General features: G+C 42.9%; 1 protein-coding gene across 1 annotated transcript; it reads left to right on the plus strand.

Moving 5' to 3' along the window:
* The first annotated feature begins 10,564 nt into the window (after positions 1 to 10,564).
* On the plus strand, positions 10,565 to 26,297 carry si:dkey-185m8.2 (trichohyalin). The gene is made up of 6 exons (XM_029666622.2): positions 10,565 to 10,830; positions 11,046 to 11,580; positions 12,250 to 12,473; positions 19,199 to 19,410; positions 19,635 to 19,969; positions 20,092 to 26,297. Exons 1-6 carry the CDS (start codon positions 10,779 to 10,781, stop codon positions 25,712 to 25,714), a joined length of 6,981 nt encoding a protein of 2,326 aa, XP_029522482.2. The 5' UTR covers positions 10,565 to 10,778; the 3' UTR covers positions 25,715 to 26,297.
* The last annotated feature ends 27,739 nt before the right edge of the window (positions 26,298 to 54,036 follow it).

A 54,036-nucleotide genomic window follows, 5' to 3' on the forward strand; every position in this document is an offset into this window, starting at 1 on the left:
TTACTAAACATGTTATGCTTATTGTGTTGTGCAGTATGTGTGTTATAAACTAGCATGATGACATTGGTTTGTAAACATACAATACAATATAGGAGGCGTATATGTTATGTGTCAAATCTATGTATATTATTATTAATAAATAAATAAATAAATAGCTCTCCAAAACCAAAAACAACAGTCTGGTTGTCTTAGCCCCACTAGTGACGCCAGTGGCAAATATGAATCATAGCAGTGAGCTAAGCTAACGATGGTGTGCTGCTGTGCTGTCTGGAACTGAGCTAGGAGAACAAGCTGTACCCTATCGTGACAGCCAGGACCACAACAGAGCCAAGGTGCGAAGAAAAGTCTGTGAAACCCAATGTAAATGGTTATAGTGTGGACACTATACATAATTACTTTTGAATGTGTATGTATACTTACCTGCAGTATAGTAGTATCACTATTCATATATGCATTGCCGTTGTCATTGGCATTGACCGAGTTACCACAGACATGTTAGCTGCAACCTATGGAAGACAGGACCACAACTGAACAACTAAAAAAAAGAAGTCCGTGAAGCCCAACAGATGTGCGAGAAAGCAGACCAAGCAGTGGCATCATGCCTATTGGAACAGAGACATTTCAAAAGGCAGAGAATGGGGATCCTGCATGTGCATGCCCCTTCAATTTAATCAATATTTAAGAAAATTGTCTGTAAGATAGTTTCTCAATTTCAGTATTGCGCATCCACGTCAAGTTGATGATGTTGTCAAGAAAAAAACATGATGACAAAATCCATTTTATGCTTGTTTTAATAAAGTAATTTACATGACCATGAAAGTTTTATAAACTCTTGATAACAATAAATGAAGATATTGACAATTTACAAAGGCATTTTCCATAAAGAAGAATTTAAACATCAGATCACAATAGGTCTTATTTACAGAATGTTTTAGGTCGTCAGGATTATTACTTGTCCCCATAATTGACGGTAAACCATTTACAAACAGAGCAATAAAACAGTTGAAACAAGGACAATGACCCAAAACAAACCTCCAGGCTGTGTAAGGGCTATTTAACCAAGAAGGAGAATGATTGAGTGCTGCATCAGATGACCTAGTCTCTACAATCATCCGACCTCAACCCAATTGAGATGGTTTGGGATGAGTTGGACCGCAGAGTAAAGGAAAAGCAGCAAACAAGTGCTCAGCATATGTCGGAATTCTTTCAAGACTGTTGGAAAAGCATTCCAGGTGACTACCTCATGAAGCTGGTTGAGAGAATGCCAAGAATGTGCAAAGCTGTCATCAAGGCGAAGGTTGGCTACTTTGAAGAATCTCAAATATATAATATATTTTGATTTGTTTAACAGTTTTTTGATTACTACATGATTCCATATATGCTATTTCATAGTTTTGATGGCTTCCTTATTATTCTACAATGTGGAAAATAGTAAAAATAAAGAAAAACCCTGGAATGAGTAGGTGTGTCCATACTTTGACTGGTACTGTACATTTATAGATATACCAGTCCAATATATAAATGCCTTTGACTGCTTCACATACTATATACAGTGCCTTCAGAAAGTATTCATAGCCCTCGACTTTTTCCACATTTTGTTTTTGAATTTAAAATTACATTTAGATTTCGTGTCACTGATCTACGCACAATACCCCATAATGTCAAAGCAAAATGATGTTTTTAGATATTTTTACAAATGAATAAAAAATGAAAAGCTGAAATGTCTTGAGTAAATAACTTCAGGAGTATAAATATGCATACCAAGTCAGAGAATAAGTTGCACGGACTAACTATGTGTGCAAAATGGTGTTTAACATGGTTTTTGAATCACTACCCCATCTCTGTACCCCACACAAACAATTATCTGTAAGGTTCCTCAGTTGAGCAGTGAATTTCAAGCATATATTCAACCACAAAGACCAGGGAGGTTTTCCAATGCCTCGCAAAGAAGGGCACCCATTGGTAGATGGGTCAAATTGAAAAAAGCAGACATTGAATATCGCCTTGAGCATGGTGAAGTTATTACAGTTTTTCTCAGTCGCTTTGGTGCATTTCTTAGATCAAAAGTGCAATTCTTGATACTACTTGTACAAATTCCAAATCATCTAGTCACTTGTGCACATCATTAAAGCAATTTCTTATTCCTTTGAACAAATTGCAATTGATAATGTACAAGTGTCAGCTTTTTTCCACATTATCAATTGCTCATGTCATGTTGATCAAAATATAGTAGATGGTTCTCTGTTGAATAGTCTTACCCCTCAAAACATCTAGGCATTAGTTCCTTGCATAAGCCATTACATGCAAAACTGTTGAACTATTTGTCATAAACTGTCAAGCATAGTTTTACACATTTCTATTAGACCTTTTGTACAAAAACGTGAATTGATGAATCGTGCAGGTGAAATTGACCCTCACTCATGAAGGAATGTAAAGTGTTAGTTCAACCAACAATCAACCAGTTGTCTAAATTGCTCAAAGGTGCATCTCATGAAGAATCAATTGGCAAGCATATATAGACAGACCACAACACAGAGTTGCAATTTTCCAATAATGGATTGACCAGGAAACGAACAGGGTCAACAGCCAAGAGGAGGAAGAAGAGTAGCAAGGATGCGTGGTGGAAGGCAAAACAGAGGAAGAGGCAGAAGAGGACATAGGCGCATATCTGATGACATAAGGGCCACTATTGTAGACCATGTTGTCAATCATGGCCTTACAATGGCTGAGGCGGGTCGAAGGGTGCAGCCGAATATTGGGAGATCAACCGTGTCCTCAATAGTTCAAACCTTTCGAAGAGAGAACAGGTATGTCCACCAATGTACAGTGCACTGTTACTGTATATAAGCAGTATACTGTATACTTCCTACAATGCTTCATATTACAGTAGTCCACTTGTATTTCACAGCATACAGAAATATACTCTATACAGATACATACTGCACCTTACATGCACCCACCTGTATGTTTTACAGTCAAATGTGTGTTCGCATAGTTTTTGTCTATGTGAAAGTGTGCGATGCATCACTGCATTTTTCCCCACATAGGACTGCAAGATTACCTCAAACCGGTGGCAGAGGACGCCTTTTCACACCTCAACAGGAGGAGGCTATTTGCACCATGGTCCGAGCAAACAATGCCATGAGACTCAGGGAAATACAAAACACCATTATAGAAGACAATGATGTCTTTGAAAACATCCATACGGTTAGCATCTCAACCATCAACAGGGTGCTGCATAGAAACCAGATGAGTATGAAACAGCTGTACCGTGTACCATTCCAAAGGAATGAGGACAGAGTTAAGGAGCTACGGTACCAGTATGTACAGGTAAAACATATATCTATGTAACTACTTTACAGCAACATTTTATAGTGATACATAGTATAGTAAGCATAAACTGCACACATTTCCATTGCTGTGGAAGGAACATGCAATATATGTACATTTTATGTCACTCTTCCTTACCAAAACAAATTCAACTGTGTGTTCTGGAATATAGCGTATAATGGAGATGGAATCAAGTGAACCCTCTCACAACTTTGTATATTTGGATGAGGCTGGCTTCATCCTGACCAAATGCAGAAGGCGGGGTCGGAATATCATCGGTCACAGAGCTACTGTGGATTTGCCAGGCCAATGGGGAGGAAATATCACCATGTGTGCTGCTATTTCGGTGTCCTAACCCATATCCCCCTTATAGGGCCATACAACACCCAGCATCTACTCAACTTTTTAGAGACTCTCTACAGGGCTCTCATCCCTGATGATGAGAGGGGTCTGTTTAGAGAGGATTTGCCAAAGTATGTGGTCATTTGTGATAATGTGAGTTTCCATCGATCAAACATCATAAGGCAATGGTTTGTGACCCACCCGAGGATGCTCATAGAATTCCTCCAACCTTATTCACCATTCCTTAACCCAATTGAGGAGTTATTTTCAGCATGGAGGTGGAAGGTGTACGATCGTCAGCCACACACACAGATGACCCTGCTGGCTGCAATGGATGCAGCATGTGAGGACATCACAGTAGACGCCTGCAGAGGATGGATAAGGCATTCAAAAAGATTCTTTCCATGTTGCATTGGAAGGGAAAATATCCGGTGTGATGTGGATGAGAATATGTGGGCCGACAGACAGGAACGTCTGGATGTGTAGAGACAGCACAACAGTGTTGCGGGCAAAGTTGTGCCTTAGGGGTGGTTTCCTGTGTTTCTTTCTAATTTAGTTTTTTTTCCTTTGTGCCCCTTGGGTTGTCCAGTCTCTTTCAATCAATAACCCACATACAGTAATATGTAAATAGTACTGTTGAAATTGATATATGCCATAGAAGTGCAGCCTTGCGCGTTTTCAATACAGTAACTGTCATCCAGACTGTAGCCTAAGTTTACATCAGCTAATACTGTCAAAGTACACAGTTACATTGACAACATGCCTAAACATTTTGACGACCTTGTTCGTGAAAGATGACTCAATGACTTATCATTCTGATGACACTGACATGATCATTGGCATGAATATTTACTTTTGAGAGATGTACTAAGGATTTTTAGTGACTGACTAGCTTTAGAAACATATCTATTGTATATTGCAGTTTGTACAAATTGTTCTGAGAAATGCACTTATTATTTTGCACATGTTAGGGATGATGTGAAAAATGCACCAAAGCGACTGAGAAAAACTGTAATTACACTTTGGATGGTGTATCAATAATACACCCAGTCACTACAATGACGAGACAGCCTACAGGGAGGAGGGGAGGGCTCTGGGAGTGTGGTGCCTGGAAAACAACCTCTCACTCAACGTCAACAAAACAAAGGAGATGATCGTGGACTTCAGGAAACAGCAGAGGGTGCACCCCCCTATCTACATTGACGGGACCACAGTGGAGAAGGTGGAAAGCTTCAAGATCCTTGGCATACACATCACTGACAATCTGAAATGGACCACCCACACAGACTGTGTGGTGAAGAAGGCGCAACAGAGCCTCAGGAGGCTAAAGAAATCTGGCTTGTCACCTAAAACCCTCACAAACTTTTACAGATGCACAATTGAGAGCATCCTGTCGGGCTGTATCAACTGCATCGCCTGAAACCGTAGTGCTCTCCAGAGGGTGGTGCAGTCTGTCCAACGCATCACCAGGGGCACACTGCCTGCCCTCTAGGACACGTACAGCATCGGAAGTCTGATGGCCTTGAGATAGAAGTTGTTTTTCCCAGCTTTGATGCACCTGTACTGACCTTGACTTCTGAATGATAGCAGGGTAAACAGGCAGTGGCTCGGGTGGTTGATGTCCTTTATGATCTTTTTGGAGTTCCTGTGACATCGGGTGCTGTAGGTGTCCTGGAGGGCAGGCAGTGTGCCCCTGGTGATGCGTTGGGTAGACCGCACCACCATCTGGAGAGCACTACGGTTGCAGACGGTGAAGTTGCCGTACCAGGCGGTGATACAGCCTGACAGGATGCTCCCAATTGTGCATCTGTAAAAGTTTGTGAGGGTCTTAGGGCCAATTTCTTCAGCCTCCTGAGGTTGAAGAGGTGCTGTTGCACCTTCTTCACCACACTGTCTGTGTGGGTGGACCATTTCAGATTGTCAGTGATGTGTACGCCGATGAACTTGAAGCTTTCCTACTTCTCCACTGCGGTCCCGTCGATGTAGATAGAGGGGTGCACCCTCTGCTGTTTCCTGAAGTCCACGATCAGCTCCTTCGTTTTTGTTGAAGTTGAGGGAGAAGTTATTTTCCTGGCACCACTCCGCCAGGGCCCTCACCTACTCCCTGTTGGCTGTCTCGTCATTGTTGGTAATCAGGACTACTACTGTTGTGTCATCTGCAAACTTGACGATTGAGTTGAAGGGGTACTTGGCCAATCAGGCATTGGTGAACAGGGAGTACAGGAGGGGGCTGAGCATGTGGGGCCCCTGTGTTGAGGATCATCAGCGAAGTGGAGGTGTTGTTTCCTACCTTCACCATCTGGATGCGGCCCGTCAGGAAGTCCAGGACCCCGTTGCACAGGGCGGGGTTCAGACCCAGGGCCCCGAGCTTAATGATGAGCTTGGAGGGTACTATGGTGTTAAAGGCTGAGCTATAGTCAATGAACAGCATTCTTACGTAGGTATTCCTCATGTCCAGATGGGATAGGACAGTGTGCAGTGTGCAGTGCGCAGTATGATGGCAATTGTATCGTCTGTGGATCGATTTGGGCGCAAAGCAAATTGAAGTGGGTGTAGAGTGTCAGGTAAGTTAGAGGTGATATGATCCTTAACTATCCTCTCAAAACACTTCATGATGACAGAAGTGAGTGCTATGGGTCGGTGGTCATTTAGTTCAGTTACCTTTGCTTTCTTGGGTACAGGAACAATACTAGACATCTTGAAGCAAGTGGGAACAGAAAACTGTGATAGGGAGAGATTGAATATGTCTGTAAAACACTCCAGCCAACTGGTCTGTGCATGCTCTGAGGATGCGGCTAGGGATATTGTCTGGGCCGGCTGCCTTGCGACGGTTAAAACGCTTAAATGTCTTACTCACGTCGGCCACAGAGAACGAGAACCCACAGTTCATGGGAGCGGGCCGTGTCGGTGACACTGTGTTTACCTCAAAGCGGGCGAAGAAGGTGTTTAGCTTGTCCGGGAGCAAGACGTCAGTGTCCGCGACATGGCTGGTTTTCCCGTTGTAATGCATGATTGTTTGTCGACCCTGCCACATTGTTCATGCGTCTGAGCCGTTGAATTGCGTCTCCACTTTGTCTCTGTACTGAGGTTTGCCTGTTTGATTGCCTTATGGAGGAAATAACTACACTGTTTGTATTCAACCATATTCCCAGTCACCTTGCCATGGATAAATGCGATGGTTTGCGCTTTCAGTTTTGCGCGAATGCTGGCATCTATCCACAGTTTTTGGTTTGGGTAGGTTTTAATAGTCACAGTGGGAACAACATATCCTATACACTTCCTGATGAACTCAGTCACCGTGTTTGTGTATACGTAAATGTTATTCTCATAGGCTACCCGGAACATATTCCAGTTTGGGAGATCTAAACAACTTGAAGCATGGATTCCGATGGGTCAGACCAGCGTTGAATAGACCTTAGCACGGGTACTTCCTGTTTGAGTTTCTGTCTATAGGAAGGGAGGAGCAAAATGGAGTTGTGATCTGATTTGCAGAAGGGGGGGAGGGGGTCCTTGTAGGCATCTCGAAAGGGGGAGTAGCAGTGTTCCAGTGTTTTTCCAGAGTGAGTACTACAGTCAATGTGTTGATAGAACTTCGGTAGTGTTTTCCTCAAATTTGCTTTGTTAAAATCCCTAGCTACAATAAATATGACCTCAGGATATGTGGTTTCCAGTTTGCAAAAAGTCCAGTGTAGTTCCTACAAGATCCCAGAAATATTCCAGATGCACAAAAAGCTTATTTCTTTCTAATTTGGAGCACAAATGTGTTTATATCCCTGTTATTGAGCATTTCTCCTTTGTACATTTACATTTACATTTAAGTCATTTAGCAGACGCTCTTATCCAGAGCGACTTACAAATTGGTGCGTTCACCTTATGACATCCAGTGGAACAGCCACTTTACAATAGTGCATCTAAATCTTTTAAGGGGGGTGAGAAGGATTACTTTATCCTATCCTAGGTATTCCTTAAAGAGGTGGGGTTTCAGGTGTCTCCGGAAGGTGGTGATTGACTCCGCTGTCCTGGCGTCGTGAGGGAGTTTGTTCCACCATTGGGGGGCCAGAGCAGCGAACAGTTTTGACTGGGCTGAGCGGGAACTGTACTTCCTCAGTGGTAGGGAGGCGAGCAGGCCAGAGGTGGATGAACGCAGTGCCCTTTTTTGGGTGTAGGGCCTGATCAGAGCCTGGAGGTACTGAGGTGCCGTTCCCCTCACAGCTCCGTAGGCAAGCACCATGGTCTTGTAGCGGATGCGAGCTTCAACTGGAAGCCAGTGGAGGGAGCGGAGGAGCGGGGTGACGTGAGAGAACTTGGGAAGGTTGAACACCAGACGGGCTGCGGCGTTCTGGATGAGTTGTAGGGGTTTAATGGCGCAGGCAGGGGAGCCCAGCCAACAGCGAGTTGCAGTAATCCAGACGGGAGATGACAAGTGCCTGGATTAGGACCTGCGCCGCTTCCTGTGTGAGGCAGGGTCGTACTCTGCGGATGTTGTAGAGCATGAACCTACAGGAACAGGCCACCGCCTTGATGTTAGTTGAGAACGACAGGGTGTTGTCCAGGATCACGCCAAGGTTCTTAGCGCTCTGGGAGGAGGACACAATGGAGTTGTCAACCGTGATGGCGAGATCATGGAACGGGCAGTCCTTCCCCGGGAGGAAGAGCAGCTCCGTCTTGCCGAGGTTCAGCTTGAGGTGGTGATCCGTCATCCACACTGATATGTCTGCCAGACATGCAGAGATGCGATTCGCCACCTGGTCATCAGAAGGGGGAAAGGAGAAGATTAATTGTGTGTCGTCTGCATAGCAATGATAGGAGAGACCATGTGAGGTTATGACAGAGCCAAGTGACTTGGTGTATAGCGAGAATAGGAGAGGGCCTAGAACAGAGCCCTGGGGGACGCCAGTGGTGAGAGCGCGTGGTGAGGAGGCAGATTCTCGCCACGCCACCTGGTAGGAGCGACCTGTCAGGTAGGACGCAATCCAAGCGTGGGCCGCGACCGGAGATGCCCAACTCGGAGAGGGTGGAGAGGAGGATCTGATGGTTCACAGTATCGAAGGCAGCCGATAGGTCTAGAAGGATGAGAGCAGAGGAGAGAGAGTTAGCTTTAGCAGTGCGGAGCGCCTCCGTGATACAGAGAAGAGCAGTCTCAGTTGAATGACTAGTCTTGAAACCTGACTGATTTGGATCAAGAAGGTCATTCTGAGAGAGATAGCGGGAGAGCTGGCCAAGGACGGCACGTTCAAGAGTTTTGGAGAGAAAAGAAAGAAGGGATACTGGTCTGTAGTTGTTGACATCGGAGGGATCGAGTGTAGGTTTTTTCAGAAGGGGTGCAACTCTTTGTCAAGATAATCCATCCACCTAACAGGTGTGGCATATTAAGAAGCTGATTAAACAGCATGATCATTACACAGGCCACTCCAAAAAGTGCAGTTTTGTCACACAACATAATACAACCAATGTCTTAAGTTTTGAGGAGCGTGCAATTGGCATGCTGACTGCAGAAATGTCCACCAGAGCTCTTGCCAGAGAATTGAATGTTCATTTCTCTACCATAAGCCACCTCCAATGTCGTTTTAGAGAATTTGTCAGTACGTCCAACCGGCCTCACAACCGCAGACCACGTGTATGGGGTTGTGTGGTTGAGCGGTTTGCCCCATGATGGAGGTGGGGTTATGGTATGGGCAGGTATAAGCTACGGACAACAAAAACAATTGCATTTTATTGATGACAATTTGAATGCACAGAGATATTGTGACAAGATCCTGAGGCCCATTGTTGTGCCATTCATCCGCCGCCATCACTCCATGTTTCAGCATGATAATGCATAGCCCCATGTCGCAAGGATCTGTACACAATTCCAGGAAACTGAAATTGTCCCAGTTCTTCCATGGCCTGCATATTTACCAGACATGTCTCTCTTTGAGCATGTTTGGGATGCTCTGAATCAACGTGTACGACAACATGTTCCAGTTCCCGCCAATATCCAGCTACTTCGCACAGCCATTGAAGGAGTGGAACAACATTCCATAGGCCACAATCAACAGCCTAATTAATATGCAAAGGAGATGTGTTGTGCTGCATGAGGCAAATGATGGTCATGCCAGATACTGACCGATTTTCTGATCCACGCCTCTACTTTTTTTTCTACTTTTAAAGTCATATGAAATCCATAGATTAGGGCCTCATTAATTTATTTAAATTGGCAAATTTCCTTATATCATTTGTCGCAATAAAGAAAGTTTGACAAAATAAAATCCACCCCTGTCGAATGGATAAAAATGTTGTTGATCTTTAAAAATAAAACTCCTATATCTGCCGTTTGCATTACACATGTCACAATCACATTTTTTGTTGACATTACTTTTGTTGAATACAACTGGGTCAATGGAAACCTGCCTACTGTCTGTGTTCTTAGGGCACATGGGGTGTATTCATTCTGCCGATTCTGTTGCAAAACGTTTCTTAAATGGAAACAAACGGAATGAACTGGAGATGGACTTACCCAAATTTGTCTAATAGAAACTCTTGTTTTAGTTGCAAAACGAAACTGTTTGGACTAATGATTACACCCCAGTTAACAGAATTCTCTCCATACAGTCCTTGTTCATTCAAGTACAAATAATTATACAGTGATGTCAAAAGGAATGTAGTTTTGAAACCCCGTAGAGGGTACAATTAAACCAAAATGCTAATACAGGGCAGTGTGAGCTACAGAGGAGCATAGCATCACTTACCACAAAGCACTGTTTCTCTATCTCGCCACCCAGCTCTAAATGTGGTCGGACTTCACAAGAAGGCAAACATCCCCTGCTCTCTACTTCCTGTGTTGTAGATTGAGCGTGCTTCAAAAAAACCACAGGTGGGTCATGTGACTTGAAAGTTCCACATTCTGTGTTCCGCTATGTTCTGTGTTTTGTACATTGTCATTCAACCGGCTCTGTGTGATGCCTTTAGAAAATGATTATGACTCTGCATTGTTGTTCGAGACTGAAGGAGTAGCTCTTTACTCATGAATAAAGCCTTCCTATAAAAGAGAGGCTGCAACCAAAGAAAAGAGCAAGAGGAAAGAGAGAAAGAAGAGAGAGAGAGAAAGAAAGAAAGAAAGAAAAGAGATGGAGTCACAGGGCGAAGGGTACCCTCCCTTTTCGGTCTCAACTGGTGGTGGTAAGTTCTTTATGAAACTACTGTAGATGGTACATGATTACTTTGACTAGAGCTTGAATCTGTTTGATTTAGGTGCTAAAAAAACATAAATATTTGAAAAGTCATCAGTAAACGTCTAAATAACTGATGTCACAGCAGGCACAGTTCTGCATTCTGTCACTCAATTTATGGTCACACTGTGGAAGTACAATACAATTCTCTCTCTTTCTTTACAGATGAGAGTATGCAAGGTGTTATGCAGAGAGAGGTGAACCCCTCAACTAGTGCTCCCCCTCTTCCAGAACTTAGGCTAGTCCTGCTGGGAAGGAAAGGAACAGGGAAGAGCTCTGCAGCCAATACCATCCTGGGAGGAATAGGGGGGTTTGAGAGCGGCAGACCAACCGAGGAGTGCTCGAAAAAGCGAGCCGATCTAACCAGGAGACGAGTCACCGTGGTAGACACCCCTGGCTGGGAATGGTACTACCCGCTCAACAGCACCCCCGACTGGGTCCGGAGAGAGACGTTGCGTAGCATGTCCCTGTGCTCCCCCGGACCTCACGTTATCCTGCTAGTGATACGTTCCTGCGCCTCGGTAACCGAGTCCTACAGGAAGCAAATAGAGGAGCACCTGGAGTCTCTGGGGGAAGGGGTGTTGGACCATACCATGTTGCTGTTCACCAGGGGGGACGAGCTGGGTGTGGTGCCCATGGAGCAGAGGATCCTGACGGGTGGGGCTGCCTTCCAGCAGCTGCTACGGAGGTGTGGGAACAGGTATGAAATTAAAATATTGGCATTTTTTGCTTGATATTGTCATCTTGGAGGAGTGTACATTCACTTTTTATTACCACATTTAATTTGCAACGGACTTTAACATTCAAGTAATTTAGTTTAGCAGACGCACTTATCAACTATGAAAAGCCAAATGCCATTTATTCCTGAGGTGCTGACATTTTGCACCCTCTATAACCACTGTGATTATTATTTGACCCTGCTGGTCATCTATGAACGTTTGAACAGCTTGAAGAACGATCTGGCCTTAATGGCCATGTACTCTTATAATCTCCACCCGGCACAGCCAGAAGATGACTGGCCAACCCTCAGACCCTGGTTCCTCTCTAGGTTTCTTCCTAGGTTCCTACCTTTCTAGGGAGTTTTTCTTAGCCACCGTGCTTCTACATCTGCATTGCTTCCTCTCTGGGGTTTTAGGCTCGGTTTCTGTATAAGCACTTTGTCACAAGTGCTGATGCAAAAAGGGCTTTATCAATATATTTGATTGATTGATTGATCATCAGTGCATTAAGCTAAGGAAGGTACTGTAGGCAAAACATCCACATATCACAACATATATCCCAAGTAAAATTGACTACGTAAAAAAAAAGCTGAGTGCAAGACAGGCAAGAACAAGAACAAGGTTTGTATTTCTGTTTTGTTGTCTTCCAGGTACCATGTCCTGGACAATAGGAGCCGGGGAGATGGAACTCAGGTAAGGGAGCTACTGAGGAAGATGGTGGAGATGGTGGAGAACAAGGGAGGACATTTTGGGGCAGATCCTGCCCTCCTGAGGTTGGAGGCAGACGGGAGGAGGAGAGCGAGGGAAAGGAGGAAGAGGCAGAGACAGATGGAGGCCCAGACTCAGAGGGGTACCATCCGAGCTGTGCTTATGAGTGAGTTCCTTAAAAGTGTCTATGTAAACTCAGTAAAGAAAGAAACGTCGTTTCACTGTCAACTGCGTTTATTTTCAGCAAACTTGACGTGTAAATATTTGTATGAACATAACAAGATTCAACAACTGAGACATAAACTGAACAGGTTCCACAGACATGTGACAAACAGACATGGAATAATGTGTCCCTGAACAAAAAGTAACAGTCAGTATCTGGTGTGGCCACCAGCTACATTAAGAACTGCAGTGCATCTCCTCCTCATGGACTGCACCAGATTTGCCAGTTCTTGCTGTGAGATGTTACCCTACTCTTCCACCAAGGCACCTTCAAGTTCCCAGACATTTCTGGGGGGCATGGCCCTAGTGCTCACCCTCCGATCCAACAGGTCCCAGACGTGCTCAATGGGATTGAGATCCGGGCTCTTCGCTGGCCATGGCGGAACACTGACATTCCTGTCTTGCAGGAAATCACGCACAGAACGAGCAGTATGGCTGGTGGCATTGTCATGCTGGAGGGTCATGTCAGGATGAGCCTGCAGGAAGGGTACCACATGGGGAAGGAGGATGTCTTCCCTGTAACGCACAGCGTTGAGATTGCCTGTAATGACCACAAGCTCAGTCCAATGATGCTGTGACACACCGCCCCAGACCATGACGGATGCTCCACCTCCAAATCGATTCCGCTCCAGAGTACAGGCCTCGGTGTAACGCTCATTCCTTCGACAACAATAAACGCGAATCCAACCATCACCCCTGGTGAGACAAAACCGCGACTCGTCAGTGAAGAGCACCTTTTGTCAGTCTTGTCTGGTCCAGCAACAGTGGGTTTGTGCCTATAGGCAACGTTCTTGCCGGTGATGTCTGGTAAGGACCTGCCTTACAACAGGCCCACAAGCCCTCAGTCCAGCCTCTCTCAGCATATTGCGGACAGTCTGAGCACTGATGGAGGGATTGTGCGTTCCTGGTGTAACTCGGACAGTTGTTGTTGCCATCCTGTACCTGTCCTGCAGGTGTGATGTCCGATCCTGTGCAGGTGTTGTTACGTGTGGTCTGCCACTGCGAGGATGATCAGTTGTCCGTCCTGTCTCCCTGTAGCGCTGTCTGAGGTGTCTCACATTACGGACATTGCAATTTATTGCCCTGGCCACATTTTTAAAAATATATTTTCACCTTTATTTAACCAGGTAAGCTAGTTGGGAGCAAGTTCTCATTTACAACTGGGACCTGGCCAAGATAAAGCAAAGCAGTGCGACACAAACAACAGCACAAAGTTACACATGGAATAAACAAGTGTACAGTCAATAACACAATAGAAAAAAAGAAAGTCTATATACAGTGTGTGCAAATGGCGTGAGGAGGTAAGGCAATAAATAGGCCATAGTAGCGAAGTAATTACAATTTAGCAAATTAACACTGGAGTGATAGATGAGCAGATGGTGATGTGCAAGAAGAAATACTGGTGTGTAAAAGAGCAGAAAAGTAAATAAAAACAATATAGGGATGAGGTAGGTAGATTGGGTGGGCTATTTACAGATAGGCTATGTACAACTGCAGCAATCGGTTAGCTGCTCAGATAGCTGATGTTTAAAGTTAGTGAGGGATTATATGTCTCCAGCTTCTGCAATTTTTGCAATTCATTCCAGTCATTGGCAGCAGAGAATTGGAAGGAAAGGCAGCCAAAGGAGGTGTTGGCTTTGGGGATGACCAGTGAGATATACCTGCTGGAGCGCGTGCTATGGGTGGGGATTGTTATCGTGACCAGTGAGCTGAGATAAGGCAGAGCTTTACCTTGCATAGACTTATAGATGACCAGGAGCCAGTGGGTCTGGCGATGAATATGTAGCAAGGGCCAGCCGACTAAAGCATACAGGTCGCAGTGTTGGGTGGTATAAGGGGCTTTGGTGACAAAACGGATGGCACTGTGATAAACTGCATTCAGTTTGCTGAGTAGAGTATTGGAAGCTATTTTGTAAGTGACATCGCCGAGGATCAGTAGGATAGTCAGTTTTACGAGGGTATGTTTGGCAGCATGAGTGAAGGAGGCTTTGTTGCAAAATAGGAAGCAGATTCTAGATTTAATTTTGGATTGGAGATGTTGGAGGAGAGTTTGCAGTCTAGCCAGACACCTAGGTATTTGTAGCTGTCCATATATTCTAAGTCAGAACCGTCCAGAGTAGTGATGCTAGTCAGGTGGGCGGGTGCGGGCAGCAAACGGTTGAAAAGCATGCATTTTGTTTTACTAGCATTCAAGAGCAGTTGGAGGCCACGGAAGGAGTGTTGTATGGAACTGAAGCTTGTTTGGAGGTTAGTTAACACAGTGTACAAAGAAGGGGCAGATGTTTACAGAATAGTGTCATCTGGGTAGAGGTGGATCAGGGAATCACCTTCATCAAGAGCGACATCGTTGATATTTTCAGAGAAAAGAGTCGGCCCAAGAATTGAACCGTGTAGTACCCCATAGAGACTGCCAGAGGTCCGGACAACAGGCACTCCAATTTGACACACTGAACTCTGTCTGAGAAGTAGTTGGTGAACCTGGCAAGGCAAGTCATTTGAGAAACCAAGGCTGTTGAGTCTGTCGATAAGAATATGGTGATTGACAGAGTCGAACGCCTTGGCCAGGTTGATGAAGACAGCTGCACAGTACTGTCTTTTATCGATGGCGGTTATGATATCGATTAGTACCTTGAGCGTGGCTGAGGTGCACCAGTGACCAACTCGAAAACCACATTGCACAGCGGAGAAGGTACAGTGGGATTCGAAATGGTCAGTGATCTGTTTATTAACTTAGCTTTCGAAGACTTTAGAAAGGCAGGGCAGAATAGATATATATCTATAACAGTTTGGGTCTAGAGTGTCACCCCCTTTGAAGAATGGGATGACCACGGCAGATTTCCGATCTTTATGGATCTCGGACAATACAAAAGAGAGGTTGAACAGACTGGTAATAGGGGTTGCAACAATGCCGGTGGATAATTTTCGAAAGAGAGGGTCCAGATTGTCTAGCCCAGCTGATTTGTACGAGTCCAGGTTTTGCAGCTCTTTCAGAACATCTGCTATCTGGATTTGGGTGAAGGAGAAGATGGAGAGGCTTGGGCAAGTAGCCTCGGGGGGTGCGGAGCTGTTGGCCGGGGTTGGGGTAGCCAGGAGGAAAGCATGGCCAGCCGTAGAGAAATGCTTATTGAAATTCTCAATTATCGTGGATTTATCGGTGGCGACAGTGTTACCTAGCGTCAGGGCAGTGGGTAGCTGGGAGGAGGTGCTCTTATTCTCCATGGACTTTACAGTGTCCCAAAACCTTTTGGAGTTAGAGCTACAGGATGCAGATTTCTGTTTTAAAAAGCTAGCATTTGCTTTCCTGACAGACTGAGTGTATTAGTTCTTGACTTCCCTGTAAAGTTGCATATCGCGGGGACTATTCGATGCTAGTCAAATCAAATTAAATCAAATCTAATTTTATTTGTCGGGGCGGCAGGGTAGCCTAGTAGTTAGAGCGTTGGACTAGTAACCGGAAGGTTGCAAGTTCAAACCCCCGAGCTGACAAGGTACAAATCTGTCGTTCTGCCCCTGAACAGGCAGTTAACCCACTGTTCCTAGGCCGTCATTGAAAATAAGAATTTGTTCTTAACTGACTTGCCTGGTTAAATAAAGGTAAAATAAATTTAAAAAACATACACATGGTTAGCAGATGTTAATGTGAGTGTAGCGAAATGCTTGTGCTTCTAGTTCCAACAATGCAGTAATATCCAACGAGTAATCTAACCTAACAATTTCACAACAACTACCTTATACACACAAGTGTAAAGGAATTAATAAGAATATGTACATAAAAAATATATGAATGAGTGATGGTATAGAACGGCATAGGCAAGATGGTATAGAGTACAGTATATACATATGAGATGAGTACTGTAGGGTATGTAGACATTATATAAAGTGGCATTGTTTAAAGTGGCTAGTGATACATTACATCAAGATGGCAAGATGCAGCAGATGGTATAGAGTACAGTATATACATATGAGATGAGTACTGTAGGGTATGTAGACATAAAATAAAGTGGCATTGTTTAAAGTGGCTAGTGATACATTTATTACATAAATTTTTCCATTATTAAAGTGGCTGGAGTTGAGTCAGTATGTTGGCAGCAGCCACTCAATATTAGTGATGTCTGTTTAACAGTCTGATGGCCATGAGATAGAAGCTGTTTTTCAGTCTCTCGGTCCCTGCTTTGATGCACTTGTACTGACTTCGACTTCTGGATGATAGCGGATGATAGGGGTTCCTTGATAATTTGTGTGAGTTTGAGGGCATCTAACTTAGATTGTAGGACTGCCGGGGTGTTAAGCATATCCCAGTTTAGGTCACCTAACCGAACAAACTCTGAAAATAGATGGGGGGAAATCAATTCACATATGGTGTCCAGGGCACAGCTGGGAGCTGAGGGGGGTTTATAACAGGTGGCAACAGTGAGAGACATATTTCTGGAGAGATTCCTTTTTTTAATTAGAAGCTCAAACTGTTTGGTCATAGACCTGGAAAGTATGACAGATCTCTGGAGTAGATTGCAACTCCTCTCCTTTGGCAGTTCTATCTTGATGGAAAATGTTGTAGTTGGGTATGGAAATCTCAGAATTCTTGGTGGCCTTCCTAAACCAGGATTCAGACATGGCAAGGACATCAGTGTTGGCGGAGTGTGCTAAAGCAGTGAGTAAAACAAACTTAGGGAGGAGGCTTCTGATGTTAACATGCTTGAAGCCAAGGCTTTTACGGTTACAGAAGTCAACAAATGAGAGTGCCTGGGGACACGCAGGGCCTGGGTTAACATCCACATCACCCGAGGAACAGGGGAGTAGGATGAGAGTATGGCTAAAGGCTATCAAAATTGGTTGCCTAGTGAGTTGGGGACAGAGAATAAAAGGAGCAGATTTCTGGGCGTGGTAGAATAGATTCAGGGCATAATGTACAGACAGGGGTATGGTGGGGTGCGGGTACAGTGGAGGAAAAACCCAGGCACCGAGTGATGATAAGAGAGGTTGCATCTCTGGACTGGCTAGTTATACTGGGTGAGGTCACCACATGTGTGGGAGGTGGGACGAAGGAGGTATCTGAGGCATGTTGAGTGGGACTAGGGGCTCTGCAGTAAACTAAAACAATGATAACTATCCTGAACAACAGTGTACAAAGCATATTGACATTTGAGAGAGACATAAAGCGAGGCATAAAGCAATCACAGGTGTTGATTGGGAGAGCTAGCTAAGACAACAATGGGTAAGACAACAACAGCTAATCAGCTAAGACAACAACAACAGGTAAAATGGTGATGAATGGGCAGAAAGGGTCGGTTAACTACACACAGGGACTGAGTTCTAGGCTGGGGCTGACAGATAAACAAAAAATAAACAAAATGGAGTACCGTGATTAATGAACAGTCCATCAGGCATCAGCTATGGCTCGCGGCTAACTGGTGCTAGCTTCGGGGCAGGGACGTTAGCCACTATAGCCACTCAGTAGCAGCTAGCTAACAGCGATGATCCGATGCAAAGGTCCAGAGCTTACGGCAAGGATCCGGTGGAGTAGTGGATTCTAGCCATGTTGGGGTAGAGTCCGGGAGGCATCGGCTGAGTAACCGAGTGATCACAGAGTAGGCCGGGAGGTGGGCCTGGCTCGGGGCTAGCTTCAGGGCTGGGTCACTCGGTGGCAGCTAGCTAGCTGTGATGATCAGGAGTAATGGTCCAGGGTTTACGGCAGGAATCCGGCGTTGTAGTGGAGAAAACAGTCCGATACTGGCTGGTGTCTGTGCAGAAGGTAAAGAAGGAAAACGTCTGGTGTCTGTGCAGAAGGTAAAGGCCGCTAGCAGTGGCTAACAATGACTAAATGCTAGTAGCTAATTAGCTGGTTAGCTCCTGGCAAGCTTCTGATGGAGGTTCTGGTCTAAACAATAGCGGATCCATGTCACATTGGGTGAGGTCGGTTACCAGAAGTTATATTTCATTTAAAAATGGAAAAGAGATTGAAAATAAATTGAAATATTTACAAAAAGATGAAAAATACAAAAAGTAAACGAGAGGACGACAAACCACGCCTGCTGTCCTCATGCCTCCTTGCAGCATGCCTAAGGCAATTCATGTAGATCAGCAGGGACCCTGGGCATCTTTCTTTTGGTGTTTTTCAGAGTCAGTAGAAAGGCCTTTTTAGTGTCCTAAGTTTTCATAAGTGACCTTAATTGCCTACCGTCTGTAAGCTGTTAGTGTCTTACCAACCGTTCCACAGGTGCATGTTCATTAATTGTTTATGGTTCATTGAACAAACATGGGAAACAGTGTTTAAACCCTTTACAATGAAGATCTGTGAAGTTATTTGGATTTTTACGAATTATCTTTGAAAGACAGGGCCCTGAAAAAGGGACTTTTCTATTTTTGCTGTGTTTAGTATGACCCATTTGATTATCTTCTCTGAGTTCGAATATTTCCTCACCAGCGTAACACTGTATCAAAAAACATAAAGCGAAAATGATGTGTGGTAAATACGTTGTTGTCTTAAATTCAAAACCTTTTTGAAAAACCTTTTTCAATCTATGTCATGTTACTATCCTTATGGAAAATGGGACCTAGGGAGATACATAAGCTTAAACGAATAGGAGTACCTAAACAGATGTGACATACAGTACACTCTGATAACCACTAAATATTCCAACCCTGAAATCTTGTGCCCCCTCTCCCTGACAGCTGACGCTGGATCCCAGGGCTCTGATTGGGATGGGAAACAACCATTCTCCAAGGGTACTCGTCGTCTCCCAGAGCTGAGACTGGTCCTCCTGGGAGAGAGAGAGACGGGGAAGAGCTCGGCTGGGAACACCATACTGGGTGGAGGTGGAGAAGGAGCAGGGTTCTTCCAGACAGGGAGAGTGACGGAGGAGTGCGCCCGGTGCCAGGCAGAGGTTGTTTTTACATTTACATGGTAGTCATTATTAAACGCTATGTTCAGAGTGACTAACAGTCAGTGTATTCAACTATTGCATGGGTAAAAACAACCACATATCATACAGTTATCTTCAGAAATCCACTATCAGCATAATCAGTCCTCGTAATAAAATACAAAAGCGAGTCAGTGTGTTGTGAGACAAGTGCAACAGTAATGTATATTTTATTTTGCCATTTTTAGGTAGCCATGAGGCTGGTCACCGTAGTGGACACCCCCGGTTGGGAAGGTGGAGTAGCAGGCCCCACCCCAGAGAGGGTAAAGCGGGAGATGGTGTGGGGTAGCGTGTCCCTGTGTCCCCCGGGACCCCACGCTGTGCTCCTCACCCTGAGAGTGGACACCCTGGTCAGTTCCACACCTGTAAGAGAACACCTGGAGCTCCTGGGGGAAGAGGTCTGGAGGCATGCTGTCCTCCTGTTCACCCATGGGGACCAGCTGAGGGAGGGGGTGGGCATTGAGCAACACATCCAAAGTGGAGGGAGGGACCTTAAGTGGCTGGTGGAGAAGTGTGGGAGCAGGTATGTCTGCTGTCCTTATCTCTCTGTTTTGGTTGTTGTTGTTTCTTGTTCCTATGTTTAATTCGTAATCTTCCTCTGTAAGGCGTGTTGAGACATTGTGATAATGCAACTTGACTTGACAGGTACCACGTCATCAGTAATGTGAATGGGCGTGGGGACGCCGCTCAGGTGTCTGGCCTGCTGGAGAAGGTAGAGAAGATGGTGGCCGGGAACAGGTGCGAGGCCTTCTCGTCGCTAGTGCAGGAGGTCAGCGACCTCACCAGACAGAGGAACGAGAAATTCAACCAGCGTCTCAAAGAGGTTGGTGACAAGATGCAGCGTCAGGAGATGGAGCTCAAGAGGATGAGGGAGAGGGAGGTCAAAAGCATCCGCTGGTTTTTCGATCGGAAGAAGAAAGTTAAATCTCCGGGGAAGTCAGGCGTGGAGAAAGAGGAGGATGGAGGGGAGGAGGAGGAGGAGAAAAGGAGTGATGGGAGGAAGAACGAAATGGGCGAACTAGAGGAGAGGATTCGGTGGCTGACGGAGGATAAGGAGAGAGAGATTCAGGATCTGGGCGCCGAAAACTACAGATTCATCGCTGCGCTCAATCAGAGAAGCAGGGAGCGAGAGGAGATAGTCATCAAGCTAGAGGAGAGAGAGAGAGAGATTGACGAGCTGAAAGAGCGAGTTGACGAGCAGCAAGTGAAACTGCTCGACCTTGAGCGTGTCATCGGGGAGAAAGAACGAGATAAAAAAGAGAGGGAGGAAGAGTTTAGAGGGAAGCATCAGGAATGGAGGAGGGAAGCAGAGGATTTGAAAGACAGGATAGCCCTGGAAGAAAAAGAAAAAGAGGAATGGATAGGAAGAGGAAAAACGTCACAGAACGAGATGTATGAGTCAAAACAGTTGTATGAGGAGAGGCTTTTACAGTATGAGGAAGAGATGCAGAGAAAACTGCATGAAAAAGAGGAAGAGATGGAGAGAAAACTGCATGAAAAAGAGGAAGAGATGGAGAGAAAACTGAATGAAAAAGCGGAAGAGATGGAAGGAGAGAGACTGCTATCTGAGACAAGGGAAACAGAAAGGAGGGATGAGCAAAGAAAGATAGATGAAAGGGAAAAGAAAGAGATTAGCAAGCTGAAAGAAATCATTGAAAAGAAAAATAAAGAAATAACTGATGCACAGCAATTGGTTACAGAGAAAGAAAAAGAGATTGTGGAAGTGAGGGCGAGATCCGTTGACAACGTAAAAGAAATTGAGCGGCTGAAAGAAAACAATGAACAGAAGGAGTCTGAGGTGGTGGCAATGCAACGGCAACACACAGAGGACAAAAGTAGGAGAGATGCCGAGGCAATGGACAAGTTACGAGGGAAAGAAGTGGAGCTCAACAACTTAATACAAAAGGACGGGGAAAATAAGAGAGAACTCGTCCGTTTAAGGCAAACCATTAAACAAACAAAAACAGAACTGGAAAACTTAACTGCCGCGATTGAGAAGGAAAGGATGAACATGATACAGGAATATGAAAAGGAAATCAAGACGAAGGAAGAGGAGATGAGGTTGATGTTAGAAGACCACGAAAGTGCTGTCAGCCAACTGCAGAAAAAGGAGGCAGAAAGTAGAAGGAACATTTCAGGCGTGACAGAATGCTTAAGGGACAGCCAGGGGAAGGTTGAGGTACTGCAGGAGCTGAACGTGAAATTGAGGAAAGAGATGGACAACCTCAGGAAGAAGTGTCAGGAGTATGAGGAGGACCAGGGGGTTCAGAGGACCGAGAGGGAGAGCAGGGAGGCTGACATCAGAGAGCTGCTCTGTGGATATGAAGAGCAGTTAAAACACAAAGACGGGGAAATCCACCATGTTATGGAAGAGCGGAACCTGGAGGTTGCTGCGTTGAAACAGACAAACGATCAGAGACAGAAGGAGCTGGAGAATATGAAAGAAGGGGAGGAGGTGAGAGAGAAACAGGTGGAGGAGATAAGAGGGTGCTATGAGAAGAATCTGAGAGAAAGGCAGAATGAGCTGAAACAGATGGCTGAGGAAAAGGAGCAAGAGCTTGAGAAAAGGGGGAGAGTGTATGATGAGAAGGAGCGAGAACAAGCGAGAAGTAAAGACGTGCTGGATAACAGAGGACGTGAACTTGAGACAAAAGATGCAGAGCTAGTGAAAAGAGAAGAAGTGCTAGTGAAAGGAGAGGAAGGGCTAGTGAAAAGAGGGAAAGAGCTAGTGAAAGGAAAGGAAGAGCTAGTAAAAGGAGAAGAAGCACTAGTGAAAGGAGAGGAAAAGCTAGTGAAAGGAGAGGAAGAGCTAGTGAAAAGAGAGGAAGTGCTAGTGAAAAGAGAGGAAGTGCTAGTGAAAAGAGAGGAAGTGTTAATGAAAAGAGAGGAAGTGCTAGTAAAAGGAGAGGGAGAGCTAGTGAAAAGAGAGGAAGTGCTACTGAAAAGAGAGGAAGTGCTAGTAAAAGGAGAAGAAGGGCTAGTGAAAAGAGAGGAAGTGCAAGTGAAAAGAGAGGAAGTGCTAGTGAAAAGAGAGGAAGTGTTAATGAAAAGAGAGGAAGTGCTAGTAAAAGGAGAGGAAGAGCTAGTGAAAAGAGAGGAAGTGTTAATGAAAAGAGAGGAAGTGCTAGTAAAAGGAGAGGAAGAGCTAGTGAAAAGAGAGGAAGTGCTACTGAAAAGAGAGGAAGTGCTAGTTAAAAGAGAGGAAGTGCTAGTGAAAAGAGAGGAAGTGCTAGTGAAAGGAGAGGAAAATCTAGCACAAGGAGAGGAAGAGCTATTCAAAAGAGAAGAAGAATTAGTGAAAGGAGAGGAAGAGCTAATGAAAGGAGAGGAAGAGCTACTGAAAAGACAGGAAGGGCTAGTGAAAGGAGAGGAAGAACGAGTGAAAAGAGAGGAAGAGCTAGTCAAACGAGAGGAAGTGCTAGTAAAAGGAGAGGAAAAGCTAGTGAAGAGAGAGGAAAATCTAGCGAAAGGAGAGGAAGAGCTCTTCAAAAGAGAAGAAGAATTAGTGAAAGGTGAGGAAGAGCTAATGAAAAGAGAGGAAGTGCTAGTGAAAGGAAAGGATGAGCTATTCGAAAGAGAAGAATTAGTGAAAGGAGAGGAAGAGCTAGTGAAAAGAGAGGAAGAACTATTCAAAAGAGAAGAAGAATTAGTGAAAGGAGAGGAAGAGCTAGTGAAAAGACAGGAAGATCTAGTGAAAAGAGAGGAAAATCTAGTGAAAGGAGAAGAAGAGCTATTGAAAAGAGAGGAAGAGCTATTCAAAAGAGAAGAAGAATTAGTGAAAGGAGAGGAAAAGCTAGTGAAAAGAAAGGAAGAGCTAGTGAAAGGAAAGGAAGAGCTAGAAAAAGGAGAAGAAGGGCTAGTGAAAAGACAGGAAGAGCAAGTGAAAGGAGAGGAAAAGCTTGTGAAAAGAGAGGAAGAGCTATTCAAAAGAGAGGAAGTGCAAGTTAAAGAAGAGGAAAAGCTAGTGAAAAGACAAGAACAGCTAGTGAAAGGAGAGGAAAATCTAGTGAATAGAGAGAAAATGCTAGTGAAAGGAGAAGAAGAACTTGAGAAAAGAGAGGGAGAGCTAGTGAAAGGAGAGGAAGAGCTAGTGAAAAAAGAGGAAGAACTTGAGAAAAGAGAGGGAGAGCTAGTGAAAGGAGAGGAAGAGCTAGTGAAAAAAGAGGAAGAACTTGAGAAAAGAGAGGGAGAGCTAGTGAAAAGAGAGGAAGAGCTTGTGAAAGGAGAGGAAGAGCTTGTGAAAAGAAAGGAAGAGCTAGTGAAAAGAGACGAAGAGTTGGAAGGTAGAAGACGAGAAGTAAAGAACTGGGAGGAAGATCTTGAAACAAGACAGAAAGGACAAGAAAAACAGAAACAGGAGTTGTGGAGCCGAGAAAAATGCTTGAAAAGAAAGGAAGAAGAGTCTGAAAGTCAAGAACAAAACATCTGCAGCAAGGAGCAAGACGTGGAGAAAATAGAAAAAGAGCTGCAAAACAGAAAGAACCAACTTGATAGTAGGGAATATGATTTAAAGACTTCGGAAGAAAATATTAAGAAAATAGAGCTGGATCTAGAAAACCTGCAGCGACAACAGGACAACCGTCAACTAGAGCTGGATGAAAGGGAAAATGAACAAGGGAGTGGGAAGATAGAACATCAGAACCAGAGAGAGGATCTGGAAAAAAGAGAGAGAGAACTGAGGGCCAGAGAACATGATTTGAGATGTGGAGAACAAGGGTTGGAAAACCAGGAAGAGGATATGAACAACCGACAGCACGACATGGACAAAAGACAAGAAGAATTGGAAAATATACAACAAGACCTTGAGAAAAGGGAGCTTCACCTGAAGAATAGAGAGGAAGAAACAAAGAAGCACAGACAAGCTCTGGAAAAAAGAGAGAAAGAGATCAAAGACAGCAAACAAGGACTTGAAAACAGAGAACACCATTTGAAGAATGGAGAGCAAGAGTTACTGAACTGGAGAACAGAGTTAGAAATTCAAGGGAAACATATGAGCAACAGGAGCCAAGACATGGAAAAGCTGGAGGGGGAGGTGGAAAACCATCAACAAGAGCTAAGGAACAGAGAGGAAGGTTTTGAAGACAAAATGCAAGAGTTGAGGAATTGGGAGCAGCGTCTAGAAAGACTTGAAACAGAACTAGAGAGGAGAGAGCATGAACAGAGGAATACGAATAATGGATCCAAGGAAAAGGAGCAAGAAGTGAACCATTTTGAAAAAGATCCGGATGGCAGAGATTATGACGTGGAGATCAGAGAGCCCAACGGATTGATACCAAGCCATGATGCACATGGAGGAGATGTCTGTGACATGACAACAAGATGTGATAATGTGACACTAGAGGGTATAGAGGATTCCCATATGATGTACCAGGAAGTAGGAGTGGTGGAGAAAGAAGGACGGGAACTGCAGGGAAAAGAACCAGAGAGGAGTGAAAGCATCACAGACCGGGAAGATCAGACGATGATGGAATGTGCCTCGTCTACAATCTTAAACAATAACAGTCAGTTTGAAAGAATGGCAGCGCCGGAAGAGAAAGAGGGGGCGGAAGAATGTACAAAGAGGGGGAGAATGGGTGAAGAGGAGGATGAGGAGGATAATTATAAGGAAATTGAAGATGTAAACGTTATCTCAGACTTAAAGTTAACTCCAAGTCCAGGCCCCAGTGTAGAAAACACTAAACACATCCAAAGGTCTGAGCTGAGGCTGGTACTGTTAGGGGAGACTTGGTCCTCCCGTCACCCAGCAGGGTACACAATCCTGGGCAGAGAGGCCTCACACCCAGGTGAGTCCATCTCGATGCCATGGCGGGGACAAATCGCTGGAAGACAGGTCAGTGTGGTAGAACCACTTGGGCTAAAGTGGCGTAACGGACCAGACGGCAACACCTCCGTCACCACAGACCCAACACAGCTCAGGAACATCTTCCATAGTGTTTCCCTGTCCCACCCAGGTCCCCACGCGATCCTCCTGGTCCTACCAGCCTACCTGTCATTCACACAGAAGTATCGGAGAGCGGTGGAACACCATATGAGTGTGCTCGGGGAAGATATTTGGCGTCGCACTATGGTGCTGTTCACGTGGGGGGAAGCTTTAGGGGAGAGTGCGGAGCAGCACATATTGAGGAATGGGGACCTCCAGTGGCTGGTGGGACAATGTGGCGGTAGATACCATATTCTGGCCAGCAGGAAGAACAACTCTCAAACAGCAGAGCTAATGGAGAAGATAGAGGAGATGGTGGCAGGAAACTATCAATGTAATGGAGACTGATCTTCAGTTGGGATGAGTAGAGATGAATGGAGAGACAAAGGATGGACTGGGATGATATGAGAGGGAAATTATCAGTTGTTTGAAATCTTTGCAAATAGGCCAATGGCGGGATGTTTAATTTCATGTGTATTTTTGAAATATTTTTTTATATAAAATATCATTCATTAATGAGGAGATATGTTACAGTTACCAAATACAGAGTCAAACTACAGAAGCAAAATAAATCACAGATGAGTCGTTCACAAATGTCACACATATTTCAACTTCAATGAATTATTCCTTGACAATCCTTTTACATACAAATGTCAAACATTTACCGAACATGCTTTGCTCCAAAGGGACTTTTTCATGTATTACATTTCAGAAAGATCCAAAATGTTGTGGTCTTTTTTGTTCCAGTTTCGCACGGAATGACCCATAAGACTGCTTATAGGTTAAAAAGTTGGATTTACAATATGTGAGTTCATAGTTTCTCCACAAGATAGAGATCTTGCATCACTTTCTGTGGACGGCAGATGGAGTGTTTCAAGATGCTGATGTTCAACATGTTGATAATAAATTGTATTAAATGAGTTCAAATGTGTCCGAGCACCAGTATGTTTAATTGAGACATCATAAGTGAAATATGAAGTGGGCTAATGTATACAGGGTCATAGTGGGCCAGGGCCCGTATCCACAGGGTTGATCTAGGATTAGGTCCCACCTTGTCCATGCAATCTTATTCATTGAGATTTAAAAGATAAAACTGATCCTAGATCAACACTCCTACACTGAGATGCTTTGTGAAAACAGGCACATTGATAAAAATAGAAGAAAGACTTGGAAAACTAATCCCATTACAGTTTTTCTCAGTCGCTTTGGTGCATTTCTTAGATCAAAAGTGCAATTCTTGATCCTACTTGTACAAATTCAAAATCATCTAGTCACTTGTGCACATCATTAAAGCAATTTCTTATTCCTTTGAACAAATTGCAATTGATAATGTACTATAACTATACTACTGTACTATAATCAGCTTTTTTCCACATTATCAATTGCTCATGTCATGTTGATCAAAATATAGTAGATGGTTCTCTGTTGAATAGTCTTACCCCTCAAAACATCTAGGCATTAGTTCCTTGCATAAGCCTTTACATGCAAAATTGTTGAACTATTTGTCATAAACTGTCAAGCATAGTTTTTACACATTTCTATTAGACATTTTGTACAAAAACGTGAATTGATGAATCGTGCAGGTGAAATTGACCCTCACTCATGAAGGAATGTAAAGTGTTAGTTCAACCAACAATCAACCAGTTGTCTAAATTTCTCAAAGGTGCATCTCATGAAGAATCAATTGGCAAGCATATATCGACAGACCACAACCTAGAGTTGCAATTTTCCAATAATGGATGGACCAGGAAACGAACAGGGTCAACAGACAAGAGGAGGAGGAAGAAGAGGAGCAGGAAGAAGAGGAGCAGGAAGAAGAGGAGAAAGAATGTGTGGTGGAAGGCAAAACAGAGGAAGAGGCAGAAGAGGACATAGGCGCATATCTGATGACATAAGGGCCACTATTGTAGACCATGTTGTCAATCATAGCCTTACAATGGCTGAGGCGGGTCGAAGGGTGCAGCTGAATATTGGGAGATCAACCGTGTCCTCAATAGTTCAAACATTTCGGAGAGAGAACAGGTATGTCCACCAATGTACAGTGCACTGTTACTGTATATAAGCAGTATACTGTATACTTCCTACAATGCTTCATATTACAGTAGTCCACTTGTATTTCACAGCATACAGAAATATACTCTATACAGATACATACTGCACCTTACATGCACCCACCTGTATGTTTTACAGTAAAATGTGTGTTCGCATAGTTTTTGTCTATGTGAAAGCGTGCGATGCATCACTGCATTTTTCCCCACATAGGACTGCAAGATTACCTCAAACCGGTGGCAGAGGACGCCTTTTCACACCTCAACAGGAGGAGGCTATTTGCACCATGTATGTACCAGTATGTACAGGTAAAACATATATCTATGTAACTACTTTACAGCAACATTTTATAGTGATACATAGTACAGTAAGCATAAACTGCACACATTTCCATTGCTGTGGAAGGAACATGCAATATATGTACATTTTATGTCACATTTCCTTACCAAAACAAATTCAACTGTGTTCTGGGATATAGTGTATAATGGAGTTGGAATCAAGTGAACCCTCTCACAACTTTGTATATGTGGATGAGGCTGGCTTCAACCTGACCAAATGCAGAAGGCGGGGTCGGAATATCATCGGTCAGAGAGCTACTGTGGATTTGCCAGGCCAACGGGGAGGAAATATCACCATGTGTGCTGCTATTTCGGAGCATGGTGTCCTAACCCATATCCCTCTTATAGGGCCATACAACACCCAGCATCTACTCAACTTTTTAGAGACTCTCTTCAGGGCTCTCATCCCTGATGATGAGAGGGGTCTGTTTAGAGAGGATTTGCCAAAGTATGTGGTCATTTGTGATAATGTGGGTTTCCATCGATCAAACATCATAAGGCAATGGTTTGTGAGCCACCCGAGGATGCTCATAGAATTCCTCCCACCTTATTCACCATTCTTTAACCCAATTGAGGAGTTATTTTCAGCATGGAGGTGGAAGGTGTACGATTGTCAGCCACACACACAGATGACCCTGCTGGCTGCAATGGATGCAGCATGTGAGGACATCACAGTAGACGCCTGCAGAGGATGGATAAGGCATTCCAAAAGATTCTTTCCACGTTGCATTGGAAGGGAAAATATCCGGTGTGATGTGGATGAGAATATGTGGGCCTACAGACAGGAACGTCTGGATGTGTAGAGACAGCACAACAGTGCTGGGGGCAAAGTTGTGCCTTAGGGGTGGTTTCCTGTGTTTCTTTCTAATTTCATTTTTTTTTTCCTTGGTGCCCCTTGGGTTGTCCAGTCTCTTTCAATCAATAACCCACATACAGTAATATGTAAATAGTACTGTTGAAATTGATATATGCCATAGAAGTGCAGGCTTGTGCATTTTCAATACAGTAACTGTCATCCAAACTGTAGCCTCAGTTTACATCAGCTAATACTGTCAAAGTACACAGTTACATTGACAACATGCCTAAACATTTTGACGACCTTGTTCGTGAACAATGACTCAATGACTTATCATTCTGATGACACTGACATGATCATTGGCATGAATATTTACTTTTGAGAGATGTACTAAGGATTTTTAGTGACTGACTAGCTTCAGAAACATATCTATTGTATATTGCAGTTTGTACAAATTGTTCTGAGAAATGCACTTGTTATTTTGCACATGTTAGGGATGATGTGAAAAATGCACCAAAGCGACTGAGAAACTGTTTTGGAAAATGTGAATTATTAAATATTACTGAATTGTTGCAATTCATCTTTTGAGATTTTATTCAACTGTGCTTCTTTGTTTTGAAGCGAACAAGGAACTGTAGCAATATTTACCGACACGTATAATAGACCTAAAACTTGTGAGCTACATTCATCTTCATTAGATAGGCCAACCACACATTTGGCCATGCGTTTTCACAGAAATAAAAGTAGATTTTTGTGGGTGGGCATTAGCCAGCCTTTCATCAAATCTAAATGTGTCTTTATGAAGATTGTTGACCTATATTTCGTTGCTAGGAGAGCAGGGGAGCTAAGTATTGCCGTAGGGAATTTCACCAGAGACAGCTCTGCGGTTGACAGGTAAAATATGATTCTAGATGAGTGGGTTATAGTATATATGGCTTTAAAAGCGTCAAGCTTTTATACCAAGGGCGAAATTAAGGTGTAAATATTGGGAGGGACGAATGGTAGAGGGTCCATGGGGTCCCCCCCAGATATGTTTTTCTTTACATTTAAAAATGCATTTCCTGCAATTCTACATAGTTTGACATGACTTATTATTCCTCTCTTGGGGGGTATTTGAGGGGTATATGGAGGGGTATTTTGACAACACAATAAGTGGAATGATAACAGGAAGGCCCCTCAATAACAAGAAATTGGGGGGTAAAAACAGTTAAATTCCTGCATTTCAACACATTTTGCCATGAGTCTGAGGAACATTTTTGCAGTTGAAAAGTAACTATCCAATGAAAATATCACTTTTAAAAGTTCATATTCTGTTAACTCATGCCCCCTATAATGTCGTTGACTCATCCTATACTCATATTTGTGCCCAAAGCATAAATAAATACAAATAATACATTAAACACCTCAAACTTGTATCTCAAACAGACCGTTTAAAAAAAGGCTTGCTATTATCTCATGGAGGATGATGTTATTCTTCTGAGGAGGATGAGCTGGCCAATCAGCAATCTTTATGCTGTGATAGAAAAATGACGTATTCACTTGATTTATTTGATATTAATGGGTAATTAATATTTAACTAATAGTAAGAGATTTCTGTCTTACTAGTGTCCGTGTTTTTCCGTGTTTTTCAAATCAAATCAAATTGTATTTGTCACATGTGCCTTAATACAACAGGTAATACAACAACCTTACAGTGAAATGCTTACCTACAAGCCCTTAACCAACGATGCAGTTTTAAGAAAATACCTAAAACAAAATACCACTCTATTTCCCTGCAGCTAATCTGGGCGTATGGTCACTAGAGATGGCTTTAGCTGACAAATGAGTTAAAGACTGCATTACATATACAAGAATGTGTTTTACAAGGGATTGTTCTTGGAGTAGAACAATCCCTCATGGTCTCAAAATCATTCTTGCAACTGGGAAACTAAGCCAGGGTGGGGTTAAGACAACAACCCTGTGCAGATAACGACTGGATGAACCCAGAGTGGCTTATGATGCTCCTTGGTCTGCATGGGAGGGGTGGAACCAACCATGACGAGGCATTTTTAGTGTCAGCTATATATAGTACTCTGTATTTGTGTAAAGGTTAGGTTACTCGGTCCAACACTCAAGGGTGTGGGGTCGATCAGCCTCACTATTGCAATAATTAATCGATATTAAATAAAGATGATTGTTTGAAGAAATAACAACATCTCTCTCAGTATGAATTTCCAACAGACAACGCCCACACCCTTCTGTTTTTTCGGTACAACAACACCATTCCAAGGAAAACTATTTAACTCATATTGTAATTAATTATAGGCCATATTTCTTATTTCAAAGCTGGAAACATTGGACAGCTATGTTAAAGATCATCTTTGGGCAAAATTTTTAAAAAGAAAATAAGGTCTTTAAATGGTATAACTGATCAATGCACCTATCATACAAGGTAATTTAATGCTTAAAAAATATATAATGCAGGAATAAGATATTTGGCTAGAGGAGTGCCATTTCTTACCGATCTCTACCGCTTCTGTCCAAAAACAAATCCTGTGCAATGACATCAACACATACTAGGGGAGTTACTGGCTAGCTACAAGTGGCTAGCTTAGTTAACGAGCTATCTATGTCGGTCGCGGCGCACATGACCAGAATTACACATACAGCAGATGAACCAGGAAAGGCACACCGCATTTCAGTTGGAAAATTGAGAAAGAGGAGTTGACCGTCGACCGGTAAAGCTCATTTCCAGCAATTCTTCACATTTTGCCATTGCTTATGTGTTCATATGCTACAATATTTATTTTAGATTTGAAAGAAATGACTGGAGGGGACGAATCGACCTGTTCTGAATTTTTGGAGGGGAAATGTCCCCCCATACCTCATGGCAATGTTTTATATCAACATAAAAGACATGGGGATCCGTTGGTAAAGCCTGGTGCTTGCAACGCCTGGGTTGTGGGTTTGATTCCCACGGGGGACCAGTTTGTGGAAATAAATACAAAAATGTATCCACTCACTGCTGTGAGTTGCTCTGGATAAGTGCCTCTGATAAATGACTCAAATGTAGTACAAACATATGAAAGCAAAACAGCTTTTCTAGCTCACAGACCTCTAGGAGAGTCAAAACACTCAATGGTAATTGTGGAATGATTGACTTGTCGTTGCTGCAAATGTTGCCATTTCTGTAACCAATCATCATACAATGCCATCGGTCTGTCATTGAGCGAGGACTGGATGTGTGAAATGCTCTCTCAAAGAAGTCCATTTTGACAGTGTATTTGTACATCGCTGCAGGGGGCAACTATCTTTCAAAGTGTTTTTTTTTTTAAATCAAGCACTTATTTACGATTAAAAAAAAGAGATATGGTTTGTCCTCATCTCCCCACTCCTCTTTCAATGTCCAATTGCAATGGATGTATCTAATGGCCTGTAGGCCGCCTACTGTAATTGCTCACTAAACTTGCAAATGTGAAATGTGCGGTGAAAACGATGCTTTGTGTCTTTCCAAATGTCCACTTTGTGTCATTTAAAGTCCACTCGCCGCCAAACGTGGGATAGCAGAGTCACGCGTTGGTAGTTCATGGCCTTGGTCAGAAAAAAAGAATGTCTGATGCTACAGTAGCTTAGCATAGCAGGACCCGCTGTCACTCAAATTTCCAGATTGAATTAGAATTATATTTGGAATAAATGATGATTGGGCAACTCAATATTAGGAAGGTGTTCCTAATGTTTGGTATACTCAATATACTGTAGGTGTTCTCCTGATTGGAAACCGACTGGAAAAAGCTGACAATCATGTTTAATCTTGTTAAAACACTTATTAGCAAATCTAAGTTTTAAACGCTGACATGTAGGTTTTAAATGTGTCACATGTTTAATGGTTTTACAATGTAAGAAAAGCATCAGACATACATTAAACATTTGTTATTCCAAAACCATGGCTACACTGCCATGGAACTTTATGCCACAAATTTGCTTTGATTGCATTTGAGAGCCATCAGAACCATAGTCTAATAGTACTATCGTTTTGTACCAACATTCTTTTTATTTTATTTTTTTACATCATAATAATAGTGAATCATGTTATGTGATAAAACCCCATTGCACTGTATCAAATCATATCGCTTTCCCACTGCCCTCTCTCCATTCAGGGTGACTCTCATGGGCTTTATTCCAAATGGCACCCTACTCCCTTTACAGTACAATACTTTTAACCAGGGCCCTATGGGAAGAAGTGCACTATATAGGGAACAGGGTGCCATTTTGGACACAGGCATGATGTTAATGTAGTGGGACCAAGGTCCCATTCACATTCCACAGGTCATCCTGTGTATCCATCGACTCACATCAGTGTACACACACCTGATAGGGGTCTGGTCAAAAGTAATGCACTATGTAGGGAATAGGGTGCCATTTGGGACGACTGCTATGGCTTTGTTAAAACAGGAGTTAATGGCTTGGTTGATTTCTATTCATGAAAATGCACACAAACAGCCCACGAGTTTGAATAATGGAAGAAGTAGCTGACTGTACATGACAGACAGATAGTAAAGCCTACACATGTTTATTGGATGCTCAATGATAAAGAGCAGATGGCAGATTTTGATAAGCCTTTACAGGATGGCAGATTAAAAATAAACGTTTTCAGCAATTGATTAGATGCCTGGTTTTGAAAGCCTTTTGGATTGTGGAGGCAGTAGCAAGCTAACATTCTGCTACAAGGGAAGATGGGAGATTTGTAGCGGGCAGTAAAGCAGGACAAGGTAGTGGCAAGCTAGCATTCTTTTAACATTCTCTCTCGCTCCATTTTTGGGGTAATTGATTATATCTTGTTTTGAAAGCATTGGAAGAAGCGATAGAGGTTAGTATAGTGGAAGGAAAGATGAGAGATTGGGCATTGTAGGTAAAGAGGTAGAGAGACATGTATAGTGGAAGGGGATGAGAGACTGGTCAGACCAAACCAGTCTCTCATGGGGGTACGAGAGCTGATAGACCATGAGGAGGGGGGCCTATCTCCTGCCTCTCTCCCCCGTCTCCCCCTCCCCTCTACCACCCCCAAAGGGCATCTCGGAATACGGGAGCTTGCTTGGCTTGGACTACAGGCAGCTTTCTGCATGACTATTTAAACCCACCCACCCAGCCCTCTCTTATCATCTCTCTTCTCTCCTTTCCTTTCTCTCTTCTCTTCTCTCCTCCCCTACCAGGTCTTAGGTTTGGTCCTGTCTCATAGCTCAGAACAGAGCATCCACAATATCCCTTTAACATATGGATCCAAACCCAAAACAAGCAATACTGGTGTATCACAGTAATATCCTTAGCACAGCAGCAAATTGGACAGAAGAGGAGACAGGAGACAGAGGAGGAGAGAGAGAAAGGGTCCTTAGGAGAGAGACAGAGAGATAGAAAGGGTCATTGGGAGAGAGAGAGAGAGAGAGAGAGAGAGAGAGAGAGAGAGAGAGAGAGAGAGAGAGAGATGGACTGTAATATTCAGGTATGACTAAACAGACCTTTCTTCTCTTCTCTTCCCCCTCCTCTCCTCTCCAACAGGAGAGGAAGCAGATGATGTCGGCCCCTCTGGACCGCATCTCTTCCAACTGAGCGCATGCAGTGGGCCAGATCCAGGTCCTGGAATCTAGCTAATGAGACACACCCCAGAGGGTCTGCCTAGCTCCCATTGGCTAAAAGGCCCGAGAGGGGGCGGAGGGGGTGGGTTGGGGAGACCGGGTGTGGGCAAGCATCTGTCAGAATAGGTTCCAAATCAAATACCATAGTGTACATTCATATCCAATACAGCAATGCATCTAAATCAGAGGGAAATTATACTCTAGTCATCTAAAAATATAGCAGGCATTTTACTATGAAAAGCTACATTTGTCTGGATTTGTCTTTGTGGATATACTGGTTGGAGTGAGTGTTCAAATCCTGCTGTGCTATTGTTTGTGAGCCTCATTCATGTCCAATTGTAACTATTGGATAGGTTTGAGCTGATTGCAAAGCTCCATTTGTTTTTAGTCAACATATGAGTAGGGCATTTTGGAACAGATATATGAAAGGGATTGGAGGAGATGTTTCTGTTGGGCTTTGCGCTCTGAAATGCAGTGACCGCTGTTGTCCAAAAGATGGTGTCATAGTGAAGTGAAATCTCCACCGCCTCTCACTTAGCTCTTGAAAATATTTTTTCTGCTTGTTCTTGAATCGAAAATACATCTATTCTGCTCTAGGGTTTGCTCATTATGTCCTGTGGTCTTGACTCTCAGAGTTGCAGGATCGTGATGAAAAGTCTGTATTTTGGCTTGATAGCTAGCTAGCTGGCTGTTTGGATTCAAATAATATGTTTGGACGTATTAAACCAAGGACTGCATGCTGTGTCCAGAGGTAACCAAGGAAGTGCAGACACTGTTCAGAGAATGCTTCTAACCACTGCCAAGATGTGGTGGCTTTTCGTGCGCTTTTCAGCAGCCACGGCATCACCCAGGTGGGTGTTACATTCCTGGCAATGGAGGATCAGTGCCAGAGAAGGAGCTCCAATGGAGTGAAGCAGGTGTGCTGTTAATTAAAAGACAAAACATTCGGGACAAAACATTTTCAGACTGTGTTTGTTTCTCCTTGGCTATTCCATCGAATGCCCCCTCCACTGAACCTCCACTGCGTTTCCAGCCCAAACAGCCTCCATTTCCTCCTAAACTGACCCGAGACATTTCATCTCCGCCATTATAATGTTGTGTTTGTGATTTCACTTTTTACGTGCTTTGAGATTCTTTGAAAAGCACTACACAATTTTCAAAAATATATATATTTTTGTATTGAGATTACGTAGAAGTTTCCATAAAAAAATATATATATGTACACCTAACAAAAATATAAACGCAACATGCAACAATTTCAAAGATTTTACTGAGTTACAGTTCATATAAGGAAATCAGTTCATTTAAATAAAATCATTAGGCCCTAATCTATGGATTTCACATGACTGGGAATACAGATATGTTGGTCACAGATACCTTTTTTTTTAAAGTAGGGGAGTGGAACAGAAAACCAGTCAGTACCTGGTGTGACCACCATTTGCCTCATGCAGCGTGACACATCTCCTTCACATAGAGTTGATCAGGCTGTTGATTGTGGACTGTTGAATGTTGTCCAACTCCTCTTCAATGGCTGTGCAAAGTTGCCGAATATTGGCTGGAACTGGAACACGCTGTCGTACACGTCAATCCAGAGCATCCCAAACATGCTCAATGGGTGACTTGTCTGGTGAGTAAGCAGGCCATGGAAGAACTGGGACATTTTCAGTTTCCAGGAATTGTGTACAGATCCTTGCAACATGAGGCAATGCATTATCATGCTGAAACATGAAGTTATGGCGGCGGATGAAAGGAATGGCACGACAATGGGCCTCAGGATCTTGTCACGGTATTTCTGTGGCATTCAAATTGCCATCAATAAAATGGTGTTCGTTGTCTGTAGCTTATGCCTGCCCATAACCCAGAAATTCTTTGGATGTGCAAACCCACAGTTTCATCAGCTGTCCTGGTGGCTGGTCTCAGATGATCCCGCAGGTGAAGAAGCAGGATGTAGAGGTCCTGGACTGGCGTGGTTACACGTAGTCTGCGGTTGTGAGGCCGGTTGGACGTATTGCCAAATTCTCTAAAATGACGTTGGAAGCAGTTTATGGTAGAGAAATGAACATTCAATTCTCTAGCAACACATTTTAGAGTGGATTTTATTGTCCCCAGCACAAGGTGCACCTGTGTAATGATCATGTTTTTTTTAAAAATCAGCTTCTTGATATGCCACACCTGTCAGGTGGATGGATTATCTTGGCAAAAGGGAAATTCTCACTGACAGGGATATAAACAAATGTGTGCACAAAACAAGCTTTTTGTGCGTATTGACACATTTCTGCTATCTTTTATTTCAGCTCATGAAACATGGGACCAACACATTACATGTTGCGTTGATATTTTTGTTCTGTATATTTTGGGACATGAAGTACACTGTCCTATACAGTGCCACTATAGGCTATGACCATGCATATTTCCCTGTTTGTCAACACAAATCCCTATACACTACGAAAGTTGCATCCTCAGCCATCTGCCTGCTTAGATTTATGATATAGATTTGAGAAGAAGAAGAAGACAGGGGTGAGGCGCTGTTGCTCTTCTCTCTTCTTTGCCTCCTGATCGGGATGGTTTAGCGTCACCCCCGGCGGCGATGCAACGGTTCACGAATAGGTCAGGTGGCGAGGGCGGGAGGGAGTTTACGCAACGTGACGAGCGTGACCCGCCGGGGTGGTTGCTGAGTTCAAGGTGCTTTCCTCGAATGAACGAAAGAATGAAAAACGTCATCGCTGTAGACCACTGTGGAGCCTTGACAGGGAGCTCTGGGGCAGAGGAAGGAAGGGCGGAAGGAAAGTAGGAAGAACGGTAGGAATGGGTTCTTCTATCGTGTTCTTCTTTTTTCTTATTTTAATATGTTTTTTATATGTGTTTTTGTTCTACCTTGTTATTTTTAGTATTTCATCGTTCTTGATTACTGCATTGTTTGGGTTAGATCTTTCAAGAAAGGCATTTCACTGTACTTGTGCATGTGACATTAAACATTGAAACAAGGGGGGATAAGGGACAGGCGGATAGATAGAGAGGTCAACAAAACTCACATGTCCTTCTACGTAAACGCCTGGGGTGCCAAGACCCTACCCCTGTGGGGAAAGAGATAGAGACAGGGGAAATGGGGAGGGAAGAATGCATGAGACCTCCCTGGGTTTAAATCGTCATTATTTTCTTTCAAATTACTTTTGTGAGTGTTTAATTGAGCTTGTTCTGGAGTGTCAGATAGACAGGATTGATTTGCACTTTAAGGGGACTAATCGATTGGTTACGTTATGCCAGGCAAGCTCAATCAAGAGCCGCTAAAGTATTTGAAGGTGTTTCATATACTGTTTGTACTGTACACAGGTCAAAGCCAGGCAGGCAAGCATTGCGATTCACAGTTCAGATCATTGCTTCTGTCAATGTCAGGCTGGATCAACAAACAAACACATTGGCATCTACAGTGGGAAGAACAAGTATTTGATACACTGCCGATTTTGAAGGTTGTCCTACTTACAAAGCATGTAGAGGTCTGTCATTTTTATCATAGGTACACTTCAACTGTGAGAGACGGAATCTAAAACAAAAATCCAGAAAATCACATTGTATGATTTTTAAGTAATTAATTTGCATTTTATTGCATGACATAATTATTTGATCACCTACCAACCAGTAAGAATTCCGGCTCTCACAGACCTTCTTAGTTTTTCTTTAAGAATCCCTCCTGTTCTCCACTCATTACCTGTATTAACTGCACCTGTTTGAACTCGTTACCTGTATAAAAGACACCTGTCCACACTCAATCAAACAGACTCCAACCTCTCCACAATGGCCAAGACCAGAGAGTTGTGTAAGGACATCAGGGATAAAACTGTAGACCTGCACAAGGCTGGGATGGGCTACAGGACAATAGGCAAGCAGCTTGGTGAGAAGGCAACAACTGTTGTCGCAATTATTAGAAAATGGAAGAAGTTCAAGATGACGGTCAAACACCCTCGGTTTGTGGCTCCATGCAAAATCTCACCTCGTGGGGCATCAATGATCATGAGGAAGGTGAGGGATCAGCCCAGAACTACACGGCAGGACCTGGTCAATGACCTGAAGAGAGCTGGAACCACAGTCTCAAAGAAAACCATTAGTAACACACCACGCCGTCATGGATTAAAATCCTGCAGCGCACGCAAGGTCCCCCTGCTCAAGCCAGCGCATGTCCAGGCCCATCTGAAGTTTGCCAATGACCATATGGATGATCCAGAGGAGGAATGGGAGAAGGTCATGTTGTCTGATGAGACAAAAATATAGCTTTTTGGTCTAAACTCCACTCACAGTGTTTGGAGGAAGAAGAAGGATGAGTACAACCCCAAGAACACCATCCCAACCGTAAAGCATGGAGGTGGAAACATCATTCTTTGGGGATGCTTTTCTGCAAAGGGGACAGGACGACTGCACCGTATTGAGGGGAGGATGGATGGGGCGATGTATCGCGAGATCTTGGCCAACAATCTCCTTCCCTCAGTAAGAGCATCGAAGATGGGTTGTGGCTGGGTCTTCCAGCATGACAACGACCCGAGAAACACACAGCCAGGGCAACTAAGGAGTGGCTCCGAAAGAAGTGGCCTAGCCAGTCTCCAGACCTGAACCCAATAGAAAATCTTTGGAGGGAGCTAAAAGTCCGTATTGTCCAGCGACAGCCCCGAAACCTGAAGGATCTGGAGAAGGTCTGTATGGAGGAGTGGGCCAAAATTCCTGCTGCAGTGTGTGCAAACCTGGTCAAGAACTACAGGAAACGTATGATCTCTGTAATTGCAAACAAAGGTTTCTGTACCAAATATTAGGTTCTGCTTTTCTGATGTATCAAATACTTATGTCATGCAATATAATGCAAATGAAATACTTAATCATACAATGTGATTTTCTGGATTTTTGTTTTAGATTCCGTCTCTCACAGTTGAAGTGTACCTATGATAAAAATTACAGACCTCTACATGCTTTGTAAGTAGGAAAACCTGCAAAATCGGCAGTGTATCAAATACTTGTTCTCCCCACTGTATAACCGTTCTCATTCCAGATGTCTGTATACATCTCTCTCTCTCATCTCTCTCTATCTCATGCCCTCTATTTCTATTTCTCTCTTCACGTTTTTAAATGATTTGTGCATAATTTATTTCCCCATTAATGTTTGTCCCTTTTAGCTGTGCATGGCTGAATGCATTGGCACATCTTTGGTTTTAGAAGTGGGGGGGGACATAACCTGGGCATAACCTGGCATAACCTGGCATAACCTGGCATAACCTGGGCATAACCTGGCATAACCTGGCATAACCTGGCATAACCTGACATAACCTGGGCATAACCTGGCATAACCTGGCATAACCTGGCATAACCTGGGCATAACCTGGCATAACCTGGCATAACCTGGCATAACCTGGGCATCTTAAGCTGATTTCCTGCATTTTTACCAAATCCAATATGCTGTATATATTTAGAACAAAAAGTAAGCAAACATGTCCACAGTCATCAAGCTAGGTAAGAGATTATTATTACATATGTTTAAGTAATTAATAACACTGAACTAGATCAAATGTAATTCAAAAATTAATATTGTGTTGCACCTTTAAACCAATAGCTTAACAAATGTACAAGTCTTGAAAGAATATAAAGACTTTCGATTGTCTTTATTCTCTATATCAAATTTCAGCCAGACCGACCAGCCAGCCCGAACCGCCTGCACGCCATACCCCTACCAGCCTAGTCAATAACAAAACTATCTCCCAACACAAGTTCTTTCCCAGTTCCCACCTTTATTTTTTTTTTACTTCCCAAGTGAAAGGTTTAAAAACAAAAAAAACACAACAACAAAAAACCCACACAGAAACAGCAAATCCTCCATATAATTAATCTCATAGGTCTAATAGTACTAGAGAAGCACTTTTTACTTGCACACAATATAGCTGGGTCGCCCCGACCTGTCCCTAGGGGTCCACCACCCTGCAGCGCCCGAACCCATCACACCCCACTCAGCTTTAGGATCTTAGTAAAACATTCATTATTGGTTTTGGGTGTGTTAGGCCAGTAACAACTCACAGGATGGTAAACCCCCAAGGCCAGGACTGAGCAGGCCAGCAGCTAGGGATGGCCTAAATCTCCCCTGACGTGGGCATGTTTTCAATAGACTCCTTTAGTCATACTGTATTCCATTTAAGACAGACCATTTCCATTTAAGACAGACCATTTAAGACAGACCTCCAGACCTTATGAAAGTTGCCCAGTATACCCTTAATCTGGTAATGAATCAAAGCTAGTGATACATAACTTGACATTGTGGGAGGATAACCCAACCTTCCAATTCATGGCAATGCATTTCTTAGTCACTATAAATGCTTGGCCACACGGTGTCTTCAGACAACAGTCTCCAGTATTAACATTTCCAAGCAAACAAAAACAGGGAGAAGGGAGAATCTGTAGACATGCTGAGATAAAAGAACATACTCGTTGACAGATTTCAGCCAGCCTTCACAAGACCATAACATATTCAAATATGTCCCCTTTTGTGTTTTACACCTCCAGCAGAGGAATGACATTTCTGAGTGCATGAAGTTCAGTTTCACTGGCATATAGTAGGTTCTATTGATGGCCTTAAACTGTAGTAATTTATGTCTGAGATGATATGAACCTGACTGGGCATTCAAACACATCCGTATCCATTCATCATCATCAATAGCTTCTAGCTGGTCTTCCTCACACTTTTGTTTTACATGTTATGTGTCATCGGGAAAAGCCTCTTTCAACCTTTGATACAGTTTGGAAATCAACTTTGGAGGTTTGTCAGACTGGCTTAAAATAGCATCTGGCTTGTCCAGTGTTTGCTGCGCAGAGAGAATAAGGTGTTGTATCTGCAAAAATTCACCTCAGCTCCATCACAGGCCGGTCTTCTCTGGCTGCCTCACCCTGTTGAGACCCTTGTCACCATCTGATCCTTCTAAGGTGAGGCATGACAAAGAATTACCTTGTTGTACATTTATACATTATTGCCAGATCCCAGACTGTAGCTTTAAGCTTAAGCTGCTGTCGTGTAGCTACTGTAGGTCAAGCCATCAATTCAAGATGCAACTTTATATAATTCAATTATATTGTTAATGTACTGCAAAATTCCCCTCAGCTCCGTAGACTGGTCTTCCCTGGCTGTCTGACCCTGCTGGGACCCATGTCACAATCTGATCCTTCTAAGACATGATGAGCATAGTGTTGGGTACTGATTGTGCACTAGAGGGCTGCATTCCCACGGGATTCCTGTGGGACCTGAAGGTTCCGACAGAGATCATTGCAGAGATCATTGCAGCAGGTTCTGCAGCCGGGAGGCAGACCGACGACTTTGGGATGAAAAGATTGTATTTTTGTTGTCCCACAGATGATTTGGAAACGGTCCTCTTTCTGCTTTGTATGCGTTAGCCTACCTACTGTATTAAAAGCACATCTTTTTTTCGCATTATTCACACACTCAGAATTCACTGCTTCAACTTCAGTAGCCTACCTCTCCTAGTTGGACGTGAGAGTTCAAGTGTTAACTTAAATATGATTGCACTATTGTTTACTAGTGTCTGTAAATAAATACATAGATTAGTCTACTATGGTGAGCGAGCGTTGCACCTTTTCATTTTCAATAAGTATTGATTACCCATATTTTTTTCTCGGCCTGCAAATTGCCCTCCTAAAAGGTAGACTGTATCCTATTGGCCAATGCAAAATTTAGCAAGAGTCGCTGTCATCATTCTTGCTGCTTCAAGTTCAGTAGCCATACCTGCGCGATCAGGTGCACGTGTGGTCTCAATTAAATAGAGTAGGCTATAGCATGGGGCCGTTATCTTTCCAAGGGAATGTACTTCCTAAATAGGCCTATGATTTAGGCTATAGTTTACTACATTGTCTAGAAAGGCCTAAATATTGATCTCCCATATTTATCCGGTAGGCTATAAAAATAGCTCAAGAGAAAGTGTAGGTCTCTCCAACTCTGCTCTCTTCAAACTACATCTAGCATATTGGCTAATTCAGCCCAGTAGTACAGATAGCTTAATGTAAGGCCATGTGAGAATCTTTGGCAATTTAACATATTTCTTAAGTGATTTTTGCTCATTTGATATTGCCTATGGGGCGCAAAATTGCTGGGACCATGGCTGGCAAGTGAGCTGTGTCACATACGCCTAAAATAACATTGCGGGACTGTGCTTGTGTTTGGGACCAGTTCTTGCAGTACCGGGTGGGAGTCGGACAGAAAGCCAGTGGATGGTGGCATGAAAAGCTGTGGGTGCAGGCAGGAGCAGGATGAAGAAATCCGACACAGACCTCTACTGTGCACCATGACAGTGAAGCCTGTAACTTTCGAACTGCTTATTCCTTTGTCAGTGTGAAAAGTAGAGAATTAATTTGGGAAACTGACAGATCAATAACGTCACATAGCCATACTGACTAATAAAAACTCACATTGCACTGAATTTTTTTTCACAATATCAATCTTCAATCATTTGGCCGATGGCTTCATCGTTTGATTCACGTCTAGTGTGATTGAGGTTTAAAAAAAAGTATAGCTAACATTTGCCAACTTTTGGCCAGCTCTCTGTTGAAACTGGACCAAACAAAGGCTACAAAACATGTACATACAAACAACAGCTGTTAGATAGTAATAATAGCCACCTCATATCGCTATCTGACAGGTAGCTAGAGGCTAGAGCTGACCTGGCTGTGGTAGCTACTAGCTAGCATAGCTAATTCATTCATCTCAGTTGAGAGGGGATGAAACATTACACGTCAGTTACAATACTAGCTCAGCACTGCGCATAAATACTTGTTTCGTTTTTTATGTTAAGTTAAACGGCAGTTACCTTGTCAGCTACATCAGTCAACTAAAGAGTAGACAGTTTCTGCTCTGCTTGCTTTCTTTTACAACTCGGTGAAAAAGCGCAACACATACACACTGAACTATGCTCAACTCTCCCGTGCTGGTCCAGCCAGCCTCCCAGAAGCTTTGCCTTCACACAGCCTATCAGCCCGCTCAGTGGTGTCCGCACTGTCCTAAATCCAGCCTCCTGAACACTCCAAACAGTCTACGCTCGGAGGCGTCTACATGGTCCACAAGCATACCGTTGCCTTTTTCTGTATCACATTGTACTGATAAAACCCCCTTCCCCAATGAAAGTTGCGCCCCTGGCTGAATGCATCCCAATTTGATATAGTCAGTGTTGGTGTGTGCGATTGCATTTGCCTATAAAAGGCTTAGCTGACAGATGTCACCCGAGGCCCTAACGCTGGGGTCAAAGGTTCACCACGGTCCGGGGCCCTCTGCTGGACACATCTAAAAACAGCCTCCAACGCAACTGGATAATCTATCCGCACAGACACACACTCAGACGTGTGTATAGGTAGATAGAAAGTAAACACATGCACGCATGCAGACACAACACATTGCTGCCTTGGGCACAATTTCTATTGGTGTATTTGTCTCAATCTCCTCAACTTTTCTCTCGTTCTTTCTCGCCCTCTCTTACACACACACACACACACAAACAAGTCCAAACACTGGGCTGATCCCATCCTCATCTGGCCCTCTCACCCCATCTGAGACCTCCTTACATAAAGAGTTATGCAGCTTTGCATTATTTGCAAAGCAAATCCCGATGACGGACCGACAGAGAATTAGATAGATAGACACACACACATGCATGGAGGCACACACACACACTCACACACACGCATGGACGCACACGCACACACACGTATGGACGCACAAGTACACACACACACAGAACACACACATACTCATAGAGAGACCACACAGTTTTACCTCAAAGCTATAAAAGATTTACTTTGCATGTAATTCTACATGTAACTGTAAAAGGGTTCTTCCAAACATTAACAAAATATGTATTGAAAATGTTACTTTTATCTGCAGGTAATGTAGGATATAGATGTAGGATATAGGATGTTGATTGAGGAGAATCCAAGTCAGAATCTTAGAGCTTTCGAATATTCTAGAAGGGTGACAAGAGTCTATTGCCGTAGTGTATTGCAGAGTGCTGCTTATGAATGTGTTATGTATGGGTTATGAATGTGTTATGTATGGGTTATGAATGGGTTATGTATGGGTTATGAATATGTTATGTAGGTACTCTTCAAATATCACCAGGTGTTACCGGAAAAAAAATCCTAATTCTGATAGAGCCATCTGGCATTGTCTGATACCATATGAATGTTTTCTCTCTTTTTTTGCAGGTTATGGAAGAGAAAGTTATTCAATTTGGTTTTATCTCGATTACCGGGATGAAAATATCATGGTTGTGCAGAGAGTGCGAAGAGCAATGCCAGTTTCAGGAGAGGAGATTAAACATTGATTATGTATGCATAATGAAGTCACTCTTGTCTGGCCTGGCCTGGCCTGGCCTGGGCTGGAACAACTGTTTTCCTTTACTTAGGTACTGAGTAGAGTAGATTGGGTGTATATAAGTGGTAGAGAAATAGATGGAGAGAGGGGATGCAGTGAGAGGGAGAGAGAGAGAGGGATGGAGGGAGCAGAGAGAGAGAAGATAGGGAAGATAGAGAGGGAGACAGAGAGAGAGGAGGGAGACAGAGAGCACAGAGAGAGATAAGAGCAGAGAGAGAGAGAGAGAGAGAGGAGAGAGAGAGAAAACACAGGGAGCGAGCAGAGATTAGTTAAAAGGACCAGAGGCAAATACAAGAGGCTTAGCGGAGAGGGAGGGAGAGGAATCTCATTGGCTCGGTGGCTAGGCCGTGACGGGCGGATTAGAGTGTGTCTGCTCTGGTTGTGTTTGTTTGATGTATCGGTGGCAGCAGGCCTGAGTTTGTAGCCTACTGCCTAGCCTATAGACTGGTGCAGAGTAAGACTGGGCAGAAATGGCTTTTGGCAGTGAGTGCCCCCTTAGCTCAATCCTCCACAACAGTGGATTTTCATGAGTGATTTCACAACACATGGTCCCAGTGAAAATAGACTAATTAGGCCCTATATACACAGTGTGCCGAACAGGAATGTAATGCAGAGAAGAGCAGAGCTATAGCCTAGTCAAGTCCATTAGAGAGTCTACCGGGAGCTTGCTGACACAATGGTCTTTAGGTTATTTTCTCTGTAGCTTAAACACATAGGCCTATTCTATAGTTGTAGTAGTAGTAGTATTGCTATTATCCCACCATGCTTGGAAAGAGATCTCGTGGAAAATGTACACAGTGACATGGTGTGCTGGGAGAATAATATAGTCCATATCCTGCTCATAACACCATATCCATTACTGGGGATTTTTAACAGCGAGGTCAAGAGTTCACACGGCATCAAACAGCAAGAGAGTGAGAGAGCCCTAGAAATATGCTGCCGATGCCATGGCAACTGCCGCCCGTGGTCTGGTCTTGAGTTTATCTGAAACTGAAACTGAATCTGAGAGAGAGAACGCCGGCAACCACGGCTACATGAGGCTTTATATATCAAGCTGGTGCAGATGATGCGCTCTGACGGAAAACATGCATGGGCACGCACTGACGCTGCCCCGGTGCCTGTTCACTCGCTCTCCCTGCGCACCGCTCTTAGCGCAATCCTCTTGCGCACATGGTCTGTTACTGTTGTTTTCACAACATTTCGAAATAGGTTTTATTCATACGTCTGCTGGCGAAATGGGAGAGGGTGAATGTATTTCCGGTGTGCATGCTCAATAGTCTGTGCTGTTGTTGAGTTAATTATCCCTTCCCTTTTGGAATTAAATGATAAGGATGAATTCCAGTAGAAGTGGAAGGCAAAACGCCTTTGTCTGCATTATTTGATAAAAGGCAAAAATCATTTTTTTGTCATATTATAAGTAAGAACATTTAATTGAGGATCTTTCTTGTGATTAAAAACATGTGGAGGGTAGCAACCCTTTTGACCGAGTGTGTGTGTGCTGTACAATGTGGCCTTGTGTGCTGTTGCCCTCGTTATTCCATCACATAAGACCGAGGTCTGATAAAAATAGGAAATACTGACGCACGCATAGTGACTACGCCTGTCGCCATGAATGTTAATTTAGTGAACCTAACATCAAAATGTGTTTTCATCTCACCGATGTGCAAACTCACCCTCCCCTGGCCTAAATGTTTTAGAAATGTAGGCTATAAAAAAGCACTTATGAAATGTATCATTCTCCATGAACTTAGTATGACCTAATTGTGCCGTGGTGTAACAACACGTGCTAGCCTCTGTTTAACCTTTTTAGGTCAACTGCCATCGGCTGTTTAAAGGGGAAACGTGCCATGGAATTTTAGTGGCAAACATCATATATGTCTCTTGCATTCTGTCTCTCGTCTCTGTCCTCGACGCATGCCATTCTCCTCGCGTGAACCGCATGTCCAGTAGGCCTATAATATAATGGTCTGGTGTACTTGCGCGAGGAAGCTCTGTAAAGAAAAATGTCGTTATAGACTATACCATCATTAAAATACATTAAATATGCCCACATTAGCTCCAGATCTCAATTGGAAAATATCTCCATATTTAATCTCAATCAGAAAAAGCTGGTAAAAACTGGTTAAAACAAATATTATGTGTTGCTTCAAATTTTGGGATTGCATTGTGCTTTTGCAATTATAAAAAATATCACCCTACTAAATAAACTGTTTTGTTTTCCTGTAACAGAGTAAATTGATCTAAGATGTATGCCTGTAAATATAATGTATACCAGGTGATTAATATATATTTCATTATAATAGTTTAATATATATTTCATTATAATAGTCTAAATAATAGTACAACGCTTGAACAACAATATATTTCTGAAAATGTTTGAGCAAATCCATGGTGGAAAGAGATAACCCATAGGTTACCTACAGATATTATCCCTATACACAATTTGAAATAGGTAGGCCTAATATTAAAACTGTAATATAATTGTATAATTAATTTAGCTATTGTAATACTGTACAATTCAATTTCATGTGCAATTAAATTCCGTTTTCATAGCCTATGAAATTAACGCAATACATATTTATTTACCAGGTAGGCCTATTTTGCATGCTCCCTTGAAGTGAATAAAAATTCCATTATTTTTGTCATTTGAACACAGGGTTACATTTTAATAATTCATGACAACAGAGTAAAATAGGAGAATGAAATTATCAGAACTGCGCACTCCTCAATGGTTTGCCACGAGACTAGCCGAAATTCTTCCTAGAATGCGCACAACCGCACGCGAGCAGGCAGGCACACTACATGCTGACCAAACTTGTTGACGGCCCATCGGACACAACTGCAGAAAAACAGGTAACTTAAATAGTAATAACAATAGAACATTATTCATTGTTATTATGTTTTTAAATTGAAAAATGTATAGGCTTTTGAAATGTCAAAAAATTAGTTTAGACTTTAATAAAAGGGATTTTAGAGTGTGCTGAGATTAATTGCCATTTCGTCTTGTTGCATGCACGCGGATTTGTGTAGGATATGCTATGCTTTGTGACAATATATTTTAATAAACATATAATCTCACTTTAGTTGCACTTTGACTAAACATTATGTTAATATTAATAAAACAAAACATAATTAAATTGTATTTGGGTTATGATTATTTTCATATTTCTATTTAATCTGGTAACTAACTAAGTAATTATTTTTTTTACATGAAACCCTACAGTTTTATAACAAGAAGGGAAAACGTTTCTAAATAGAACATGCAATCACTTGAAATCGACGGAGCCAAGGACCCAGCGTGCAAAGCAAAGCAAAGCAGGCACCTCTGCGCAACTCATGTCCCTGCGCACGGTGCATTCACAGTTCACGGGCTCCTCGACCTAAATGCGATGTGACGGGAGAACCTTTACTGAAACAAACGGGAAAATAGTATCAGGGAAGGCTGACCGAACTGTGAACCGAGGTCCTAACACGGATCAAATTAACAACAACGAAAATAGCACTGCGTTTTCAGATCGCTTATGCGCGAAGCAGCAAATGCAGCCAGCTGTGTCAGGTCTTCTTAGCGCTCGGATGCATAGTAAATGTAGCCTACGCTTCAAGCTCCAGGACGCAGGCGGGCACCCTCGGCGTGCGTCCCGGGGCCGTGGTTTCCGAACCTCAGACACCGAGATGTAACTAAAAGAAGTAGTTCAGGAAATAATACTTTCTCAGTCTGCGTCCCTTTGGCAAACAGGGAGCAGGCTACGATAATAGTCTACTACATTATCTCTCTTTCATCATGGTATCGGCTGAACTAAGTAGCCTAGACGATGATGGCAATTATCAGTGTCTGTCCTTGCCATCTTTGGCATATAGCTTTTCATTCAAAAAAGGCTGCCCACTTACATAGGACAACTGAGGGGGAAAAATACATTATATATATGTATACACACTACCTGTCAAAAGTTTTAGAACACCTACTCATTCAAGGGTTGTTCTTAGTTTAGACTATTTTCTACATTGTAGGATAATAGTGAAGACATCAAAACTATGAAATAACACATATGGAATCATGTAGTAACCAAAAAAAGTGTTAAACAAATCTAAATATATTTTATATTAGAGATTCTTCAAATAGCCACCCTTTGCCTTGATGACAGCTTTGCACACTTTTGGCATTCTCTCAACTAGCTTCATGAGGAAGTCACCTGGAATTAATTTCAATTAACAAGTGTGCCTTCTTAAATGTTAATTTGTGGAATTTCTTTCCTTCTCAATGTGTTTGAGCCAATCAGTTGTGTTTTGACAAGGGGGTATACATAAGATAGCCTTATATGGTAAAAGATCAACAGATCAAATAAGCAAAGAGAAATGACAGTCCATCATTACTTTAAGTCATGAAGGTCAGTCAATAAGGAACATTTCAAAAACTTTGAAAGTTTCTTCAAGTGCAGTCGCAAAAACCATCAAGAGCTATGATGAAACTGGCTTTCAGGAATGCCACAGGAATGGAAGATCCAGAGTTACCTCTGCTGCAGAGGATACATTCATTAGAGTTACCAGCCTCAGAAATTGCAGCCCAAATCAATTTTTCACAGAGTTCAAGTAACAGACACATCTCAACATAAACTGTTCAGAGGAGACTGTGAATCAGGGCTTCATGGTTGAACTGCTGCAAAGAAACCACTACTAAAGGACACCAATAAAAATAAGAGACTTGCTTGGGCCGAGAAACATGAGCAATGGACATTAGACCGGTTGCAATTTGTCCTTTGGTCTAGAGTCCAAATTGGAGATTTTTGGTTCCATCCGGCATGTCTTTGTGAGACATGGTGTGGGTGAACGGATGATCTCCGCATGTGTATTTCCCACCGTAAAGCATGGAGGAGTTGTTATGGTGTGGGGTGCTTTGCTGGTGACACTGTCTGATTTATTTAGAATTCAAGACACACGTAACCAGCATGGCTACCACAGCATTCTGCAGTGATACACCATCCCATCTGGATTGGGCTTAGTAGGACCGTCATTTGTTTTTCAACAGGACGATGACCCAAGACACCTCCAGGCTGTGTAAGGGCTATTTTACCAAGAAGGTGAGTGATGGAGTGCTGAATCAGATGACCTGGCCTTCACAATCCTCCGACCTCAACCAATGACTTGGGATGAGTCGGACCACAGAGTGAAAGAAAAGCAGCCAACAAGTGCTCAGCATATGTGGGAACTCCTTCAAGACTGTTGGAAAAGCATTCCAGGTGAAGCTGGTTGAGAGAATGCCAAGAGTGTGCAAAGCTGTCATCAAGGCAAAGGGTGGCTATTTGAAGAATCTCAAATATAAAATATATTTAGATTTGTTTAACAATTTTTTGGTTACTACATGATTCCATATATGTTATTTCATAGTTTTGATGTTTTCACTGTTATTCTACAATGTATAAAACAGTAAAAAGAAAGAACAACCCTGGAATGAGTAGGTGTTCTAAAACTTTTGACCGGTAGTGTATATATATATATATATATATATATATATATATATATATATATATATAATAACCAGTTTGGGAACTATCCATCATTCAATCCTGTCACTCACAGACAGTTAGTCAGTCATAATTTAGAGGTAGAGATGTTACACAACTCTTTATACTGAATCTTGACATGCAGGTTCACTTAACTGATGGGTCATCAACTTATCAGCCTACGGCTCTATAGGGGCCTCTCAGATGACAATCATGCTATAAGAGTGGCTATGCTGAGTTTGAAATGGCACCCTTTTCCATAGTGCACTACTTTTGAGCAGGGCCATGCAATGTCTAGGCTCAGTCCAAAATGTTCCGCTATGGGCCCTAGTTAAAAGTAGTGTACTACATAGGGAATAGGATGCCACTTCGGATGCTGCCCATAGTGTGCTTGACCTGATATTGGATCTGGGTTCAGTTACTATTTTAAATCTTTCAAATAATTGAAATGTTTGCTTAGGCTGCCTGGAGTGCCAGGTGGGTGGGATTTACAGTTTTTGAACTTTTCTATTCGTCCATTAAGCCAGGCAAGCTCAATCAAGCACAGATAATGCACTTGAAATCATTTCAAATAGTAATTGAACCCAGGTCTGAGTGTTCGAGGACCCTGAATATTGTTGGCTCGACATTCATGATCATCGGAAGGAGTCACACAGCAGCCTGTTATTAAGAGAATGCCTTGAAGTGCTTTGAAGCCAATGTTATGTATGTCATCAGCTAATTAATTCCACGGCTGGCAAACCAGGCTGGGGCGGAGGGGGGAGGGGGTAGTAGGAGGAGGACAGGGAGATGAACAGTTCACTCTGTTGTTTATCCTTTTATTATTATACTTTTTCAACAACAAACCCCCCCCCCCCAAAAAAAAAGAATTATAATAATAATATAAAGATAACAAGATAACATACATTATATATAAGTAAAACTAAATCAAATAGCAAATAGCAACAGGTACCATTATCAGCAGCAAATGCAGTTAGCTAATGTACAGTTAGCATTACAACTTGGAGGCAAATTGCAGCAGATACATTTTCATCAAACAGTTATATTTTCAGAGCTTTTCCGGATAAACTAGTACAATTATCATTATTATTACTAGTATTATTATTATTTCCGTTCCCTCTCTTTCTATGAAGCAAGGATACACGCTGGGTCTCAGGATGCCCAACACATTTTAAAATCTTTTTCCCAGTAAAGGAGCCCATACTTTCAAGAATGTGGGACCGCTATACTCTTAAGTCCATTGTCCATTTTTTTTAATGGAAAAACATCTGCAACTTATTTTATCCACAAGTGAAAAGGTGGGTTTTCATTTCCCCAATGCACAAGAATACATTTCTTTGCAAAGTATGAAATAGTTATCAGCAACCTTGTCTTGTCTGAGTCAAGCGTAATATTTTGCATGTAATTAAGGAGGTAAAGGCTTGGAGATTGTGCCAATTCAATATCAAAAATGATCTGAGTGGCTGTATGAATAGAGCGCCTGTTGTTCATCCTTCTAATCACTTGCCCTCAGGTCTGTGTTTGTGTTTGTGCACGCTCTCCTAAACTCTGCCACCTAAAGTTTGAACGGCAGGATGGCTCCATGCATCCAAACATGTAGCCTCAGTCCATTAGCTAGAGTCACGTCACAGGCAGACTCGGTCATTCCCACAATAGGGCTGTTACAACACATCTATGGAAAGGGTGAACTCTTTTCTCAATTAAATTGGATAGATTATATGAGAATTACCTTTGCTACACATTATTTGAATACATAAAGCTACATTTTACTTGAATTAAAATGAGCTTGAATAAGTGTTAGTAATCAAAGAATTGAATTTGTGATAAAAGACCAATGAGAGGGAGGGATATGGAGATTGTGAGGTGAGGAGCATATCGTTTTATCACCAGAGTCAAAAGCATAGTGAGAGAGAGAGCTCATTCATCGTCACAGAGGAAAAGTAATACGTGTTTTCTGCTTTAAAGGAGAAGCTAAAGCAAGAGGGATGGGTACGAGAGAGAGTGAAAGAGAGAGGTCCCCTTCCCCGCTTTAAAGCAAACAATCCATTAAGTGGAGGGCAGAGCAGGGATCAGTGCTCTAGGGCCTGGTGTAATCCATGGTAAAACACGATGAAGGAGTAGGGTTTAAAAGCCTGCACAGGCTGCTGCGGAGAGAGGGAGATGTCACTTCCTTTAAAAGCGTAAGAGCACAATCTCACCGGTATAAATGCCACGTTTGCATCTGCCGAAGGGGACAGGGAAGGGAGGGGCAGGGAGAAGGAAGAAGGGAGGCGAGAGAGGGGGAAGAAGAGAGGAGGGGAGGGTGGTCTCGTCTTCCTTTCCTTCACAGCTTTTCATTGTCATTCATTATCACTCACAAACCTCCTAGACTGGCCTCATATACTGGCGTCCTGTTGTGTTATTGATCCCTATTGATTTCTTCAACCGGCTAATGGGGGGGGGGTCATGGAGAGTACAGCTAGAATAAACTCACAAAGCATAGACATACTGTATGTCAACAAGGTCCTTGCAATATTGTACTGTTCCTAGTATAAGGTGACAAGGGGAGGAGTGGGGTCGGGTGGAATGAGAGGATGAGGGGGTATGAGAGAGGACGAGAAAGGGGGAAAGGAGAGGGAAAAGGGTGAGTCGGGAGGAGAGGAGAGGGAAAAGAAGAGAGGATGTCGGTAGGAGAAGGGAGGAAAGAAGAGAGAAGGGGTGAGTCGGTAGGGGAAAGGAGAAGGGAGGAGAGATGAGGAGGGGCAGGAGAGAGATGAGGCACTTTAACAGTCTCCCCGCGCCCTCCTTTAAAGAGCTGATCTTGTAACCCTTTCAGAACGGTTTCACACTCTGCTCGTGTTCTTCAAAATAGCACCTCTCAGAAGACTGAAGACCTATTACCTGAGTAGCACAGTATAATGTAGTGTGCATGCTTAGTGTAGTGGGCCTGCTCTAATCTGTCTCATATCTCGCAAAGGCTAATGGGATAGCTCGAAAGTAGCCCGGCTACAATGGGGTGCCATGACATTCGAAAATATTACCTAGGTGACATTGTCTAATGAACCCAATTACACCTTCAAATAGTACAAATGAATATAACCTAAAACAATACATCTGTAATTGATTGTGATTTTTTTTTTGCTGAAGAAGTCTTAGTTGCTCAATTTGACACCAAGCTAAGAAGTTTGATTCTTGACGGAGCAGTATTTCTGGAGTTTAACCTCTTGAAGCTAGGGGCACTATTTTTATTTTTGGAAAAATAACATTCCCAAAGTAAACTGCCTATTTCTCAGGACCAGATGCTAGAATATGCATATAATTGACAGCTTAGGATAGAAAACACTGTATATTGTCTGTGAGTATAACAGAACTGATATTGCAGGCGAAATCCTGAGAAAAATCCAATCAGGAAGTGATTCTTATTTTGAAACCTCTGTCTTTCTATGCATCCCTATTGCCCATTGAAATGGATATCAACCAGATTCCTTTTTCTGTGGCTTCCCTAAGGTGTCTACAGACTTTAGATGTAGTTTCAGGCCTTTATTTTGAAGAATGAGCGTAAACGTCCACATTGCGTAACTGTTCAGTTGTTGGCTCTCAGTGTGATTTTTGCGCTAAACAGAGAGGTAGCCATTTTTCCTCCCGGTCCTAGTGAAAAGCCAACTGTCCCGGTTGATATATTATCGAATAGATATTTGAAAAACACCTTGAGGATTGATTCTAAAAAATGTTTGCCATGTTTCTGTCAATATTATGGATATAATTTGGAATATTTGTCTGCGTTGTCGTGACCGCTATTTTCAGTGGATTCCTAGGCATAACGCATCTAACTAACGGAGGTATTTATATATAAAAATATCTTTATGGAACAAAAGGAACATTTGCTCTCAAACTGGGAGTCTCGTGAGTGAAAACATCCGAAGCTCATCAAAGGTAAATGATTAATTTGATTGCTTTTCTGATTTTCGTGACCAAGTTACCTGCCATTAGGTGTACATAATGTTT

This window comes from Oncorhynchus nerka, linkage group LG8, assembly GCF_034236695.1.
Source record: "Oncorhynchus nerka isolate Pitt River linkage group LG8, Oner_Uvic_2.0, whole genome shotgun sequence".
Classification (NCBI taxonomy): Eukaryota; Metazoa; Chordata; class Actinopteri; order Salmoniformes; family Salmonidae; genus Oncorhynchus; species Oncorhynchus nerka.

Bases quoted from the DNA above. Each gene is read 5' to 3' on its own strand.
- si:dkey-185m8.2 (XM_029666622.2), top strand. From the start codon at position 10,779: ATGGAGTCACAGGGCGAAGGGTACCCTCCCTTTTCGGTCTCAACTGGT. The intron at 10,831-11,045 runs GTAAGTTCTTTA...CTTTCTTTACAG, and splicing joins TTCGGTCTCAACTGGTGGTG to ATGAGAGTATGCAAGGTGTT. The intron at 19,970-20,091 runs GTATGTCTGCTG...TTGACTTGACAG, and splicing joins GTGGAGAAGTGTGGGAGCAG to GTACCACGTCATCAGTAATG.